General features: G+C 30.8%; 8 protein-coding genes across 24 annotated transcripts in view; 4 read left to right on the plus strand and 4 right to left on the minus strand.

The window, feature by feature from the left end:
• Positions 1–4352: 4352 nt before the first annotated feature.
• Positions 4353–7013, minus strand: LOC107892942 (NAC transcription factor 56-like). The gene is given in 3 exon segments (NM_001326802.1): positions 4353–4863; positions 5157–5443; positions 6808–7013. Coding segments are annotated over 3 exon segments (942 nt in total). The 5' UTR covers positions 6983–7013; the 3' UTR covers positions 4353–4383.
• Positions 7014–16028: 9015 nt separating this feature from the next.
• LOC107891773 (MLO-like protein 12) lies at positions 16029–24135 on the minus strand. 2 transcript variants are annotated; one of them, XM_041100401.1, is made up of 14 exons: positions 23818–24135; positions 23683–23740; positions 23437–23588; positions 23218–23334; positions 22908–22968; positions 21701–21789; positions 21529–21603; positions 21223–21311; positions 20341–20390; positions 20192–20232; positions 17873–18046; positions 17740–17775; positions 17176–17304; positions 16029–16436 (listed from the first exon to the last, which is right to left on the minus strand). In XM_041100401.1, exons 1-14 carry the CDS (start codon positions 23932–23934, stop codon positions 16134–16136), a joined length of 1491 nt encoding a protein of 496 aa, XP_040956335.1. In that variant the 5' UTR covers positions 23935–24135; the 3' UTR covers positions 16029–16133. The 2 variants fall into 2 exon arrangements, with proteins under 2 accessions (XP_040956335.1, XP_040956334.1); XM_041100400.1 differs by having other exon boundaries at positions 22908–22971.
• A 7092-nt stretch (positions 24136–31227) lies between these two features.
• LOC107891772 (syntaxin-61) lies at positions 31228–34041 on the plus strand. Of its 2 annotated transcripts, XM_016816667.1 has the most exons (8): positions 31228–31378; positions 31460–31543; positions 31643–31756; positions 31907–32020; positions 32986–33167; positions 33275–33365; positions 33496–33561; positions 33676–34041. In XM_016816667.1, exons 2-8 carry the CDS (start codon positions 31490–31492, stop codon positions 33784–33786), a joined length of 732 nt encoding a protein of 243 aa, XP_016672156.1. In that variant the 5' UTR covers positions 31228–31378; positions 31460–31489; the 3' UTR covers positions 33787–34041. The 2 variants fall into 2 exon arrangements, with proteins under 2 accessions (XP_016672156.1, XP_040956336.1); XM_041100402.1 differs by lacking the exon at positions 31643–31756.
• Positions 34042–47094: 13053 nt separating this feature from the next.
• LOC107891770 (valine--tRNA ligase, chloroplastic/mitochondrial 2) lies at positions 47095–49646 on the minus strand. 15 transcript variants are annotated; one of them, XR_005918034.1, is made up of 7 exons: positions 49443–49622; positions 49148–49364; positions 48659–48733; positions 48331–48425; positions 48148–48220; positions 47915–48006; positions 47095–47496 (listed from the first exon to the last, which is right to left on the minus strand). XR_005918034.1 is itself a non-coding variant. In XM_041100407.1 (5 exons), the coding sequence occupies exons 2-5, from the start codon at positions 48674–48676 to the stop codon at positions 47459–47461; spliced, it is 243 nt and encodes an 80-aa protein (XP_040956341.1). In that variant the 5' UTR covers positions 48677–48733; positions 49148–49620; the 3' UTR covers positions 47161–47458. The 15 variants fall into 15 exon arrangements, 6 of the variants coding, with proteins under 6 accessions (XP_040956341.1, XP_040956342.1, XP_040956338.1 ...); XR_005918033.1 differs by having other exon boundaries at positions 47161–47496; positions 49347–49609; XR_005918036.1 differs by lacking the exon at positions 49148–49364 and having other exon boundaries at positions 47161–47496; positions 49443–49608.
• Positions 49647–53132: 3486 nt separating this feature from the next.
• On the plus strand, positions 53133–56343 carry LOC107891769 (protein CHUP1, chloroplastic). Its single transcript, XM_016816666.2, has 6 exons — positions 53133–54578; positions 55080–55211; positions 55283–55464; positions 55548–55659; positions 55883–56017; positions 56125–56343. The coding sequence occupies exons 1-6, from the start codon at positions 53397–53399 to the stop codon at positions 56248–56250; spliced, it is 1869 nt and encodes a 622-aa protein (XP_016672155.1). The 5' UTR covers positions 53133–53396; the 3' UTR covers positions 56251–56343.
• Positions 56344–58491: 2148 nt separating this feature from the next.
• LOC107892609 (protein trichome birefringence-like 38) lies at positions 58492–66658 on the minus strand. Its single transcript, XM_016817674.2, has 5 exons — positions 66272–66658; positions 65912–66083; positions 65052–65221; positions 64822–64980; positions 58492–58938 (listed from the first exon to the last, which is right to left on the minus strand). Exons 1-5 carry the CDS (start codon positions 66571–66573, stop codon positions 58650–58652), a joined length of 1092 nt encoding a protein of 363 aa, XP_016673163.2. The 5' UTR covers positions 66574–66658; the 3' UTR covers positions 58492–58649.
• LOC107892398 (protein arginine N-methyltransferase 1.1) lies at positions 59844–63005 on the plus strand. Its single transcript, XM_041101693.1, has 9 exons — positions 59844–59873; positions 60170–60416; positions 60782–60792; positions 61157–61312; positions 61446–61514; positions 61654–61924; positions 62086–62201; positions 62344–62494; positions 62612–63005. Exons 1-9 carry the CDS (start codon positions 59844–59846, stop codon positions 62815–62817), a joined length of 1257 nt encoding a protein of 418 aa, XP_040957627.1. The 3' UTR covers positions 62818–63005.
• Positions 66659–69564: 2906 nt separating the features above from the next.
• LOC107921492 (uncharacterized) overlaps positions 69565–71480 on the plus strand; it is a 7091-nt gene continuing 5175 nt past the window's right edge. The window contains exons 1-2 of the mRNA XM_041100210.1: positions 69565–69664; positions 69755–70831. Coding sequence (XP_040956144.1) covers positions 69565–69664; positions 69755–70831 — 1177 coding nt within the window. The remainder of the gene's footprint in view (positions 69665–69754; positions 70832–71480) is intronic.

The raw sequence follows: 71480 nt of genomic DNA on the forward strand, positions 1-71480 counted from the left end.
GGTTAGTTCTTTGTTCGGTTTTTGATAATTTTTACGTTTTTGAGATCATTGCTTTGTGTTCTTTAAAGCCCATGCTTCAATTTTGTGAATTGGTGATGATTTTGAAATTTGCCATTGATGTTAGCTTGATGTTTTTGTGGTTTGATGATGAAATATAAACTTTTGTTGATAGATTATTATGTTTAATTAAGTGATTTTTGATAAAAATGTGTATTAAGGATTAAATTGAGAAAAGTGTACAAATTCAAGGTTAAATGTGTGAATAAACTAAAAATATGGGCTGCTAGTAGTATGGGTAGAATTCGGCCTAACAAGGATTTAGTGAAATTTTGTGTATTTTATGTTATTTTGAAATAAGGACTAAATTGAGAAAAATGCAAAATGTTAGGGGCTAAAATGCAAATTTCCATTTATATGTTCTTGAATGAAAATTTAATGAAATGTTGAATAATTAAGTTAAATTTGATATTAATTAGATTGGAAAAAGTGGAAATCGGATTTGGATCGGGAAAATCGGAAGTTATCGATTAGTCGTTCCGGTCCGTTCGCGTTCGTACGAGGTAAGTTCATAAGTGAATAAATGCTATTAAATTTGAATGTATATATGTTATATGTGCTGAATTTATCTTTAATAAATATATGTGCATATGCTGAATTGAATTTAGAGTTGGAGAACTAGTTACGAGCTTGAATCGATAGAATTACGACGTCCGAAAAGCCCCATACGAACCATAGGAATAGTTAGGATACATATGTCATGACATAGGATTCCGATATATGTTATCGTGTAAGACCACGTCTGGGACGTTGGCATCGATTTGAGATTTATGTATAAGACCATGTCTGGGACATCGGCATCATATTTGATTTCGTGTAAGACCCTGTCTGGGACAGTGGCATCAATATTGATTACATGTAAGACCACGTCTGGGACGTTGGCATTGTACGATTTTTTTTTGAGCTATCCAAGTATCCTATTTGATTCTGAACGGTTCAACGGGGTATTCCGAGAAATAAATGAGTATATGAGTGTGCAGCCGAATCAGGTATGTTTATGATGAATATGAATTTGAGCAATGAAAGTAAGTATGATTATGATTATTCGTTATATAATTTATGTGAAAATGAGATGTGAATTGTTATGCTTATTCGGGCTTGGAAGTGTATAAAAAGAAATTGATATATTTTTTACGAATAAATTGTAATAAATGATCATGATTCGGTTGGTATGTAATGAAATTGTGGAAGCTTAATCCTACGAATGAGCTAATGGTAGATATATAAATTTGAAAAAAAAAACGGTTTATATGTCCATCCATAATTAACTCTAGTGAAGTTACCTAGTGTGGTCTTAAGAAATTGAGATTATGATGAATGTATATGTGGTTGAGATTTTTTTAAATTCAGCTTAGTTAAATTGAATTATAAACATTATTGGAATGATTTATTTGCTTATGGCTTACTAAGCTTTCAAAGCTTACTCTGTGTGTTTTTCCTATGTTATAGAGTTTCGGAGACTTGCTCTGGTTGGAAGTCTTGGGAGATCTCATCACACTATCCCGTATTCATTTCGGTAAATAAACGCTTTGAGATTTGGTTATGTGGCATGTATAGGCTAGTTTTGATATGTTTGATTTTTGAAATTTGTATATGTATATAGCCATGCGAAAATGGCTTGTTCATGATGCAAATGTTGGCAATTATTTTTGGTCATGTTATAAGCTTAATTGAGAGGTATGATTTATGGTAAATATGTTGTGATGTTGGTTATATGATTTGGCAATGAGAAGTGGTAAGTAGGGTATATATTCGGCTTATTAATTAACTTACTTTGGTGGCATGAAAAGTGGTATAATATGGTTTGGTAAAAGGGGTCATTTGAATATCTATAAATGACATATTGTTTTGATGTTAAGATATGAGATACTATGTTTATCTTATAGACTGGGTGATGGAGATGTTATGATTTATTGAGTTAAATTTGATAACCGAAAGGTTATTTTTTTTTAAATTGTTGGACATTTGAGATATGAATACATATGCCTATTTAATGTTTGCTTGTAGTTTCGTTTTAAAAAGGTCAAATCATTGATTCAATGATGGTTATAAAATGTGTTATATATATAGGTAGTTATATGTTCGGCTATGGTATTTGACTATTTAGGCTCGATTTTTTAATGACAAAGAATGTATATGATCTAATTGATATGGAGGTTAATTGAATGATTGATTATTGAAAATATTAATTGGTTGTGTATATGAATTATAGGCATGATAATTCGCATGCGAATTAGGTATGGGGTTCATGTGTGTGGTTGAATATAACATGTTAGATATGCTATTTAGCTTGCAAATTAGATATTTTATGACTTGGCATTTGTATTCGAAAATGGTTAAATTTGATTTAGTAAAATGTACATAAGGTTATAATGTTTAAAATGCTATGATTTGGTAATTGAATTTAGAAATGACTTTTGGTTTTAGGGTGTTATGCACATGGTTGGATGATGTAAAAAAAACTTAGTTGGTCATGTATAAAGTTACCTAACGTTTTATGTGCAAATGGTTATTAAACTGTGAGATATGGCTAAATTAGTTTAACAGGTGTATGTATAATTTTTATTAAATATTACGTTTGTTATTTAGTTTGGTTTTGATATTTGATGGCTTGGCTTGAAAGTTTTGAATTAGCAAACGTAATTGAAATGGTTAGATATTGAAATATAGTTCATATAAGAGAATGTTCGATAAGGCATGATATGTGTGGTTAGATATGTGATTCGAATAAATGATTTTGACTTGTATGAATAAGAGGTTGGTTTATCAATTTATTTCGAAAAATTTTATAAGGGAGAATACATTACTGGGCCTATGATTTGTAAAGAATGTCTGTTTTGAACTGTGTTTTGTTTGGTAATACCTCGTAACCTTAGTTCGGCGACGGACACGGGTTAGGGGTGTTACATTTTCTTTATAAAATCTTTTCAAATTTTCGACACCAAGACATTAAACAATCAACTTGGTACCGATTTTGGGCGTTACGAGGGTGCTAACCCTTCCTCGTGCGTAACTGACTCCCGAACTTGTTTTCTCAAATTTCGTAGACCAAAATCGTTTTTAAGGTGAGCCGATCACATCTCAATAAGGATCGATTGCGACTCCAATTTTTATTTTTTAAAGTCGACAACAAATTTTTGTTTTCAAAAAATGGTTTCGACAGTGAGAATTGAACTCGCACTAATTGCATTAGTAAAACCTTTAATTTAACATTCAATTAAAGCTTTATTTTAATATTTTTTATACATTTTAATTTTATTATACACATTTTATTACCTTGACATTGATTCAAGATTGATGAAAATATTATGATAAACAATTTAACCTAAATTTTTTCATTTTAATAATGTACATGTTTAATGTGTTTTTTATTAATTAGTTTCAAACTATACGTTTCATTATTTATTTTATGTTATTTTTAAATAGATATTTGTGTTCTAAATTTGTCATTTTTACACGCATACGCGTCTGATAGAATTTCTAGTATTAATAATGTATTTGATTGAGTTAGTGTCACAAATTAACTCGACACTGACTCAAGATTGATGACAAAAAAATAATAAATAATTTAATCTATTTTTTAATTTTAATATTGTGCATATTTCACGTGTTATTATTAATTTGTTTCAAGTCATATGTTTTATTATTTATTGTATGTTATTTTTAAATACAAATTTGTGTTCTATATTTGTGATTTTCACACACATATGTATGTCATAGGATTTCTAATAGCTCAGTTTTCATATTTTGCTAAATTTACCAATATTATTTTAATTTTTTTATAAAAAACCATATATGTTATTTTTAATTAATATTTGATTAATGCTATATACTTTTTTTTCTTTTACTAAAAATAAATATAAACAAATTACTTTTTATAAAAAAATATATTATAATTATTTTCATAAGATATAAATTAAATAATATAAAAAATAACATATTATAAAATTTGAAAATAAATAAAGTTCAAGCCTTAAATATTTGAGCTGAAGCCAAATTGATATTTAAACAAGTTTATTTTTGCTTAAACTCGTTTTTCATAATTTCGTTCAAACCCTCTCAAATTTAAAACACGTCTTAAAATTTGAATAATTAACTCAACCTTTAAACAACATGTGAGTAAACGTGGGATGGTAATCATATCAGGTTGTCATTTGAAAGCTGAACTTGAAATGTACAAATTCTTCATTCAAACAAACCGCTGGATACCTCGAACCAAATTTAGATAAGAGAAGAAATTACAGGTGTTATTAACTCGAGATCCAACATTCTAAACCTAAACCCTAAATCCAAAAAAACAAGTTACAACAAACAAGGGAACATAAATCAGAACTCTAAGAAGACCTCTCGGAATGATGATGACGAGGACGGAGCCTGAGAACAAATCTGAGGAACGTACGCGTTGTCGTCATCGTGCATCGATACAGAAGCATTCAATCGTTTCTCTGATACCAACGGCAATTCTTGACCCAAAGCAATATCTCCTCCATGAAACACTCTGCGATCAATGTATTCAAGCATGTCTCTGACGTTGAAATCGATGGTGATCGTTCCGTCACATTCCATTTGATTGTCAAGCTGTTCGTTTTCCAAGGGAATGGTCATATGATAATTATGAGAAGGAAACTGATGATATTCATTGCCTTGTTGAATGGTGTAATTGTTTAGTATCATCTCTTGACCTTGTAAGCACCCACGTTGAAATGGAGGGGAACAACTTGAACTTCTATCATAGTTTCTTCCACTTGTAATTTGTTGGGGAACCTTGATTTTATGGTGGACTCGACATAGAACCCAATCGTCCAACTAAAAATAACAAGATAAATAGAAATGAATTGAGTTAGTAAATCATATCGTGATATTAGTTTTGAGACTATCAACCTCCTGATAGTCTATCAAATAATTTCCCTTATAATAGATATATAAAAATAAATATTTTATTTTTAAAATAATGAAAGTGACTTTTAAAAACTACATGAAAATACATTTTGTATTTTAAAATTTTGATGAATGAAATCGATAGAATTGAGTTAAGTATCTATGACCTTCAATTCGGGTTTAATTCGATTCTTTTTTCTAAAATATTGCAAATGACTTACTCGCATTGATCCTTTAGGTTTCTGAGGTAGAAAGTGATCGTAGAGAAGCCTATACTCAGTCATCACCCAATCGGTCCTTGAACCTTTAGGAGGCCGACCTTTGTAAAAGACAAGAGTTTTCTTCATGCCAAGACATTGTGACCCAACAGAAGTGATGATCGGTTTATCAGTCCCGGTGGCTTTCCAATACCCGCATCCCGTCGCTCTATTTGGACGTGTCCCATTCGGATACTTCCTATCTCTTGGACTAAAGAAAAACCACTCATTCTCCCCAAACAAAGCCTTACCTGCAACCATAACCAAAAGAAAAGTGTATGTTATTTCCACTACAAATAAATTGTCAGTTACCAACGACTGAAAGGAGGGCTTGGACAAAAATATTAGACTGTTTAAAATATGTGTCAGGCTCAAGTTAGAACATTCAAGGCTCAAGCTTGAGCTGCTTTGTATCATTTTTATATATTATGTAATTCCTAACAAATGAAAATTAAATATATAGTAGTATTATGCAATACTATATAAAATGTTACTATAGTATAATATTACTATAATGTAAATATTAAAAAATATTAAAAGGACTATATAAAATTTCAATAAATAAAAAATATAAAAAATTATTAAATATTAAATAAAAATATATATAATATTTTTTTAAAAAGTAAATTAATATGAGTTTGTCTAAAATGGGCTTAGGTTAGCTATTTACAAATACTAACAGACTTGGGTAAAGTTTTAGGTCCATATTTCGGGTTAGACTTGAATAAACATAAAGTGTGTTAATATCATGTCTAAGCCTGGCCTTACTCAAATCCAACTTGATCTAACCCATGAACATCTGTATTTGTACGGGAATCATTTTAAAGAAAATGCCAAATTTTATTGTTGCAGAGGAAAAAAAAGTGGATGTTTTTCAAGAGCTGATATATATATCAACAGTCGTGGTTAAATTATCGATATACGCAAGACATATGCTAACAAAAGGAGTCTGTCTGTCACAATAGATAAACCTATTACAATGGTAAGAATATGGATTGATATAAGTTGCGGTATTTGTTGCAGATGAGTAACCTGTCAGTACAAACTTGATTATAGTGTAGCCTTTGGTTGTCGCTAAAAGTCCATCAATATGCTATATTTTGCTTGTAGTGTTCAACTTTTCATTTTTCTTAAAATACTCTGTCTCGATATAGTATTAAACTCACTTTTGAGTTGGATAATAGATAAATAAATACTATGAATGTGATACATTTTTATATATACATATATATATATATATAGACGTAGGGGAAAACAATCTGATTGGTCCAATTAAAAAATTAAAAAATTATTGATAGATTCAGTTACTTAACTAGGTTAAACCAAATTGAATTGGGTTTGGCTTAAAAGCATATTATATCATATATATGTTTTTATACAATATTTATTTTAGTCATAATTTCTCCTCAACCCTTAAATCAAAAGAAAAATATATTTAAACACGCTTTAACTCACATCCTCCTAGTTGTTGCAATAGCAACGGTTTGACAACATAATCTATTTTTAATTGCCTATAAAACCACCATAACTATCATAATTGACTTGACCAAACCAACTCAATCAGAAGCTATCGATTCAATCAGAGTGAGTCGAGTTTTGGGCACAGAAAGAGTACCTGGAAGTTCCCATGGATCGAACTTGTAGATATTGACATCAGCAATGATATTGATAAGGGGATTGGAGGAAGGAGAGAGCTTTTGGTTTAAATAATAAATTATAAGCTCTTCATCTGTTGGATGAAATCGAAAGCCTGGTGGGAGGATATCACTACCACTATTCATTCCATACATTTTAGGAAGCAAACGGGAAGAATTTTAGATGCACATTGGTTTGTATTTATAGAGAGAAAAAATCATGCACAACCTATCAAACAAGAACAAATGATGTGCTTTTGATCTTTGGTGAAATCACCATAATAATAATAATAATAATAATAATATTTAGTGGTCACTATCTAATAGTTGGATTTTGATATTATGTTGTTTCGAATTTTTGTTTTTCTTGAAATATACTAATCCATGATAAGTATTTTGTATATATATATTTCGACACTTTACTTAAAGTCAAACGTTATAATTCGAATTAAAGATATGCGTACAGTTCATGATCAAGTAGCCTAATCTGATTCGATTCAATTTATTATACAATTTAAAAATGACTTAAATCTAGGCAAAACCTATCAACACTCTTAATTTAGATGCATTGTTTTGCATTTGATTTTGTGTGCATGGTTACTATTATTTCATGTAGGTTAAGATGATTAGGGCTGTTTTCTCTACTTCAAATTCAACTCTTTGGGTGATTTGAGTTAGGTTTTTTTAAAAAATTTTAATGGGTTTTAGTTTTTAGACTTTATTTTATCTTTTACAAAATGAATTTTGTTTTAGAGCTTTTGGATATTATTCAAAATATTTTTCATAAATATTTCTTTGAAAACTAATTAATAATTTTTTATAAAAATATTTTTATATTGTATTTTTTAACACAAAATTTCTAACTTTACTAAAAATATCGTCCTACTGGTTGGCTGTCCTGTCATGTGTTTTTTGGGTACCATTCATAGGTTTTATCATAAGTTTGGATCAAATGTTTTGAAATAAAATAAGTTGCATTGGCCTATCATTAACTTCCCTCAACTTGCAATGTAGACTTTGGTTTGTTTTTCTAGTAATTCTCAACAGTAAAATCTTATATATACATACGTAGGTTGACATATAGATGCCATGACTGCGAATATCCTTTAGAATTTCATGGATTAAGTGCAATTTTCTTTCCATGAAAATGACCCAGTGACAGAGGCAGGGGGGTGGTGATGGGATCCGTGCCTTGCCCCAAGTGTAGTTGAAATTGAACGGAATTAAACTAAAAATTGATAGGTATATCAATTTCGATAAAAAGGATGGAATTAGTTTTTACGTAAATAGTTCGAAATTAGTAAAAAAAATTTGACCATCAATGTTGAATCATTTGAATTAATTTTTTTAATTTTTTATTTAATTATTATTGGATCGGCGGTTTAACCAATAAAACTGTTTGAATCGAGAAATGATAATATGATTAGTTTAATTTTTAAGACATTGCTTCAACCTCAATTTTTGAAAATTTGTATTAGGTTTTTGAATTAAAAAAATTAATTAGGTTTTTTAAAAAAAATTAAAAATTCACATTAAGTCTATTGAAAATTTTAAAAACTTGAACTAAGCTCTTCTATAATTTTTGAAAATTTTCATTAAATATATAAAATTTAAAAATTTTAAGTAAATTCCCCAAAAAATTTAAATTCTCATTAAACCTCTAAAATATTTTTAAAAAGTTTAGTTAGACCTTCCGAAATTTAATGTCAAGATCTACCCCTAAATATGAGCGTTAGTATTCGATGTATGAGGTTGGACAATGCCAAAGGGTAGGGGGACCTTACCCGCTAAAATGGTTAAATTTTATTTTAGTCCCTTTAAAAATTCTAAATATAAGTTAATACATTGGTAAAATTGCACTTTGACCTCTCAAGATGATAAAATTTACTTTTCCCTTTTAAAATTCTGAAATAATAATTTAATACAATTGATAAAATTCTATTTTGACATCCTTAAAAATTTATAATTCAATTTTGACTCTTCTAAAATAATTTTTTTGGTTCTTCCTATGCATAGCTAGTGAAAAACTTTTATTCCACAAGCAAAGTTCAAATACTACTATGTGTCTCATTTTTTATACTTATTACTTTTTTTAAAAAAAAAATTACTATTGCTTAAGAGTGTATTTGATTCAAGGAATGTAAAGTTACTTAGTGTTGGAAAAATTGCATTTTATGGGAACTTTAAGGCATATTCTCAATAGGTAAAGGTGGAGAGTTGAATCATAAAATTATGGTTTTATATTCTACTCCATGAGACCTTTACAACGGTATATCATATGCTCAAAATGGTTGAGTGATGAATGAAAATTTGATGTTTAAAGTAAGCTACTTGGAAATATTTGTTTAGGAAAAGTAAATGCTTAGATCCCACATTGGTTAAATACCAAGTGTGAGATGGTTGAATGATTAAACTTGGAACTTTACCTTACGTGCAGAGGTGCAAGTTCAAACTCGACGCGAGGTTTGGGGCACCCCTGCACAATGTGGGCAACATGAAAATATTTAGACCAGTCGAGCTTGAAATGGGCTTGCGAATATTTAATTCAACACGAAATTACTTTTTCCTCAGTAGACATACTCTGGTTATATAAGGACACTTATCTTATTTATTTGATTCCAATCAATTTGATTTAATTTTTTAATCAAATTGATTTATTGGCACCTTAATGGCAAATTTTGTGGAAAGTTTTCAAAATTCCAACATTCTCAATGCCTATAAAGGGCTATGAATTTTGAAGATTTTTACAAACTCAAATATTCTCTTACACCGAAATTCTGTTGCTCTCAAAACTCTTATTTTCCTCTTCGTATTTTTCAAACGTTCCGGTGACAGAAAAAAGCATTGTTTGTTCATTGATCGCTGCAGAGGTGCTGCTGCTTTGATCATTGTGTTGTTGTATCTTGGGAGACATTCGACCAACATTTCTCCGAGTATCATCAGAGCGACTGAATCTATCTTAAGGAAACTGTGTTTCACAGGCCTCAATGTTTCGTAAAATCTATATTCTTCATTTTTATTTTAATTTTGTTACGGTTTTGATTGATTTTCGTATTTGACAAATTAAATATAAATTATTCTATGTATATTTTATATATAAATATTTATTTAATTATGTTTATCTATTTTGTTCGCTAACGTGTTTTGTCCAACACTTAGCACATCACCGTGTATGTTACATTACTCTGTTTGGTCATTTAGCTGAAATGTAAAATTTTGATGTTTAGTTGTCGAAATATAAGATTATTTAGAAGCAGATTTTACTAAATTTGTCCTTGTTATAGATTTTTTTTAACAAGTTTAATTCTTGTAATATATGTTGAAGTAAATTTATAAATCATAATTATAATAATTTATAAAAGGTAATTGCATCACCCACACTTAAAATCGTTCTAAACTAAAAATATCCATTTTAAATAATATAATAGTTAATAATTATAAACAAGTTAGTAAAACAATGTTTGAAAGTGAGACTTCCGGTTAATTAAACTTATATTTTATTTGAAAAATATGAAATTGATTACAATAAGTAAAACTATTCAAAATTTAAGATTGAGATTACCCCAATCTTAACACCATTGATATTATAAGATTATTTAAGATCTCCCCATTCGTTGGGTGTCGGCATCAATGCATGATGTTTACATTAAACCATATTTCCCTTGTCCGCAAGCACATTAAGCCGAAATGCTCTCTTACTTTCAGATTTTATTGTCAATTCGTCTCTCGTGTATATATAGATACCAGAAATTACATTCGAAAAATTTAAATAACTTGATTTAAATTAAAGATAATAAATTTTGAATACTACGATGGGTTTCTAATAATCTGTTTCGATTAAAGTAGTTTGTTTTTTGAAAAAGTGAATGTAAGGTAAGATAGAGCGGAGTAGTATGAAATAGTTACAGTAATTATTTGTATGTTCTGCTTCGTCTCACTATTTAGAATTACAATTTTATTCTTGTACATATATCACTATTGCAAGTGTAAAATTGTAATAATGTGTTATAGAAAAACATGTATGTTTTACATTTAAACAATTCTTTGAAGAATTATATTTAAATATTTACATGTCTTTAAAAAATTGAAACTATTAGAAATAATTAATAAAAATTAAATTGAAGTGGAGTAGGATAAAGTGAGGAGGGTGGATGCATCCAACATCCATGGAAGTGGTAGTGATTTTCAAAATTATACTTCCATAGTAGAGTAGGGTGGATGGTAAAACAAAGTGTGTCAATTGTGGAGTAGTGAAAGATTTGGCAACATCTGCCCTCACCCATCCATTACCTAAATCTAAAATGACTCGAACTAGGAACTCGAAATTCCTTGAACTAATGATAACCCAATTGAACTAAACAATTTATAAGATACGGTGAAGGAAAAGAAATAACTTTTAAGGTAAAAGTAATGATTTGAATTCATTTTACTTAAATAAAAATTAATGAATCAATGTCTTCAATTTTTTTTATTATAGTTAGGGTATCATTCATGCCTATTTTACAGGTCCATGATGATATATTTTTTAAGTAACATTTCAACTATTTATTCATTTATTGTAAGTTGAGGAAAATTAACATTTACTCTATTACATTTTGTTTGGATATTTCTTTTATAACAATTTACTCTCTTTTTTTTTATCATTTTGATTAATTTTATCCTTAAATCATAATAAATAACATGTTTTAATAAAAAAAAACAGTCTATTTATTTCTTTTCTCCGTCATATTGATTAAAGAGAATTCCTAGCTGCTTTTCTCTCTTCCCCGGTTTCAATTTATATATTTGAGAAAGGATATATGAAATAATTTACTAGAGAAATACATAAAATAAAATACTATAAGCTTCAACCTTTGTGTAATAATCAACCCAAAAAGCAAATTCTATGAAAACGATTTAGCAAAATATGCTTTTAGATAATCTTGCATTCTGCCAATAGAACAACAAAAACTTACATTCTAGCCAAATTAACCAAACAATGCACTGTAACATACTCAGTAATGTGTTGAGTAATCTTAAATTCCGATAATCCTATTATTAGAGACAATCTTACATTTCATAAACCAAATACGCCTTAAAAAAAATTAAGGATAAATATCGGTACCTAAACTTGGCTTCAAGTTTCAAATTGGTACCTAAAGATTTTTTTTTTGTCCAATTACATACTTGAACTTTGATTTTTGGTTCAGAGTTTCAAATTTGTTTTAAATAAGTCATTTACCATAAATACTAATTTGAACCAAAATAAATTTTAGGGTCTGTTTGATTGCCAGTAAAATATTTTCCGTAAAATGATTTCTGGAAAATGTTTTACTTTCTTGTAAAATGATTTACTGGAAAATATTTTCTGGTGTTTGATTGAATCTGTGTAAAATATTTTCTGCTGCTTGACAGATTTTTTGAAAATATTTTTCGAAAAAGTTGTTTTTACATATATTAATATATATTAATAAATTTTTATATTTTAAATTATTTTTACATATATTGCAATGATTTATTTATAATAATACTCAATTATTAAGTTACAATATTAATCGTTATAAATTGAAAAAAACTAATATCAAATAAATTATTTGTAATTGTGTTAAAAAAACAAGTATTGAATAATTAAAAAAACAAGTTACTGGAAAATCGATAAACAGAAGCAGTTTTTTACCGGAAATGAAGGAAGGAATGAAGGAGGCGATAGAGAGGAGAGCACGGAAAATGTCTTACGGAAATTGAAATGGTAAGACATTTTCCCTAAAATGTAACCCATTTTCCCTTGTTTTTTTTCCAAATGGAAAATGTTTTCCGCCAATCAAACGCTGGAAAAGTTGGAAATGATTTTCCGAAAAATCAATTCCGTCAATCAAACAGACCCTTAAGTACTGAATTGAACCTTAAAATCAAGTTCAAGTGCTTAATTGAATAAAAAAATCTTTAAAAAATGTATATTTATCTAAAAATTAATATATTGCTTTCTAACATGTAAAACACTCACGTTAAATTATTTTGGTCTTAAAATTATCTTCATTTAAAGTATGATCTAATCATACGAAAGTCAATGATAGTATGGAACGTACACAACCCTAACTTATTCCTAATTAAATGCATTTTATATAATGAAGAACAACTTCATATGATTCCAACACTTGTCTTCCCCTGTCCCAAATAACATTAAAAGGACACACACAAAAACAACATAATTTAAGGTTGAAATGTTATAAGGTAGAGTTTGCAGACAAAAATCAGAATCCATTGTCTGCATATTCGACATAAGGATTCAAGTTTCCAACATCGAAACCAGCAATTTAACATTAATAAATCTTGTATGAAATTGTGTTTGAGAGATTTGATTTATTTCTTGTACTAAACAAAAAGACAAAAGCAATTTCAAGTAATCAGACAAGGCGAATTAACAGGTTGCAGAAACCCTGTTTACATTTACATCTATAGTATATTTATACATTCGCAACAAACATGTTCCTAGGTGGCACCGAATGTATCACTTGGAAGTATCAATCAAGTCCTTTTACCAGCTTAGTTATTAGCTTGGGAGTTGAATTTTAAGTCGGATATAACATGGAGCATATTTATATTTAATGGGTTAATTTTTATTTAGCATGTTTAAAAATAATAACTTATTATAAAATAAAGAGAATTATAGTATGAACAAGAGAGAAGAATAGAAAAATGAAAGGATGATTCAACTTTTATTTTGATATAAAAAAGCTTATACATGTCCCCTATAAATTTTTAGGGGTTACAAGACTTACAAGGAAATGAATTCTTGGGGGTTATGAGAGTTATATGGACATCCATTTTACAACACTCCCCCTTGGATGTCCATCAATAAAAATGTGCCTCGTTAAAACTTTATTAGGAATAACTCTGTGGGATAAAAACCAAATGAAGGAAAAATAGTGCACAATCTCCTATTACAAGCTGCACCGTTAACTCATTTGCATTACCAAGAATTGTCTGGATTGCATAACTTGAAATTAATTATTTAAACAAGCAATCTTGCAAACGACAGGTCGTGAGTTGATAACACATATGTGATTATTCTGTAGATGCATCTATCAAAATCATTCGCATTATGGATGAATGAACTCATATTAATTTCAGAAATGCAAGACACTAAATCTCAACTTTAGCTAATTAATTTCTAATAATCAATTTTAATTGAGAACAAGTAACAAATGAGAATTCTTTAAATTAAAGAATCTTCTAGTTCTTTAATGAATGTTCATATGAATTCTCAATTAATTTTCGCAGCATATATGATCGAGGATGGTTTAATTAGTCACACCAAGTAGTAAATGTATTTGTATCGGTAAACTTCGAGTTTACTTTGACATGCATTTCAATTGTACTAGTAATGTCAATATAAATTGTGTACTTTTATTTATATTCCTTTTACTTTGTATCTACATATAATTACTATTGTGACATTTACTTCTGAAAATGTCTAAATTAATGTGAAATCCATAATGTCATCAACTCAACAAAAGAAATATAATTTGCAAACAATTATATGCAATATTCCTTTTAGGGAAATATGTCAAAATCTTCAAAAGTTCAAATTGACTTTAATGATAAAAAGTGATTATAAAATTTATTATATTTATTGTAGACATTCATTTTAAGGAATGTGCTAAAAATAATTTGGATAATAATATAAACATATATCATATTCCTTACCAATAAGATTATATATATATCATCCGCTTCAAGGAATGATTAATTAGTATAAATCATTGATCATTCTATTCTAAGAAGGAACATTTAGCAACATTTCAAATCATCCATCTTCTTATCTATTTGTCAATAATGACAATAAGTTCTATTCTCATAATTATTAAATATTACTACATTCACTTCGGGGAATGAAGCAAAATTAGTGGAAAAAAGAACTCGATATTTTATTTAGCCATAAAAATGCATGAGATCAATTCAGAATACTTTTATAATCCTTTCACAAGAGTTTTGTATCATCAATGACAAATTTTGTCCCTTTAGGTAGTAATATAATAGCTCTTCTAGAGCTTTCAATAAGTTTTGAACTACCCGATATTCCATTAACATGGGCATCACTTATTGTCAAATAAGAAAAATATACTTTTTTAATCTTTGAGTATCGTGTGACCATATTCATTTCTTGTTCCTTTCTTTCAAGAATTGTTCTTTTTATGGAACCGATTAGTTTGTCATACTTCTAGTATGCCCAAGACTTATTTTTAACACATTGTCCTTTTAGGACACATAATTATTTGGAGCATTATAGTTGGTATATGTATCGGTTAGTATATGCAATCTCTTAATGTCCTCAATATTAGTTCTTTTCGGGATGGTCTAACCAACCATGCCAACAATAGTGAACTTCTTGTCACCATATTATATGTCAATCATATCAGTATAATGTATTCCTTCAGGAAATATCCATTATACAAGTACATAAGCATCTCATTTCATTTCTATATGTGGTTTTAATGTAAAATTCATAAATATTTCCTTTAATACATATCTTTTCGATCTAAAATAATAATAATAATCATATTTATGTTCTATAATATTTTGCATCACAAGGAGGTGCAACAACATTAACTTTTCAAGAACTTTTACAATCTAATGCAATGTTAATTAGTTCACTAGGAGATCACTTTATCATATAACACTAATGAATGTGTAATTTATAAAATGCAAAATTGCAATTCTTTTCATAATTGATGATAACCCCAATGCTTTGTGTTGTAACATATAGCACGGAAATGAATTATTACGGTTATTTCTTTTTCTTTAATATGTTAGATTCAAATTATTTATGCGATAAATACACCGTATTGCAAAATGGACATCTGATGTAATTAACCCTACAATTGCAAATGGGTGACACCAATTAGTGGTCTCTATGCCTTTGGCCAAACCAATGCATAGTATCAACAATTTGTCTAAGTTCAACTTAATTCAAAATACAAACTTTAAATTTTGTTCAAATTCGCTTATATTTTATGATTTATTAATTTAATCCCGTATGGTATATTTTATCAAAAATGCTATGTTCCAATATGTAGTAAAAAAATAATATGAAATATATGTTATTATCATATTTTTCTTTTTGATTGGAGGTGAGAAACAATAATATACATAATAAATAGGTGTAGTTACACATATATATATCACTACAAAAAATGTACATATACTAACAACAACAAAATCGTCGATAAAACTTGAAATTCCATTAATATAGACTTTTCCTGACGATTTCCAATCAAGTCTTTTTCAATATATCTTTCTCACATCAAAACCACCAAAGGAACCTCCCTTATGAGTCTTTTGTTTCTCTATTTGCGCTATTTGCCTTTCCTTCGTCTTTTACCTCAACGGCTAGGTACTCTGAGCTCGATGGTTGGTCAAATTTTACGCAATGAGATGTGTTGAGGTTGAAAGAAGGTGAAGCTCCAAATGAAGGTGAGGTATTGATTGATGTTGTATTATTATCGAGTGAAGGCCTTGCTGAGGTGTAATTATTTTTTAGTGCAATGTTTCTTCTAGCATTGGCTCGCCATCTCTTGAGACCTTCAACCACTTTTTCTGGGAAGATAACTTTCTTCATTGATGTTCCCATCTGTTAAAATTTAGTTGAATCACGAATTAATTAATGGTATGAACAAAATGTGCATGGACCAAATGCTTTGTGTACATACAAGGTCTGTAGTCTTAGAATAGGGATTATTGATGCTAGGACTCGAATCTAGACTTGTAATTGCATGAACCAACTAAAATAAACTTGGGTCATGTAAAATGATATGCATGGTAAAGTGATTTTTAATGTTGAAATTCGAATCTCAAATTGATTGGATGTTACCTCCTAATAGTTGTATGAACGGACTAAATTAAACTCAATTCATGTAATGAAATATGTTTGGTAAGGGAATACCGATGTTGGAATTAAAATTCCAAACTTGTCGGGTGTCACCTCTTATAGATAACAGTAAGAACCGCCTAAACTAAATTCTGATTTTTGTATTGAAAATTTTTATGCTGAAATTTGAATCTCGAATTAATAGGATGTTACCTCCTATAGATAATTGTATGGATCAACTAAACTAAACCTGGCTCATGTAATTTTAGAAATTAAAGGTGCTGAGATTCGAATCTTATATTTATTGGATGTTATTTGTATGAACCAACTAAACTAAACCCCTATTTATGTAAATGTATATAGTAAGGGATTACTGATGTTGAGATTCAAATCTCAAACCTATTGAATATTACTTCTCATGGGTAGTTGTATCAATTAATTAAACTAAGCCCGGATTCATGTATTGTAATATGTAACATTAAAAACATGCAATGTGGTTTACCTGAGTGACCAAAGCATACAAAGGCAGAGTAACATATCCACAAAGGACTTGAACCAAAACTCCCATGGCTAGTCTTATCACAATGTCTTCGGTCTTTCGATGGAAGCATGATCTAAATCCAAATTTGTACTGCAATTTTTAAGCAAAATTAGAAAAGAAAACAAGAAAGAGTAATTAACTGCATGAATTAGCTGAAAAAACTTAAAATATGCCATAGGTCCCTATGCTCTTCACAAATTTGAAATTTAATCCATATACTTTTCAGATTTCAAAATTCAGGTCCAATTATTGACACTGTTAATTCTTTTTGTTAAATTTGATGGTGTGGCATTTTGAAATAAAAAAAATTCAGTAGCAATGTAACTAAGAAAATACCATTGTAATTAACCCGAATTTAACAAAATAATTTTATCAGTGTTAACAATTGGACCCACCCAAATTTTGAAATCTGAAAAGTAAATGGACTAAATTCTTAAAAATAGAAGTAGAAAGACTAAGTTTTAAATTTACGAAGAGTACAAAGACTTATGATATATTTTAACCAAAAAAAAAAAGCCTAATTACCCAAGTCCATGTGAAGAATGCCAGTTGAAATGAGTTCTGCAATTAAATTTTGGCATATAAGAAATCAATAGTTGAATTTTAGTAAAATATATTAAGTTTTGGAAACAATGAAATGGAGGGAATTAAAGATTACCTGAAATAATATGAAGTGCATAATGTGGAGGAGCAATTTGGGCCAACCAAACCAGAAGAAATGATCACTTGGTCTAACTAGAAATGTTCCTCTCACTACTTGAGATTTCTCTTGACTTTCCAAACACATCCTAGTGATGATGCCTTGAAGTTGAGTCCCCACCAGCAGCAACATCTGTTCAAAAAATGTGTTTCACAGTGTCTTAATCTATGAATAGATTATCCCTGCTCTTCATTTTTCTGAAGTGATAAGCCATAAAAGTAACATATTTTTAATCTCATTCTTGATGTGTTTTTGGATGATTTATTAAGTAAATTAGTAAATTTGATGCTCCTAATCCTTTAAATTCATGTTTCTATACTTAGGTGAGCATAGAGGAGTGAAAGGAGCGAAAAACAAGCCAAAATCGGACAAAAAGAGCTGTTTTCAGGATCCACATGGCCTGCACACACGCCCGTGTGAGCCACACGGGCTGGCCGCACGCCCATGTGTCAATCCGTATCGATTTCGCAACCTGCTTCCCAGATATACAGAAAAACCCAATTGTTAGGCTTTCTGAGCATTCTAAAGTCTATAAATACCAATTAGAAGAAGATCTAAGCAGACACTTAGAGAAGATCGAAGAAAAGACTCGAAGAACGCCATCAGAATCAACTCGGAAGCGAATCTTCCTTAAGATCGAAGATCTCCATTTAATCTCTTTTGAAGTTTTATTGAGTTTTTTTATATCTTGTGGTTATCCTAATTTTGAGATGTTTCAATTAAGTATTATGAACTAAATTCCCTAGATACCAAGGGAGGATGAAAGCTATGATAAATCTTATGATTTAATTTCTGTTTTTACGCGATAAATATTTGATTGTTCTCAATTATGTATGCTTATTTTGAGTTTTAATATTTTTGTGATATTAATTCATGTTTAATGTGTTTATTTCAGTGGAGCAAAAGTCTCTATTTAAGAGTAGATCTAACATAATTGAGTGGAGTTGCATGCAATCCTAAAAATAAGATGATATAAATCCACCAGATTAGAGTCAAATCTAATAAGGGAATTCATAGATCGAGTTAATGCGACGATAGGGGTTTTAATTAGAAAGCAATTAATCAACCTAAAGTTGGTTGTTCTTACTCTCGAAAGAGATATTAACATAATTTAGGGATTTCTATGAATCAAGACACAAGTGAATAAATCGTTTAATTCAGATTCAAAATAATAAGTGAAGTCTAGGTGGATTTTTTCCTGAGTATTGTCTTTATCATTGGTTATCTTTGATTATTTTCCTATTTCATTCTCTATTGCGTTCTTAGTTAAATTAGATTAGTAAGTTTAGATTAAAAACAATCAGTTCGATTTATCGGCTAAATAATAGAAAAATAGTAATTACTAGTACTTTTAGTCCTCGTGGATATAATACTCCCTCCTCACCATAGCTATAATGTTGTTTGACAAGTGCGTTTGTCTTTATCTTAATTATAGTTAGTTTAGTGATCATTATGAAGTATCCGTATTTAATATGTATTTAGAAATGAGTATGAGGCATATGCTCTTCTAAATATACGAAAGAAATTAGAACTGTAATGAACATAACGATCAAACTTGTCAGTTTTGATTCGAACCAGATCCAATTAATCCAAAATAGAACCTAACCCAATTTGCACCTAAATCTACTCAACTTGAAGTTGAAAGCAACTTGAACTCGAAATAACCCAAACTCATATGACCTAAACCCAAAAGGAGTTGAGCCTAAAACAACTAAACTCAAAATTACTCAAACGTAGAACTAATCTGAACCGAAATTATTCAAGTTTGAAACTAATCTGCCCTATTGATAGGTCACATATCCATATATGATACTCACAAGAGTTCAAATATCATAATTTTTAATCTATGGATAGATTATCCGTACTTTTTAATTTTTTTTCTAAAGTATTGTTAATGTTTGGTATATATATAATTGGATATTAGTTCAAGATTACATGTTCTCTTAAATATATGAAAAAGATTTAGAAAAAAATTAATATATCCATATCAAACGCATATTCATATACGACACTAACTCCGAATTTAGATATCATAGCTTTTAATATTTGGATAGATTATTTGTTCTCTTCATTTTTTTTATAGTATTCAAGTTCGATATATATTAGGATCAGACTAGGATACAAGTATGAGATCATATGCTGCTCCAAACATATAAAACAACTTTTAAAGAAAATGTCCATATTGAATATTTGAGATGATATATAGCTTTTTGACATTCTATAATAGCCCTTTAGTATAGGAATATTCTTAGGGCAAACTGAATATCTTTTACTTACCAATAGTGGAATGAAAGGAAGCCAGAGATAATTATAAAAACCTGCAGATAACATCAATAAATGAAAACTTTTAGCTTTAATACCAAATTTAATTATAAAGTTGCATATATTTTTAGTTAATATTAAGTTACAGTCTTTGAGTTAATTACCATGTGCATTCAAGAATATGAATAACATTGACAAAATCCAAACCCAGAGGCTGAAAATATAACAAAAGCAAAAGAAATAAGCAGTTAAATATTATTGGGTTTAAAAATGAAATTAAGTAATTTTAATTTTAATTTGTTTAATAATGTGTAGTCATTAATGGTATATAAAATTATACACCATCAATGCATTTAATTTAAATTTAATATAATATCAAATTTCATTCTATTTATTGAAGGGTTAAATATAAAATTGATGCTTGAATTTGTCCACTTCTCTTAAATTGGTACTTGTGATTTTTTTGTTCCAAATTGGTACTCGAACTTGTAGTAGCAAAGATGAGGAGGAAGTAAAAAAGAAGAAAGATGAAGAAATGTAGAAGCAGACCCAGAAAAAGAAAAATAAGAAAAGAAAAGAAGGGAAGAGGAGGGAAAATAAAAAGAAAAAGAAGGAGGTATAAGAGGACGTCACGTGGCAGTGTGCGATTGGCCAGCATTGCCACGTTAACAAAAAATTAACGTCCTTAGTCTCAGGTATCAATATAGTGGACAAAAAAAATTCGGGTACCAATCTGGAACAAAAAAAACCATAAACATCAAATTGGGAGAAGTGGACAAATCCAGGTACCAATTTTATTAGGAGAATGAGGTATAAGAGGATGTCATGTGGCGGCGTGCGATTGGCCAACATTGCCACGTCAGCAAAAAATTAATGTTGTTAGTCTTAGGTATCAATATAGTGGATAGAAAAAAAGTTTGGATACTAATCTGGGACAAAAAAAAAATTTTAAGTATCAATTTGAGAGAAGTGAACAAATTCGGGTACTAATTTTATATTTAATCCTTAATTAAATGTGGACAAACCTCAAGATTTTATAAACTAACCTTATTCCCACAACCACTCCAAAGTCTTTTTCCAAAGTTCTTTTTATGTACTTTTGAAAGTCAAAGTTGCTTCCTTCTGAAAAATGGGCCTGGAATATACAAGTTTAAAAAGTCAAACAACAAGCTACAAATCTATATCACTTGGATTTCGATGTGAGTATGACATGAGTATGTTGGATTTTTTTAAAATTTTTTATATATTTGGAAGATATTTGGAAGATTATATCTTTATATCTACATAAGAATATATCGCAAATAAGTATATAAAGAAAATGAAGAATCAAAATAGGAAACAAAGTAATTTACCGTAATGAATCCATGTCTAAGAGTGAAGTAGTCCACTTTGGAGACAGATGCATAGAACTGTCGAAGAAAACATGCCTGAAAAAAAACATGTCAAACACATCATATTTAGATAATTGGTTTCATGGTAGACAATATGATATATAGGATATCATAATTGAAAAGTTAAACTCACCGGCCAACGAAGAAACCTGTGTTCACTCCAGAATCTAAGATGTCGCCTTGCAAATGATGTTTGATGAATAAGGAGGAACCTCCTAGGATCTACTTAATGGAGGGAAGTAAGATGGTTAGCAAAAATCGTAGCATAAGTATAAGGAAAGACATTTTCGAGCTCTAAGTCTAAGGGTGTAATAGAGTTGAGTCTAGCTCAAGCCAGAGGTGTAGTTAGGGGGGCTAGAGAGGCCCGCCTCTCCTAAAATATAAAAATTTTCATTTAGGTCCTTTAAAATTTTTAAAATTTTAAATTAGTAAAGGTATAATTACACTTTGGCTCTCTTAAAATGATAAAACTTTGATTTAATCCTTTAAAAATTATAAAGATATAAACTATTAAAATGGTAAAATTATATTTTTAGTATCGTAAAAATTACAATTTAATTTCTCCCCTAACTCAAGCTTCACATAAAATTTGAGGTTCAAAACTTGGTTTGAGCTTAATGCCGTCCACTTAATAAAACACGAGCTTATTCCTATGCTCGACTACCAGCTCAGTTACTTATGCGAACTCGATTTTAACTTGAAAGCTTGCTTAGGCTCTCAAGCTACTTGAATTCCACTTCCTTGATAGCTTCAACTGCTTGAGCCAATGACTTAGCTAAATTTAAGTACTTTCAAAACGATTAAAATATGCTATAGGTTGCTGTAATATTCATGAATTTAGAATTTTGTCCTTATATTTTTATTTCTACGAATTTACTCTTTTTATTTTTTCAGATTTTAAAATTCAGGTTCAATTTTAACACTGTTAATCTTTTATGTCAAATTTGTTGGTGTAATATTTTGAAATAAAAAAATTCACTTGGTAGCAATGTAACTAAGAAAATAACGTTACAATGAATCTGAATTTAACAAAAAAAAATTAAGAGTGTTAACAATTGGTCCTGAATTTTAAAATTTAAAAAGTAAAGAGACCAAATCCCTAAAATTAAAGATATAAAGATTAAATTCCAAATTTACAAAAAAATACAAAAACTTGCGACATATTTTAACCTTTCAAAACAAACCCAAATGACTTTAAGTATAGTTATCTTGTTTCAACCACCTAACGTGAACCATCTAAGCTTTTTTATATTTAGAGGTGACTAGATGAATAAATCCATAATTATATGTTAAGGGAAAGGGCCTACCAAGACATATCCCAGAGTCCACAAAAAGCTTACCATTTGAGAATTGATATTCTAATGTTCTTGTTTCAGCCTCCCAAGATTCCCATTTCCTCATCTGCTAAATAAATAAAACCAAAAATGTGAAACACAAGCCACATTTTCACACTTGGCTCTGTCTTGAAATCCACATTCCATGGAATCTTAGTGATCTTTTTCATGTAAAAGTTTGACTTGTTTTCACAAAAAAGTCAAAACTGAAGAGCCGAACCCCACAAATTGCTGGCCCAATATGATACTTAAAAAGGTATCAAAAGATCACCAAAAAAGAAGGAGGAGGAATTATTGCATTAAAAAAATGAATCACCTTTGCCATGCCAAGACCAAATGTGAGGATGCATGATAAAGAATGGAAGAAAGCCAGCACAAATATCAAGTACTGAAGCTCTTTCATACCTTGCCTAGACAACAATGAAACCATTCCCTGCTCCAAAAATGACACCCAAAAACATCATTCACAAGCTATCAAATATTATCCGAAAACATATATCACTGAGGCATTTGATCGAACACATAGTTGAAGTACCTGTTCTTCACATTTTGCTTCTTCAGGACTATCATTTGAAGGATCACTACAAGGGAGAAAAGTTTCACCTATACTCTTTGGGATACATATATTTCCAATTGGCTTTTCACCCACAGTTAACAACAATGATATGAACCCCAATTGCAGTAACTCTACATTCAAACAAATAAAAATTCAAAGTTTCATAATTTGCTACACTTTAAAAAAAGAAGAAGAAAAATGCAAAGAAAATTAATATATTCTCACCGGATTTGATCTTGTCAAGAGCTTGAATAAGATATTTCCTTCTGCTCTTATTGAAATACTATCAAATCAAAAAAAAAAATCAGTATATATATATTTATAACGCATGCATGAACATGGCTAAAGCTTTATACAGACCTTGGCTAAAAGATGAAGCAAATGTTCAATGCAAATGGAGATGGAAATCAAGACGAAAACAACAACGGCGACAGCCCATGTTGGTGTACTTTCGAGTGTTATTACAGAGCTTGCCATCAACCCTGTTCACTGAAAACACTTGGAATTTTGTTGTGGGCGTGTTTTTTGGAACTGTTGGAAGTGATGAAATTCTGCTCACAGATCAAAAATTATGAATAAAACAAGCTTGTGGTGGTTAGTTAAAGTCAACACAGTGTTGGTCCCAGCTCCCAGGGATCAGGGACCTTCTATGGACCGTGTTTCGGTTTAAGGACTCGATTGTCAAAGTTTATGTTATTTTCGGATTCAAGTGTAACCGACGATAGGAATATATTTAAATGGTTAGATTTTGATATTAGTCCCTTTTACTTTAATTTGATCCTTTTAGTCCCTCTAATTTTTAAATTGTAAAATTTCAGTTTTCATCAAACGATAACTATTAAACTCATATTACCTCACTAAAAATCTAGTTAACAGCTTAATGATTGCCACTTACGTCAAGATTGGAATTTCAAAATTCGAAAAGTATAGGGACTTTAAATTATCTAATTAGAGAATATAAACTAAATCTATAATTATACACATTAGTACATGACTAGTAATTGAATTTAACCAAATGGATTTAACTATTCTTGTTTGGGTCAGGACTAAACTTTCATAATTCAAAAAGTACATGAAAAATATATGGATTAAAATTGATCAAATTAAAATACAAAGATTAAATCCATAACTTTTACAAAGTATAGGGACTAATAACAGAATTTAACCTAGTTAAAATTTTAAAGCTTTTTTTTCCCTTAAATTATGAGTATTTAATACGGGTAGGAAAATAAACGAAAATAATAACTTTGCCTAGCAATGCAAATGTTTAAAATTCATCAATGATCTATGTGATATTGTAAATGATAAACAAAAATGGCTGCCAATTTGATAGCAAGTGGACATGTTTAGTGATGAGTTATATATAAGCCTAAAGATTGTTTGAAATATGAGAAGTAGGGTGAAGTTAGAAAATTTGTTTGGAGTGGTCGAAATTAAGTTGTATATTTTTATAAGAGTTAAAATGTAATTTTAATATTTTGATAGTTTATATCTTTATAATTTTTTAAAAGATTAAATTAAAATTTTATTATTTTTGGGGTCACACTACAACTTTACCATATACTAATTTAAAATTTTATAAATTATTAAAGGCCAAAAATTTAAATTTTTATTTTAGGAAGGGATGGACCCTTACCAATTCCCCTGGCACCACCCTTGTTGGGATGGTTTGAAAAGAATATTGTCTAAAAAATAAAAATAGGTTAACATATAGACGTGATTAAAATATGAATCGGCCCTACCCATTTTTAAATTTATGTTATGTATTTTTAGGTTTAATATGCAGTTTACCCTTTGAGTTTGTCCAAAATACTTAGTTGGTATCTGAAACTTTTTTGTGCCTGATTGGTACATAAAATTGTATTTTGTCACACACATTGCTCCAATTTGTTAACAATGTTAATTATTTAAGGGTTTACATGTAGTTTGCCCCCTGAACTTGTCCAAAAGTATTTAGTCAGTACTTGAATTTATCCAAAAAGTACTTAGTTGGTGCTTGAACTTGTCTAAAAAATTATACTTTTTAAAATTAATTTAATATTTTTTTAAAATATTTTTAATTTTTTAATTTATATCTGTTAAGTATCATATTTAGAAGCTACTATATGTTATTATAGAATTGATCATCAGTACCATGTCAATACAAACTAACTATGTTAGTGCAGAGGTACCAACTTGAGTAACGGAATACAAGTTTAAGTACTAGTTAAGCAAAAAAGAAGTTTAAGTAGCAACTAAGTACTTTTGGACAAATTCAGAAACTAATTATGTATTAATCTTACTTTTTATATAAGAAATAAAATTGAGGACAAAAATCGGAATATTTGGTTTGGGATTGTGGAATTGGTACCAATTTGGGGGTTTTCATTATAAGTTTGAGAGTTTCAAATGGTCAAGGATAAATATTTGAAAAATCTAAATCCGAATTTGTTTAAAGTTTTGGTGTCGGCCTCCTCATGTGGAAAGGAAGGGCGGTGGCGACTACCGGTGGGTGGGCATTCCGCGTAACAGAACCCTCACCATAATCGCAGCCCATTTTTTGCTTTCACATTTTGTTTTGTCACCCTCGTAAAAGTCGGATCGTATCTGAAAATTGATTGGTTGAACGCTTTAATATATACTAGAAATTTAATACGCATGAAAATTATAAATTTAGAATATCATATAATAAATAATGAAATGTATGATTTGAAAATAATTAATTACAATAATAAATGAAATATGTACGATATTAAAATAAAAAATATATTAAATTTTGAGTAAAATGAAATTTAAACACATAAATACATCAGATTCACAATATTAAATGCACGACAATTGTTTATCATGGTGTTGTCATCAATTGTGAGTTAATGTCGAGTTGACTTGTAACGTCAACTCAATCAACAACATTATCAATACTAAAAACTCTATCACACACGTATCGGGTGGAAATCATGTATTTAGAACACAGATTTGTATTTAAAAATAACATACAATAAATAATGAAATATATTATTTGAAACTAATAAGTAATAACACATGAAATATGTACGATGTTAAATTGTAAGTATAATGAAATTTAAACACATGAATACATCAAATTAAGATTGCTAAACGAATACAATTATTTATCATAGTGTTGTTATCAATCCTAAGTTGGCGTCAAGTTGATTTGTGACGTCATATCAATTAACAACATTATTAATATATACAATTGATGGAGGTATCAAAGTGTGATGATAAAATTAAAATATATAAAAATATCACAATAAAACTTTGGTTAGGTAGTAAATTTGAAGTTTTGCTAACTTAATTGGCATGGATTCAAATCCTATCACTTGCATATTTTTTTAATAAAATGACTAAATTACCATCAAATAATATAATTTATTTTAAATGCGAAGAAAACATTAAAGTAATTTTCCTAAGTTGAGAACCGGATGACACTAACTCAATAAAAGACTATGCAATTGATGGAGGTAATAAAGTCTATAATACAATTAATATGTAAATATTATATTAAAATAAAGTTTTGGTTTAGTGATAATATTAATGTTTTATTGATTTAAATAACACATACTTAAATCTCACCATATACAATTGTCAAAAGAAATCTCGCCATATACAATTTTTTTATTAGCTTTAAAAAAAATAAAAAAAACCCTCAAATAATTTCACTTAATTTAATTATGGAATAATGTTTTCGTAATTTCCTAACAGACTTAGTGCTCGGTTGACTTATGACATCAACTTAGTTAATGACTTAAGTAATAGTATAGAATAGATAACAAATTTTACATATAATAATTAAATATTGTTTTAGTTAAAATGGTAAATTTGATATGTTAAAAGATTATAATGTTTTAGTTTAGAATTCTTTCATGTACAAATATTTTTTTTAGATTTAATATGAAAAGACAAAAGTGTCCTCAAAATAATATTTATTACTTTCTAAATATAATGTGGGTTTTTGGTAACTTTACGACTGAATTGGAATCCAATTGATAGATGACACTAATCCAATCAAAATCATAAAAATAATATGGATATATGTACATCAAATTTTTTTTTAAATTGATAACATGTAGAATGGTAAAAAGCTTGTATATAGGGCAAATCATATCATTTATACTAGCATTTAAAGTTTTTTCCAACAAAATTATCAAAAGCCCAATGCTTTTATAAAACAACAAATACAAATTTGAAAGTTGTTATACTCCCATCTATATGAGGACACATGGTAGGTCAAGAGGATACCCAAACAATAAGACTATTGTCAGTAAGTCGAAAGATCATCCACAAGCCTCCCTTCCAGGACGACCATCTGGGCAAGTGCATGTCATTCGTCATCTAGATCCTTAAGCCTTCATCGAGAACATGAAGTTGTTGGTTACCAAATACTACATGGGTTCAACTGCTCTATACTATCAAGTCAAAATAAATGACAGGATCTATCCCATCACAGAAATCCTTGTCCCATCGAAGATATCTACCCCACGCGGTCCATAATAATGTTTAATGGAAAAGTCAACACGTTAACATTATCTTACACGGGGCCTTCGCCTATAAATACCCCTAAGAATATTAAAGAAGGGTGACCCAACAGCTCCCAACCTTCATACTCTCCTCACCTCCACTCTTTATAACATCCGACTTCTTGCCTCAATTGGGTGAATCAACCTTCAGAACTACTACCGCTCTTTCCTCTATACCTTCTCATTGTATCACTGCATCAACATTGGTGCAGTAAACGTGGACAACATAACTTCGCAATCTCAAAACGGCGTCTCTGTTGACCAAACCAACCAGACCAATGATCTAGCCAACCAAATCAATTCTTCTACTCCACCCAATACTCTTATCCCATCTATTTCAGAAGTTTCCACCGGTTAGAACACTATTAATATTCCTCTTTATTCTTCCAGTCTTGCAAGAACTCCCTTGCACCAACAGGCACTATTTGCCAGACTGCTCTAATTCCACTAGTTAACAAGGAACATCAACAACCACCTGGCTCATCCACCCCTAGGCCTTTTGACCAGATAACCAACTCTTTGCAAGAGGTTGTACCCTGCCTCACAGCAACGCCACCTTCACCAACTGTGACTCTCATTTCACTGGATCAAGGTCCTCATCAACAGGCCTTAAGTCCTCAACCCCATGACTCTAAGACTTAAGAGAAGTTGTGATGTTTGGAAGAATAGTTTCACAGCAAGAATGTCATTTTAAAGAATAACAATAACAACAATGTATCTTTAACCAAAGGAACGCCCAGAATAAGAAGCTTATTGATGAGTTAAGAGCTGCGCGAGAAATTCCAAGACGGGCAAACCCAAAACATTAGTAAAAGGAAGCTCAGCCTTCACTCCGAGAGAATCATGGGAATAATAATCCAAAAGATCTCCATAGGAATAATGACGACCTTTCGGTAATATTCCAGCATTTCTAGGGTAACAATAATATCTTCGTGGAAGAACAACTTAGGGCCTTCAAGGTAGAGTTGATACAATAAGTAAAAGGGATAAAAGTAAATGGATCTATCTGGAACTACTCCAATGAGCCCTTGGCACTCGAGGTTCTGAATAACCACATCTCAACATCCTTAAAGTTTCTAAATTTTTTATAGAATAGGTCGAGAGATCTGGAAGATCACTTGGCTTCGTATAACAATCACATGAATATACAAGGAGCATCTTATGGATTTAAGTGTAGGGCATTCTCCATGACCCTTTTACAGACAACTCGACAATGGTACTTATCGTTGCCCTAGGGTCTATTCATTCTTTCAAGCAATTGGTCAAACAATTCATGAGTCGTTTCCTGGCCAACAAGACACTCTAGCAATCCCCAACTTATTTGATAACCATCCTTGAAGAAGCAAATGAATCCCTTCATGATTATGTGCAATGTTTTGGTGTTGCTACCATGGTCACCAAGGGGGTTATAAATGAATGGGCCATTCAAGCTTTCATTGCTAGAACCACCTACCAGTTTCTGAGGTACATCATTATCGAGAATACACCGAGCAATCTCTACCATTTCTTTGAAATGGTACACAAGTTTTCAGAAGAGGATGAGGTTGAAAAATTTTGCATCGATGTCTCTACCTCGGCTCCCTATTAGACCAAACTCCCGTGATGATCGCCCCCTAGGAATTTTTAAGGCTATCACCAATCAATAACCAATCCAAGGATAGGAAGACATGGGTATGAACATTATACGGGCGTGTGCTTGACTGTGTGCCAAGTCGTATGGGCCACATAGGCATATGGGCCCATTTCAAAGGTTAAGTTGGGCCGAGTGTGAGATTCATAAAGTTCTGTAATCGGTTATATGAATATGTCTGATATCCATTAAAACTAATATGTTATACATGACGTTAGATGCAAACATTCTGTGAGCATAATAGATTTGTTAAACTCGTAAATTGTTGTATGAGTATTTGAGTGTGTAAGTCTCTATTTTGTAACTTTGACTCGGATATTGTGCATAATTCTAATCTATGAAACTGTATACTTTATTAGCATACCTCTGATATGATAAGCTTATAAAAAAACATGTATAGTCTGAATAAATCTATGTATATGATATGATGTTGCATGTGCATTGGGGTGGGATGTGAATATGATATGGAGGAAGTTTAGGCAGACCTTGATATGTCTTTCTAGCAGTTCACCCGCGATATCTGATCCCGGTAGTTAAACTGCAATATATGTGCATCTCACAACTTGATTGTATGAATTTTCAATGGTTATTAACCGCTAAGTTGGTGTGTAGGGTTGGATGAGTATTAATTACCTTAATTGGTGTGTTGGGTGGGACAGAGATGGTGTGTAATGGATAGGGGTAGGATTTGTTCTGTTTGACTTTTTGTACCGCCAAACATGCCATGCCATTTGTATCTGCTCTGTTATGATGTAATTGTGCATTAATTTTTCTGCTCTGTTATGTTTGTGGGCCAAGTCGCACAATGAGCTTTTAGCTCACCCAATTATTTTATCATTTCAGATAATCCGCAGGCTTAGGATTGGGCAATGTTCGGAAGCTCGAATTGATCACACTCTCATAAGACAATTTAATTTATTTTCGATTAAACTTTATGGACTTTATTTGGGATTGTTTATCAGTTTTTGGATGTTATTAACATTTTGGGTTTTGGTTGGCTTAAATGGTTTTAATAAACTGAAACTATACATTAGATGATTTTTCGTAAACTAAATTTGAATGATTGTTTTAAATTAACAAGTTAACGACTTTTCCACTGCAAATGTTGATAGAGAAATCGGGTTTTAAATTAAGAAATAAGCAAAGTTTATAACATGACTCTTTTAGTAAACTTGAAAAATGTGTTCAACGTTTTGGAAAACACACATTAATCAACTGTTAAGTTTTTCTTAATAAAAAATTAGACAAGTTTTTGCAAAGGATTTTATATGACAACAAGATACGTTTAGAAAGCAAATGATCGAAATTTTGGGAAGTGATGTAACATTCAAGATTCGGTCATAACGTCTAGGTTGGAGTTGGGGTGTTACAAGTAGTAGAATTTAATAACAAAGAGTTAATCACTATCGTTTAGGTTAGGACTGAAATTTTAAAATTCAAAATATATAGGGACTAAAATCGACCAATTCAAAAAGTGCAATGACTAAAATTAATCAAATTAAAGTATTGGACTAAATCCATAACTTATGCATAGTAAAAGGGATTATAGCAGAATTTGACCAACTAAAAATGAGCCGAACCAAATCCGGGCCGGTACAGCATCTTCTTGTTCAAATAACTGGTATTTTTTTTTTTAATTTGGTTGAATTGAATTCACCATTTGTTTTATGGTTTGTTTCCCATTTATCACTTTTCTTTCTTCTTTGATTTCACCTTTCCAAACAGTGAAAACACCGATCTCCCTTACTGGGTTTCTCTCAGATTGGCAGCAAAGGTAATATACCATTCAATAATTCGTGCATTTTTCACATGAATTATCAATGAAGATTTGTTCTTTGAATGGTTTTTTGCCCAGGATATAAAGTTAAATCCCATTCCTTATAAAATGTCTAAAGCTCAAGATCCATTTTACATCGTCAAAGAAGAGATTCAAGATTCTGTAAGTTGGGTCCTTTTCCTTTGTTTTTTTTTTCTCTAATTTTTTGGAATTTTTTATTAGATGAAATTTTGGGTTCTTTATTTTATTTTTTAAATTTAGATTGATAAATTGCAATCAAGTTTTCATCAATGGGAAAGGGTTCCTGGGGGAACTGGTGAGCAAGTTCATCTCACGAAAGAGTTGCTTGCAAATTGTGAGAGCATCGCATGGCAGGTATTTAATTTGATTGGATCCTTGAAATGGGGATAAAAAAAGTGATGTTGGATGATTTTTTTTACATTATATTTATGGGTTTAATTGAAATCTTTTGAAATGTTGATTCCATATGCAATTGCTGAAAAATGCTTCTTTCTTGATAGGAAGGTGGATGAATTGGATAAAGCGATTTCGGTGGCAGCTAGGGATCCTTCTTGGTACGGCATCAATGAAGTCGAGCTCGAAAATCGAAGGAGATGGACCAGCAATGCTCGTCTTCAGGTATTGTTATATTAAAGAGTAAATATATATATTAGTAATGGAGTCCTTCCACTGTGGTGGAAGGGTAGCATCCTTGTTGTCTGGCCAGAAAAAAGGTGCTCGTTGTATCACTTTGAAGCCAGCGGAAAAATGGATGCATGCTACTAGCGAGCAACGGTTTTCTAATAGGGAGGCTTTATGCTTATTGGATAATTGTGGCATTGCCGATGTTGTCCATTTAGGTTGTTACATTTTATTAAAGAGAGAACATATATTCAGTAATGGAGTCCTTCTGTGGTGGGGGAAGCGCAAGGGCAGTCTACTCGTTGTCAGGTTGCAATAAGAAATGGAAACTAGTCATTGGAGGGAACACAAGGCTAGAGGAGAGTGGCTCTGCATAAGAGCCTTACTCTATAGGGTCATTAGAGTGCTGCAGCTAGCACTTTGAAGCCCGCTGAAAAACCGATGTGCTCTACTAGCGCAATGGTTTGAACCTTTGCTGATAGGGCAGCTTAATGCTTATTCAATAATTGTGGTATTGCCGGGATTTTCTATTTCGGTTCTTACATTTTATTAAAGAAAGAACATATATTCAGTAATGGAGTCCTTCCATGGTGGGGGAAGGGCAAGGTCAGCATCCTTGTTGGGTTGAAACAAGAAACGGAAACTAGTCGTTGGAGGGAAAACGAGGCTTGTGGAATGTGGTTCCGCATAAGAGCCTTACTCTACAGGGACGTTAGTGTGCTACAACTAGCACTTTGAAGCCAGCTGAAAAACTGATGCTTGCTATTGGTGCGCAATGGTTTTCAAGCTTTGCTAATAGGGCAGCTTTATGCTTATTTGATAATTGTGCCATTGCCAGCATTTTCCAGTTAGGCTGTTATTAAAAATGATGGTACAACACATGGTGAATGTTATTCTTTATATATATGTTTGTGTGTATTTTCAGTAATGGATGCCCTTTAAGAATTATTTTGTTTGATAAGGTGGCTGATGTGAAGAGAACCGTTGGAGCCGGAAAAGAGAATGATAATAGTGCAAGTGCGATCCGTCGAGAATTAATGAGACTACCAAATTCTCAACAACCGGATATATCTGACCACTATAGTGCAAAAAGTAACGATGACTTTGTAGCATCGGAATCGGATAGACAAATGCTTCTTCTAAAGTAGGGTTCTCTCGATTTCCTCTATCCATTTTCTATTATTAGTCCTCGACATGCTTTGTTCTCCGATTTTGCTAGTTTCTCTTATTGTCATCAACTCATGCTTGTAGGCAGCAGGATGAGGAGTTGGATGAGCTGAGCACAAGTGTCAAGAGAATCGGAGGTGTTGGGCTTACTATACATGAAGAACTTCTCGCACAGGTGAATACTTACCGGTTAAACATATTCGTGAACGAATTGCAACTTTAGTTGATATACAACGTTCAATTTCGCGTAGGATTGATGTTGTCCATTCGACATGCTAATTTGAATACCTTTGGTGCCACTTCAGGAGAAGATTTTAGATGAGTTAGGTACCGAAATGGACAGCACAAAAAATCGACTGGATTTTGTTCAGGTAATAGTCCTTATCTGCAATTGAAAATTTAAATGCTCGGACATCTGCGCTTATTACATGGCCCTTTAATCACGTTCCATGTCTATTCCCTCGTTTTTTTTTTTCCGAATGCAGAAAAAAATGGCTATGGTCATGAAGAAGGCTGGTGCAAAGGGCCAGATTATGATAATAATTTTTTTGCTAGTTTTGTTCATCATTCTATTCATTCTGGTCTTCTTCACTTAAATGACTGGAGAAAAAAGGAACCTGAGTCTTACAATGTTCGTACACGAACATGAACGAGATATGATATTCTCAGAAATATCCCTTTCTGTTAGCATCGTCTCTAGTGTTGAATAAACGATGATTCGGAAATGCTGAACGTAGAAAATATTTGTGTTCTTCTGGGTTTTCATGACAGTGTTTGAGCTTGAATTAGTACTGTTATGTACAAGACAGGTTTACGTTATTACATTTATTAAAATTATTCTTTACTGTTTACTTATCCTTTGCAATGCGGTCCTTCGTATGTAATTTCTTAATTTAAAAATGAAAATGGTTAATTGCATCGGACATCCTCAAATTATGAGTTAAATTCTAAATTTGGTACTAAACTTAGAGACGTTTCAGTTGAATTCTCAAATTAAACTATTGGTCAGTTTAGCTGTCAACTTTAATTGGGTTTAGGGTTGACACAATATCTATGTTAGATCCGCGTTAAGCGGACAGAAATTTTTTATTGGAATGATATTCCAGTTTGAGGATTCAATTGTAATGTTTTAAAGTTTAGAGATTCATTTAAAATTTGATCAACAATTTGAGGACCTTTAATTCAATTAACTCAAAATCAAGATATATTTTGATTTAAAGTTTGATAAATTCCACTATTAGTCTAGTATGTGTATTAGTATGTGTATGAGTAAGTTATGGATTTAATTTTTTATATTTTATTTTGATCTATTTTAGTTTTTATATTTTTTGAATTGGTTAATTTTAATCCATATACTTTTTGGATTTTATAATTTCAGTCTTGATCCAAACAATAATAATTAAATTTGTTTGGTTAAATACTGTCTTTAGTCATGTAGATTTAGTCTATATTCTTTGATCATTTTGGGTCCTTATACTTTTCAATTTTTGAAATTTTAATCTTGATGCACACAATAGCCGCCATTAATTGGCTTTTTGTGAGAAATGTGTGGAAATAACAAACAGACATGGCATTACACATGTGATAAAATGTTTCACGTATAAGATTTTGAAAATACCAAAATTTAATGAACTTAACAACTACATTTTGATAGGATAGATTTTTAAAATGCCAAAAGTACAAGGGCTAAATCTACAACTTACACATCATACAAGGACTAGTAACATAATTTAACCTTGTACTTTTCATTATATCCAAACAAATCCTTAAACTTTGATTGGTACCTACCTAAAGGCTATTTCTTTTATCAAATTTTTGTTATTAATCTCTGCACAATACGTAAGTTCAGGATTTGCAACACTTAAATCTATTAAGTTAAATTATATTATTTTCAAAATCTTATGTTTAGTATGTGTAATATCATGACAACTTGTTATCTTTACACAATACTTACAAAAAATCACGCTATTTCAGCTAATGGATTTAACTGCTACCGTTTGAATCAAATTTGAAATTTCAAAATTTAAAAAGTATAGGAATTAAAGATGATCAAATTGGAGAATATTAACTAAATCCACAATTTCGCATAGTACGATACTAATAGCATAATTTGACCTACTGAGTTTAACTACTACCATCTAGGTCAAGGTTAAAATTTTAAAATTTGAAAAATATAATGACTAATTTAGGTATAACAAAAAAATAGGGTTTATTTAATAAATTATTTTAAAGACTACCCTTATTTAAATCTTTTCAAATATGGGACTTAGATTTTTAAGTGAGGATAGAATTTTAAATCTCATACTCTACCAAAAAAAAAGGGGGGAAATTTCTACGATAGTAGTTAATTTTCATAAAAATATCTTATCCACTTTTCATTTTCATATGCCTCTATAATTGTTTTTTTTTAATTTACAATCAATTGTCAAAATAAATCAATAATGATACAACTCGATTTAATTCAAAATATTAAAAGAAATTTAAATTTCGAGTTAATTGAATTGAGTTATTCAATTTTTGAAATCATCGTGAACAAATAATTCAGTTTTTGAAGTTTGAGATAAGTTGAATTTTACAACTTGAATAAATTAAAAATCTGATTAACAAATTAATGTAAGCGCCCTTTGGGTCTGTCAATTTTCAAAAATCAACAAGTTGATCCCTTAGAAAAATACCAAAAAAAAACCTTCAAATATTAAAAAAATTATCAAGAAATTCAGAAAATTTATAAAAAAATATAAATATTTAAAAAACATATTTTAAAGTATATAATATTTAACAAATTCTATAAAAATGTTAAATTATAAAAAGTTAATTTTTTTTTCTAAAATGATAAATACAAAACCTTAAACAAATAAATTACCAAATCAAATTTATCATAGTCAAATCTCTTAATTTTCTCTCATTTTGCTCATAAAGAAGTTTTCAAATATATATGGTTTTAAATATACGTGCTCTAACTTAAAATTTAGTCAAATTGTCAAAAATATTTTAATTTGATACGTTTAACTCTCTCTCTTTTTTAAAAATTTAACTCAACATATTCATTCGATTTTCATTTCATTCAATTTGAATGGAAAAAATTCAAAATTAATTAAAATGATAAAATAAAACTCGTCAACTTAATTAGCTTTACTCCTGCCAACTAGCATAATTGTTTTAATAAGTGAGACAAAAGATTAATAACATATCATTGTCATGTAACTAATAATGTAGAATAGAGACCATAAGTTAGAAAGCAACACAAGGTATTGACCAAAAATAAATAAATAAAAAGAGAACAACATTCAGTCCACTTGAGTTTTAACTTTAGTCCAAGGATACCTTTCTTCTCATTGATTACATGCATGTGATCCCCTTTGTCTTGATAACATCCTAAGATTTTGGGCATTGATGTTGGATTTTCATCCAGGGTTGAATCGGTTGGATTGGGAATCAGTTAAGGTATTTGGATCGGTTGAAATAGTTTTTTAAAATATTTTTTATTCTTATAAATTTTTAATGATGTATTTAATCGAACCGTCCAATCAATTCAACAATCGATGACCTATAAGTTCGACCATGATTTATTTATAAATTTATTTTGAGTAGTTAATTTTATACAGACTCGTGCTAAAAACATTAAGTAAAATAAAAGCAAAGAGGTTTTAAAATGAAAACTAAAAGTGTGAAAAGAAAAACCGCAAATAATTTTTTTAAAAAAATCAATATGATGATAATCTAGTCAAAGGAGAAATCTAAATTTTGATTCATTGGTTTAATAATTCGAGAAGACAAATTTCAATATGAAGATAATTCATTGGTTGGATTTAAAATTGTAGTTTTCTCATTTTTATCAAAAAGGAGCCAAAGTTTTACCCGCTCTTGATCACCCCTTAAAAGTATTATTATTCGAATCCAAATTAATTAGCATTATTTTTTAAAGTAAGCCAAAAAATAATGGAAATATGAAAAACTAGTGTGAATGTCAATGTTATTTGAATCGGACCGACTGGTTGGATTGAAAATTGGTCGAGGTATTTGTCCAGAGAGTGGCTTTGAACCAATCAGATTGGGAATTTGTACGAACTGGTTGAAACAACTAAAACACCGATTGAACCCATGATTGAATTGATTGAACCAGAATTTTTTTTAATAATTTTCTAATTGAACCAGTTGAACCGACGAATTGATGATCATTGGTTCGACCACCTATTTAAAAAGCATTGACGAATATTAGGTTTGAATAAGAATTAAAGATATCCAAATGCATTATCCTCGGATTGTAGGTTTAGATGATACATATCCAAAATTTAATATTTGCATCCACTTCTAACATGTTACATATCGTAATTATGATATTCGAATCCGCAATGTTGAAATCCATGGTTAAAATAACTACAATATACATCGACATTCCTATAAATAACATCAATAAACTTTTTAATGTATAAATAACATCAATATTAAAATAAAAACAATATGAAAACCTCTAAGTTGTGACCTATTGATAAGTCAAAACTTTATATTAAAGATCAAGATAAAAAACAATTAGATTATACATTTTTATGGCTCTAAATAAAACTTTTTTACTTTTTTAAGTATAAAAATATTAAAAAAAATTTCAAAGAGAAAACAAAAGGAAGGAATCAAGGACTCAACCTCCCTCTTCTTACATCCCTACCTCGCAACTTGAATAAAAAAATTTAAATTTAAAAATTTTAAATTTATCGATTGAATTTTAGTTTGATTGATATAGGTGTTGTTGTCAATTCAGGAGGATGTGAATTCGAGTATACTGAAACATATTACCTTCCTATTTTTATTATTTACCAAAATATATACAAAAAAAACAAAAACCTGCAAAAAAAACCTGATAACAGCCTGATCAGACCAATCACATTGGCGGCACCAAAGGTGCCAAAGTGATTGGCCTGACCAAAAGGTGTCAAAGAGATTGGCCTAATCGGACTAAAATGTAACTCTCTGCAATTTCAAGGACCTGACATGCATATTTACTATTTTGAATTTTGAAAGTGAATTGCTGCCGTTGTACGTGTGTGCGCACTAAAATTGAAATGTGACTAATTGCTTTCTAAGCCCTCCTTATTTATTATTTTCTTTTTATTCCCCTTGAACTCACTTTTTTATTTAATAAATAAGCCCTCAACCTATTTTTATAGTTAAATAAGCTCTTAATCTATGATTTTTACTCATAAAAACCATTTATTTTATTATTAAAGTAAATATATTTTACTTCTCCTAAATTTTTATTCATAAAAGCTCCTTTGGTCAGGCTATTGTCAAGTTTTTTTTTGCAAGTATTTGTTTTTTTTTTGTTTTTGGTATATTTTGGTAAATAAAAAATTTATAATATTTTGATAAATAAAAAAAATAACATTTTGGTTATTTTTTATTTTTTTTATAATAATTTTGTAAAAAAACCCAATAAAATAACTAGAATCCAAAATTATTGACTTAAAACTTAAAATCATCGGAATCGGACCTATGAAATTCACAGGGCAATAACTAGGGAACATGGGCTATATAGGTGGACTATATATAGGGTACTAAGAGTCTAAGACCTAACTAAGAGAAGGCAGTTCGGTCAATGCCTATATATGCTAAAATGCATTTAATTTAAGTGTAATGTCCATGTCGGACAACTAGCATGTAGGACATTTTCGCATTCCTACCTTCATTACCTTGTTTTACAATATTGCTTTTTATTTGTACTTTCTGCTTCACCGTATCTCAAATTTTGGGACAAAAAATTTAGTTACTTGAGCCAATTAAATAGAGGCGAAAGTACCATGGAAGTTATTCTCTGTCAAAAAATAAAATAGTCTTTTTTTGTTAAAAGTTTCATCAATTTTTATTATTATATGATAATATTTTTCTGTATGGTTACTTAAATTAGTCTCTTCATGTAAAAAATTTCATCCATTTAACTGTCTGTTAAAAACTTCATTCATTTTATTGGAATTAGTCCCTCTACTGTTTGGTTGCTTCATCAGCCACTTCAATATTTAACAATAAAAATGAATAAAAGTTTTAATAGAATGACTAGTTTGTTTTTTTATATAACATATAATAATTAATTTACTATTTTTTAAATAAAAAAATAAAATACAATCGAACTCATAAGATAAGAACCTCTATAATACTTTTATTTTCGACAACGTGCATTTGGACAGGTTTCCTAAACTTGAATGCAAAAAGTGAATCAGGTGTATGTAATGCTTGCTTATTGGTCTTTCATGTGTGGAATATATATATATATAAGGGCTAACGCTCAATGCTAAAGTAAATTTAAATGTCTCAATGTTTGAAATTGTCAGTTGTTTACGGTTACATTTGTATAGTGCAGTTACCCTATGTTCTATTGGTAGAAAAATATCGGATTAAGAATTACCGCAGTTGGTTGGTTACCGTGTTTATAAGTTAGATCGAGTTTTAGTTGGGACTATGCATAGTAGTATATTATACATGTTTGTTCAATCATGAATAATTTGAAATATGTGTCTCAAATTTTATTAAGATGTATTTAGATTTATAAATAACTAATTCAAACAATTTAAGTACATTAAAATTATTTTTAATAGATTATGCTTTTTTATTTGAATTTAATTTATTAAAGTTTTTAAACATGAAAATTTTAATATTTATATATTTTATCTTTATATAAAATTAAAATAAAATAGAAAGTAAGTTGAGTTGGAACAAGTTGAGCCATGAATGTTGGAGCTCAAATTCGTTTCATATTTTAAATGGACCTATTTTGTTGTCAAGTCTATTTCAGAGTTGAATATTTTTGTTTAAACCCTCCCATGATAGGGGGTTTGGACTTAGACAAATAACCCAACTCTTGAATATGTCTAATCGTGAATAAAAGGGACAATGATGCCCTTAAATTTGATTTCTATTAGAGTAAAAAGGTCAGGTAATTACTTACCCATCCAAGCTTGAAATTCCATCTAAAATTTGAAAGGGTTTGAATAAAAATATTAAGCTCGAAAAATGAGCTTGGGTAAAAAAAATAGGATCGTTTAAATTATGAGTCAAGTTTGGGCTTTCTAATTTAAGGCAAGAGCTCGACTTGGCCTAGTTTAATTTTTTAAATATTGTAATAAATGATTTTATTTTATATATTATGTAATATGTTATATAAAAATTATATCTATAATAATATATAATATTATGATGTAAACACTAAAAAACATGTTAAGTTGTTTAAGTATAAAATTTTAATAAAAATAAAATATATAAAATTATCAAATATTAAATTTAAAAATAGCATAATTTTAAAAAATAAAAAAATAATATGGAGAGCCTTAAAATGGCTTAGTCAATCATTTACAAATATAAACAGACTTGGACAAAATTTAAGCTTATATTTTAAGTTAGATACAACTTGGACAAACATAAATTATACTAATACCATTCATAAATCCGGCCCAACTCCAACAATAACACCTCTCTCTACACAAAAAAAAAAGGGGTTTCTATTGCACAATCAAAAACAAGTAAATAAAATAGAAATAATATACAATTATTATTGCTTTGTAGGTTTACTATTAAGAGGGCTACTTTATCAACTTACTTAGTACAAATTACAACAATTTCAATAGAATCAATCATTACAAGCATCGAACCAAAAAATTAACGCAACAACTAAATTAATTCAAACTAATTAACTAACTAAAATATATTTGGAGAAACCCAGGATCTTAAAATTTTTAGAACCTCAATCTTATCATTGAGTCAATGCAATCTAGTTATCTTACCATGATATATAATTATCAAAAGCAAGAAAAATTAGGTAAAAGTGTTAGAGAAACCCTTGTACCAAGAGTCTGGTTTCATTTTGCCCTCTCTATTAAAAAAGGGGGGCAAATTAATCCATGAACGCTAGACTAATGAGCAAACTGGTCATTCTATTAAAAGTTTCATCTATTTTTTGCTATTAAACATTGGTCCTTGAATGTTGGAACAAGGTACATGTGGCACACCACATATAACTATTTGATTATTTGGCTAGCCATCTTAGTTTTTAATAGTAGAAATAGATGAAAATTTTAACAGAAAAGATTAGTTTACTCTTTGATTTAAGATAACGAAATATAATCCAACTCCTAGTATAATTACATCTACATTTACTCAAAAGTTAAAACAAAAATACTTGTGCATACTATAAATTCAACTACAATATTTGCAAACTTATTGTGCAATAATTAGACATTCTTCCCCAAAATAGCTATAATTAGGGGTCCACATTTGGACCCCTTCTCTAAGCAATCGAAGAGAACAAAAACCAAAACCCTAAACCAAATATATGTCCATGGAAACATTGTCGATGGGGTAGCCCCATTGATGTACGTATTAACTCATGCTTCGTTGGCTTTTGCATGTGAAACCAGCTGCCTTTGCACTTGAACCAAAATCATCATCTTAGGGTTTTCTTTGAAGGGAAAAAAGGCTTCCAAAATGGACCACAATTCATTTAAGATCTCATTCATTTCACCATCTTTGTTTACATTCATTTCATTTCTTTCCTAAATATATATGTATATATCCTCACCATTATTAATTTCGTTCAATTTATCACAAGAAATGAACCATGAATTTGTAATCATTATAATGTGGAGGCCTAGCTAGAATTATTATAAGTAGGGGAGAGTTTTTGGTTAAAACTCAAGAAAACTGATTAAATTAGTCAAATCAGTATAGTAGAATTTTATTTGAGCAATTTTTCGATAACGGGTTCAGTTTTGTTGATTATTTTAGTTGGTTATCGATTTTTGAATTTTTAAATCAACCTAACTCAAAAAAAATCGACTTATTTTAATTTTTTTAAAATTATTTAAAAGATATTCATAATTTAAAATATATATTCAAGTTCGATAACTAAATTTGGTTAAGTCAATTAACTAACCGACCTAAAATTAGTTCGGTTACATCAGTTCTTAAGCTTTAATTCAGTTGGAACGATTTTTATAGATTATGATCAATTAAATTTGCTTAATAAAAAAATTGATCCAACCAATAGAAAAATCCGAACACTCTCCCTTTAATTATCAAGTGATGCTATATATTAGTATTATTTTATTACTGATAACGTTGTGAATCGATTTTTTTTGGTTACCGATTACAAATGAGGAAGTGTTAATGAATCATTCAGTGACATTATTTTCGATGCTATAAGTAAATTTCTAGGTTTTGTTAGGAATTGGTGACATTATAAATGTTGGGATCTTCTCAACTTAACCCTTTGAATATGATTTTCTTCTCCAATAATTCTAAACAATAACTAAGAAAGGAGATTTATGTTGCAACTCAACATCTATAAGTATTTAAAGTTTATGTCACGAGTTAACTAAACATCAATTTAATCAATAAATTATTAAAATGCCTTTTTATGTACAAAATAAATTATATATTTACGATAGTGTTTTCCTCTTTTTACATTTTATAAATAAATAAAAACTCAATCATAATAAAATTTGAACTTATGACACATGGACTTTAAACATTTAACTTTATCGTTTAAATCAAAGTATTATTTAGTTTCTTTTATCAATATATTTGTTATATAATTTTTTTGAACAATCTCATTACAGATTCTGATCATATCTGCTATTTTTTTACATACCGCCTATAACTATCTATAACCCCTCGCTAACCCATCAATAGGAAAATAATATGTTTTAACATACTTGAACTCACTATGGCGAGAAAATAGATGGGAAAGATTAATAAGAGTGGCCATTGGAACTTGGAAAAGGTCTTTTTTTTAGTTTCCAAAGTTTGGCAAAAATTTTTTTATTTACTTTTTTATGTTTTATTTTTATACAAAGATACCACATTAGCACCAAACATTTATCTTATTGAGCAACTGTCCATATTGATAGGTACCTCTATTAACATAATATTAGTATGGTTCCACCTAGGCTTTACACTAGTTTCTTTTTAGGCTAAATTATAAATAAATAATTTAGATTCTTTCAAAATAAATTAAAGGTTATAGTCTGCTTTTTTTTAGTTTATGTGAATTTAATTTCTCTACTTTTTAATTTAAATATTTAGGAGTAGTTGTTATCGTTAAAAAATTTATGTTAATTCGTTAATGTGACATTTTGAAATTAAGAAGAAAAAAAATAGTATTTATGTGACAAAAAGTTACATTGTAAGGGACCTCAATTCCATAAAGAATTTTAATGACGGTAACAATTCATAATTTCACATTAGCTTTTATTTAAAATAAAATATTTAGATTAACTAATGATGTTGTAAAAGTTGAAATTTTAAATTATATGAAAAGAAATTAAAGTATAAAGATTAAACCTCAAATTTGAGTGTAGTATATAGATCAAAACTTAAAATTTGACTATCATTATTTAATCTTAAAAAAGGGGATCAAAATTGAAATTTAACCATTATTTTATAATGTAAAAAAAAAAGACTTAGACATGTGCATGTAAGGAAGGTCTTACATTATAAAAGTTGATCAGGTACCAAATTATATATATAATTAAAAGTATAGAGATTAAGTTTTGAGTGTAGTATAGGGATTAAAATTGAATCTGACTAATCATTTTGAGATTGATTTTTTTTTGTGTTAGAAAAGATTTTTTTAAGAACAATTTATGTCAACCTTTTAATTGAAATAGTTAAAGATACTAATTATATAGATCAACTAATGTCATTGTAAAAGTAGAGGCTCGAATTATGTCAAATTAAAATATAAAATTAAACCCTAAACTTGATTATGATAGAGGGATTAAAATTAAAAATTTACCATTATCGTACAATGACAAAAAAAAGTTGTGAAAAACACACGTGTCATGTAAGGAACGAATCAGGGCCTTCCTTTTATATATAGTTTATAGATTATCTCATGGATTAGTAAAAAGATAAAAATACTTTTATATTTTAAAAAACTTTAAATTTTAATATATATAATTTATAAAAAAATCTTAAAAGTATATAAGAAATTTGAATTTCAATATATATAAATAATAAAAATTCTAAAAATGAAATCTAAGTTCAAAATAAAAAATATACTTTGGTATTTACATAGTTTGTTCACTTCGGCACTGAAATTTGACAAATAAATTTATTTCGGTCCCTGAGTTTGAAATTTTTTTTTCATTATGTAACTCTATGAGATTGTGGCACATCATTACTAGAAAATTAAAAAACTTATATAAAATTTTAAGTGATGATGTGATATAATACTAGAGTGTCATATTTAGTGTTTTAATAATCGAATCTATGGTTGAACAAGTTAGGCCACTGATTCTCGATTCAACTAGTTTAGCCAGTTCGACCAGTAGACTAATAATAATTAAATAAATAATTAAAATTTCATAAAAATCTAAAATATAAAAATATAAAAATTATTAACCTGGTTCAATCGATTCAATTGTCGATTTTGTCTCGATTTTCAATTTTTACCAATTTCAAACAGTTTTTGAGCCAATCGATCCAACCTCTTTGTTTGAACCGTTATATGAATCATTTCTCGAACCATTATATCGATTAGTTTTTGGACTATTATATTGATCAATTTTCAGATTGTTATATCGATCAATTCTCGATTTGTCTGATCCGATTTTGTCCTAATAACAATGGTCACATCATCAAATATTGACAGAACCTAAATTTTGGGACCAAAATGGAGCAGATGGCCAAGTTAAAGAACCAAATTAGACCAAAAAAATATAAATACTAAAATGAATCTAGTCGCCAAGTACTTGGCTAAAACTTATATTATCCCAATTTTTAATTTTTTTAATTCTTAATAGTTTTTCAGAATTTATATATATTGAGTTATTTTATTGATTTTTCTTGTAATTTCTTAAAAAATTAACTAAAACTTTTCAATTTTTTTATATTTTTACGTATTTTAAAAATTTATAGATTTTTTAGAATCTATAGATTTGACTTTTTTTATTAGAATATATATATTAATTTTTTATAATTTTCTAAAATTTTAACTAAAGAATTATGCATAAGGAATTTGAAGTTTAGACATTATGAGCATGCAATTTTTTTCTTTCACCATAGATAAAATTTTAAAATTCACAATAAAATTAAAAAATATATATTTAAAATTCATTTAAAAAAAGTAATTATCCTTATGAAATTAAAATAAATCATAATGAGTATATTTATTCCTAATTCTAATATAAAATTAAACAAAAGGTAAGGCTTTGAGTACAATTTTGAGTAATTAAAGTGAACTCACTTTTAAAGATATAAATTGTGTGTATACTTAAATTGATAGATTGGACCGGTTAAATAAAAAATAAGTTAAAATATTAAATTAAAATAAAAGATTTAACTGATTGATACACGCTAAATTAATTGATTCGATTTATTCATGTAATTAAATCGAATAAATTAATTAAATTGAAATCGATGAACGTAATATTACTAGAATCAAATCCTCGAAAAATATAAGCCATTGACATACAAACATGTTGAAGCTTTTAACGTGAGAACCACGCGTTTCAATGTGCGAGTGGAATTAACTTATTTGTTGCAAGTAAACCGAACAAAAGAACAAACAAACACTCTAGATCAGATGCAGACACCTTTTGGATGTTACATTTGTCATGTCCTAATCGCGAGTATGATTTTTTAATGTACTCGAATCATCGAGAAAACTTTTTACTTTTTCTTCTTTAACTGGATATTAAAGACAAGACCGTTCCCCGATGATTGTGCTATTTTTTTTTTTTAGAATAATAAGATATTGACGTAATCGAGTAAATTTCAAATAGCAAAAATATTGATTTAATTTAGAAAAATATATAGATTGAATTAGAGTTAAATTTTACTATTAATTATGATTTATAAGATCTTTTTCCTATTACGTTGTAACTTAAACATTAATTTACATAATTTAATTTATTTATTTTTATAACATTATTAGAAAACCCAAGCTAATAATACCAATAGTTGTCGGTATTAAATAGTAAAAATTTTAAAATTACCATTTCAATAACAAATCACTAACAATATTATCAATTTGAATTTATCAGAAACTTTATAAAAGTAAAAGAACCAAAATATATATTAAAATTCAATGTATCATTTTGGTCTTTGGTTGCGCCACTGAATAATAATAAACAATTTCAGCATCACCACTTTAACAATAATAATTAATGATATTACTAATTTGAAAGTAGAATCAAATTATATCAATATTCAATAATCGTCACTTTATTAGCAACAACAAATGATATTATCAAATTGGACCTACTAATAGTACTATAAAAGTAGAAAAATAATTTTGTATCAAGATTTAATGTATCAATTTGATATTGATTGTGTAACCAAATAACAAATTCAAAATAAGAAAAAAAATCAACATCATCACTTCCATGGAAACAACTAACAATATTATCAATTTAAACTTAATAAAAATATTATAGAAGTTAAGAATTCAAATTAAAAGTGTCTTGAGACTCTATTTCGTAAAAATTTTAAATATTAGGTTTGAGTCTGGTCTGCCCAAATAACTCATTTAACTATTTTTTTTTAAATGAAGGAATATTTTCTTTAAATTTAGGGTCTGTTTGATTGTCAGTAAAATGTTTTCCGTAAAATGATTTCTGGAAAATATTTTACTTTTCTGTAAAATAATTTACTGGAAAATATTTTCTGGTGTTTGACAGATTTTCTGAAAATATTTTCCAGAAAAGTTGTTTTTACATATATTAATATATATTAATAAATTTTTATATTTTAAATTATTTTTACATATATTGCAATGATTTATTTATAATAATACTCAATTATTAAGCTATAATATTAATCGTTATAAATTGAAAAAAACTAATATCAAATAAATTATTTGTAATTGTGTTAAAAAACAAGTATTGAATAATTATAAATTGCTTCGAAACCACAATGAGTACTAGAAATAATATTATCCAAATACATAATTAGTAGTACACCACATAGTAACAATATTGTCCAAGTGCATAATATTACACCACATAAAAGTATCAATATATTGATACAACATGCGGTGTCTTGATTCTTTCTCTATTTATGAAGTTTATTTATGAAGTTTACTTGTACAAGAGATGTCTGAAAATGCGTAGAACTAGAAGAAAAAAACAAAAATCAGAAACAACGTTGTTACTTCCTGTCATAATGAATCTTTTATCAGTTGAACTGGTTCTTTGATGAAACCTTTTCCTTGGTTTCTGAATCTTCAAAACCTTCTTCAAAACCACTATAGCACGGTTCACAGTCCTCCTGTTCCTAGGTAACCTAGACCTCTTGTATTCCACGGGTCTCAAGTGAGGAATCTGCTCATTGAGCAATACCATATACATCAAGAAGATAGAATTTTATGATCAAATGAGAAAATAAACATGCTAAATATCAGTTAGCAAAGTGAAACATGATAGTAAGCAATGGAATTTTGGCATATACATTGATAAATTAATCATTTTTCGTGAAGTTTAATAAATGCCTCTATAACAGCTCCTGCAATAGGAATGCAAGTTCAGAACACAAACTTACCCTACTGTTATTTGAACAAATGTAAACGCCTAATTATTACTTCTATGATTATCACTACTATCATTACTGCCATATGTACAATGCAAAGAAAACAAATGAGGTAACTAGTAAAACAGGTCACAGATTGGAACTTTACACATAATTTATAGACTTTGAACATTAGCTAGATTTCGCTTTTACTAGATATAAAACTTGTCTTACGACTTAGCTGCTCATCGAGGGTGAAACATTCTCTAGTCCAGTCACAAGAAGCCCCAAGTCTCTTAATCTGATTAGTAATGGTCCCACCATACCTGAAATTGAAAAGAAAAAAGACCAGCAATGAACAAAAAATAGATAAAACATACAAAACAAAATAGTACCTATATGAAACCTTAATGGTCAAATATGAACAATAAACACCAGAAATTAAGCAACGGGTTAAAGCAATAAACCTCCATAAGTATCAGTATTTGGAAGGAGAAGAAGTAGAATTTATTGAAGTTGTGGAGAACCCCCAAGCCATTTCTTCATAAACAACAAAAACACAATAGATGATATGTACAAAGTGACAGATTCAAAATCAGCAAAGAACAGCAGAAAAACCAAGTATGTAAATAATTTAAGGGAAGACATACTTCTCTTTCCACTCCCAAACTCGTTTTTCAAATCCATCTCTGCCCAATTCTACCCTTTTTATTCCTTCAGAAGCCAACATTCTTTCCACAACCAACTGGTAAAAGAAAAGTAAAATAGGTTCAATTATATATTCCCATTCAACAGGATATAACATATATACTCATCTCTACACAGAACATTATGTATAAAGAGGGCAGAATATAAATCAACAACAAAGATGAAAACATTATATTTACAAAAGATTACTAGAGATAATACAACCATAAAGATCAATCCTTTTTCCAGAAAACATTATATCGAACACACAAACGGCCACAGAAATCTTACTTTGATTACAAAGCCCATTAATCAAAGTTGAAAAAATTACAACATCAGGCTCAACACCTAACTTCAGCATTTTCCCTAAAACAGAAAACCCAAAATCAATTCGACCTAATTGACAAAAGCAATTAATCAAGATGCTCACGGAATAAACATCATGGGAAACACCTAATAATTCCATCTGGCTACACATAGAAACAACAATGGCATAATGTTTCATTCTAACAATGGCTGCAAATCATTTAGTGAATTCCACAATTGAAGGCTTTGGGTACTTTTCAATCATCTTATTGAACAAACTCAAAGCATGATCAACATTATCGAAGCGGTGGTCTGTTTTTCCCTTTCCTCTAACAGGCATGGACATGGGTTTCTTACTTAGGCAGTCGATGTGGGTAGCAATGGTGTTAGAAGAAGAAGAAAAAGAGTGAAAATTAGAAAGATGGCTTCCAGCATTAACAACCGAACGAAGAATAAAAGAAGAAGGAAGCTTACCTATCATTTGAAAGCAGAAATGGCAGCGACAGTAGCAGAAATGGTATTAGCTTTAATAAATCTTCCTTTTAAATTTAATAAAATTACTATTTGGTATTAACTTCAAAAAAGCAGAGCAGAAACGAGAAACGGAGCATAAAAGCCAAAAAGAAATGAAAAATAAACGAAGTAACCGTCGAAAAATAGAATTGCAAGGTACCAGCAGCGGTTTCCAGTTCTGAACCAAAATGAAGCTTTCAAGAATGGAAATTTGAAGGAATGAAGGAAGGGAGAAGAATGGATGAAGGGAGCTTACTGGATGAAGGGAGAAGAATGCCTGAGAGCTTTAGGAAAATGTCTTACAGAGATTGAATCGGTAAGACAATTTCCCAAAAATTGTAAGGCATTTTCCATGTTTTGGAGTTAGATTTTTCAAATGGAAAATGTTTTCCGCCAATCAAACACTGGAAAAGTTAGAAAATAATTTCCGGAAAATCAAATCCCACAATCAAACAGACCCTTAATTATAAAATATAAATATTAACATAAAATTATTTTTCTATATTTTTATTAATTTTAAAAAATAAAATGGGCAAGATAGAATCAACATGAGGTTAACAAATTTAAGTCCAAACTCAATTCAAAGCAAATTGAATTGTTCGCACCAAGTAGGTTACTCATCTCATAAATACCTCTAGTCCAAATTATACCAAAGGTCCAAAACTCAACCTCAATTCAATAATCTATAATCTATATATGAGTTTGGAAAAAAATTGAATTGATGAGAATACCTTTTATATCGATTAATTTATATGAATATGCTGAAGAAAAAAAATCAACTGAGAAATTAAGTTTTTTTTTTAAAATTTATCGATCTACATTGTTTTTGGGAAGAGAGAAAAATATGTCCTTTTATTCTCTCTCTTGAAAATGTGTCCTACAAAATTGTTTTTTTTCTTCTTTTTTTCTTGTGGTTGGAAATTAGAAGTTTGTAAATTTATTTTTATCCATATTTGCGATAGACATGGTTATATTTGTAAGGAATATTTGAATTTGTGGTAGTGCCGTGGAGCTGAGTGACCTACAAATTTCATCTACCATGTGAGTATGGAGCCATCACTTGCAACTCAAGGTTCCAATTGGCGGTGATTATATAGTTTGGGGTTGAAGTGTAACTAGGGCTTCAAATTTACAAAGGTTATGCTGTCAAAGGATGAATCATAAACGGGCCCTCAATTGATAGTGGTTATGCGGGCACGACAACCAGCTTTTCCTCGTCAGAGGAGGATGCTTTATAAAACTCAAACAGATGTATGAAGAAGAAAAACACAGTAGTCTTTTAGTATAATCAACTATTTCGTTTTATCTATATCCACCAAAGGCGGTGACCCCGTTATTAAAACTTGTGACATAATTGGGATGTAACAGGTTTTACTAACAAGGTCCATTACCTTTGGTGGACATGGACAATATGAATTACTTGATTATACTAGAAGGCGCCTCTGTTTTTCTTTTTTGCACTTCAGTGTGGGTTTTATAAAGCATGCTCATTTGACGATAAGAAACTGATTGTCATGCCTGTATAATGATCGTCAACTAGGGTCGCAATTATGCTCGATCCTTTGACAACATAACATTTGTAAACTTGAAGTCCTAGTTACACTTCAACCTGAGACGATATAATCACCGTCAACTTGGACCTCGAGTTGCAAGGCAATCCGTCATATTCACCCTTTTATATCCATCATGTTACTAAATTCACATTTTAAAATAAAAAAGTTCAAGTAAAATAGAAGTTATGATAATTATTACACATTTATAATTATTAGTTAAAAATGTTGTGCTAATTCCAAAATAGAATTAATATTAGAATATAACTCTAAGCATAGAATATCAAGAGTTGTTTGTTGTTTAAAAATTCTTGTTTAGGCAGTTCAGACCATCCATACATAGTGTTTTGATCTAAGATTTCAATTATTCCATGTTTTAGCATTAGCATATTGTTTCATGGAGCTAAGGTCCAAAATATGGAAGAAACAGGTGTTTCCACAACTCTACCACCCAATCAATTCTGTTCCACTTAATCCCTATTTCATGACCACATTTCTTTCCAACTAAGTAATGGGAAACCTTTCTCCTTTTACATGAATCCAATTTTCATTTCATCCGGGAAAAGCCATATTTTTCTCAACAATTTCTTTGTCATTTGACCCAATAGCCTTCCGTTAGATAGGAATAGATTTGATAAATACTAATAACTCTCGGATGGAGTATTAGAACGGAAAAATCAATTGGATAATGAACTATTGGTTCTAAGCCATATCTAGTGATGAATCAATAATTCCAAATGCTTTTCTTGCGTATTCTTGATAAACCGACATTTATATATAGATGTAGGAGGATCTGTTTGGGAAGTGAGAAGCCCTTTTGACATCTCTTCATCTGCAAAGAATTCTCAACGTGAAAACACAGAGACAAATGTCTGATCTTTGAATAGGAAAAAGAGTGGATCTGCAGGATCCCAAATGAATTGGCTTATTCGAAAAAAAACATTTTTCTTTGGAAGATCTAGTTGTGATAATTATAATTTAAATTGCAATTATTAGTCAAAATAAATTTTGATGTAAAAAAAGTTGTGTTAATTTTATTGATGTAAAATAAAGTTATTACTAAAATAGAATCCTAAGTATCTTAATTATCACTTGATTAATATATTAGAGTCAATAATGTTAATCAACTATTATTTTGAATATTTTGCATGAAATAAATAAAGTAAAATTATATTGTATGTTAAATATATTTTAATTATGATTTAGAAAATTTCTATCATAATATTTGAATTGATAAGTTAATATATTTTAATTATATTTAATGATTTAAATAAAAAATATTATTTTATGTTAATTACTGCAATTAAAAATAATATCTAAAGTTGATTAAATATTAAACTTATAAGCTCACATGCAATGCATGTGACATTAGCAACTAGTAATAACAAATATATGATTTGTATAAAAATGACTCAAATTACTGGAACTTAATAACCATAATTGTTTAAACTGGATTGAACCAACTGGTTGGATCGAGTGAGTACATGTTAGGATACTGGGTCACGAGGCTAGAACTTTAATCTCGAAATCCATGCGATCTTAGACTATTTATCGGTTTCAAATCCTCTTAAATTAGTCTAACGAGTCGCAAAGTGAGAATTTACAATAAAAATTCTCCAAAGCATCGAAAATAAAGTGGAAACAATTTAAAAACAAAGAAACAACTAGAGAACAAAAAAAAGCCACAAGAAAACAACGCTCGTAAGGTGTTTGAGTAAATGTTCTTAATAATATTCAAATACTATGAAAAATATGATGCATTCACTCAAACACCTTAAGAGTGTTACTTTCTTGTGCCTTTTTCTGTTCTATCGTTGTTTCTTTGTTTTTAAGTTGCTTCCGCTTTATTTGCAGTGTGTTGGAGAATTTTTGTTGTGAATTCTCACTTTTGTAAGAGTTAAGTTGACTTAAGCGGATTTGAAATCAAGAAAACACCTAAGGTCGCACGGATTGCAAGACTAAAGTTTTAGTCTCGTGACAGTAACACTTGGTGTGTGGATTTTTTATTTTGGCTTTTCTGTCGATTCAAGCTCTTTTGTCTTTGAATTATTCCGTTTTATTTTCATGCCTTGTAGAAATTTCTTTATGAGTTCTTATTTTCGAGAGGTAGGCTAAATTAGTTGGATTTGAAGTAAAAAAATCGTCTAATTTTACGTGATTTGCCATGTTAAAGTTTTAACCTCGTGACATTAGGATATTAATTAAATCAACTATTAAACCAATTTATTTAATTAAAATATACAAATTCATCCTACCAACAAATTAATAACATCGTCTATTCCACCACCTGGTTAATAAATTAAATTACTCTTACGTTAACTCGGTAATAATGAAATCAAACACGTACTTTATCGCTTCCTTAAAAAAAAGAAAAGACACGCGAACTTGATCGAATAAAACCCCAAACACAAAAATGACGTTTACACTTTTTTTAACTCACGAGTGTCGATCTTGTTAACCTTCTTCTTCTTATTTTTTTTAATAAAAAAATTTTGTCACGAACTCAGTTCGAGACCTCACTGTCTGAAAAACCAAACAGACAACGACGTTGTTTTTGGTTCCCTTCTCCTTCTTACAGATCACAAATCAGAGGACCCTGTAAAAAGTCTAAACCAAACCCAGAGAGAAGGAGAAAAAAAGCTTTGAAAAAACGCCTTATCATGGTGGCTGGTAAGGTAAAATTAGCAATGGGTTTAACAAAATCACCTTCAAACTCAAACCCAAAAGCTTCCTCTAAATCGTCATGGCCGTCTCCATCTCCAAGCTCGGCTACTAAAAACACCAGTTCCCAAAAAGCTGTTACTTCACGTTCTTCGTTTGGAGTTTATTTCCCACGGTCGTCGGCTCAGGTACAGCCTCGGCCACCGGATGTGGCGGAGCTTCTACGGTTGGTCGAAGAGTTGAGGGAACGTGAGTCTAGGTTGAAAACGGAGGTTTTGGAACTCAAGCTTTTGAAAGAAACGGCAGCCATTGTTCCGAAGCTTGAAAATGAGATCGTTTTGAAAAATGAAGAACTGGAACGAGCTTTGAAAGAGGTTGAGAATCTGAGGAAGGAGAATGGGAGGTTGAAAATCATGGTGGAGGAAATGAGAGGCAATATTGAAGAAGAAAAGGAAGGAAAGGAGAGGAAAGTGAGGGAAATGGAGGAAGAGATGAAGAAAACAGCGTCCTTTAGAGGCGAGTGCGTTGAGAACTTGAGGAAGGAAAACGAGAAGTTGAAAATGGTGGTGGAGGAAATGAGAGGAAAAGTTGAAGGAGAAAGGGAGATGAAGAGAACGGCGTCGTTTAGAGGCGAAAACGACGACAATTTCTCTTCTTCGCAGCGGTTTCAAGGGTTAATTGAAGTCAGTGTGAAATCAAATCTGATTAAGAATTTGAAGAGAAATCACAGTAAATGTACGGACGCCATTGTTGTTAAAGTTGAGAGCTCGGAGTTTAAAAGAGAGGAACTCGAAGTCGAAACCGACAGACCGAGTCACTCGGAGGAACTCGTTGAGTCGAACGGCAGATCTCGTGTCCCTAGGGTCCCAAAACCACCGCCGAGGCCTTCGTTATCCTCGTCAACTTCATGTACAGAGAAGCAAATCCCACCTCCTCCTCCGCCACATTCGTTACTCAAAGCTATAGCTCCGCCACCACCTCCTCCGCCTCAGAAGGGGATGAAGACGGTTGCGGCGAAAGTAAGGAGAGTTCCGGAGGTTGTGGAGTTTTATCACTCGATTATGCGGAGGGATTCAAAGAGAGATGCCGGCGGGTGTAACGTGCCGGAAGCTTTACCGGCAACGGCGAATGCGAGGGATATGATTGGGGAGATCGAGAATCGGTCAGCTTATTTGCTAGCGGTGAGTTCCAGTTTCCGGTTTTCGTTTATTTTACGATAATGCCACTGTGAATAGGCATGATCTTTGGTGGTGGTCCGCGACTTTATTGCTCTCGTTTGATTATTTATTGCTAGTTTAGATAAGACAGTACTTAGATTCGATGGTGGAATTTATTAATACTTAATAAGGTTAAATTTTACTGTTAGACCCTGTGTTTGATAAAAGTTAAGGATTTTGTCCCTGCACGTAAATTTGGTCATTTTAGTCCCGTTAAATCTGATGAAATAAATATAACATTATATGTGTAATGCCACATATTACTCACTAAAAATCTAGTTAATGGATTAATGGCTGTCATTTGCATCAAAACTAGAATTTGAAAAGTATAAGGGCACCAATTTGATCAAATTGAAGTCTACAACTTTCACAAAGTACGAGGACTAATAACAGGTTTTATCCAATTAATAACATAAGGGCACATTGTTTGGTTCCATTAAGTCAGCTTTTGTGATTATTTTGCAGATAAAAACAGATGTAGAAACACAAGGAGATTTCATAAGGTTTTTGATAAAAGAAGTTGAGAATGTTTCGTTTACTGATATCGAAGATGTTCTCCCCTTTGTTAAATGGCTAGACGATGAGCTCTCCTACTTGGTAACCTTTCGTTTTTTCATTACTACGCTTCTGGTTTTCGGTTTTCGTTTCAACTTTAATTTTTTATTTAGGTCGACGAAAGAGCCGTGCTTAAACATTTCGAATGGCCGGAGCAGAAGGCTGATGCCTTACGCGAGGCAGCATTCGGCTACTGTGATCTCAAGAAACTAGAATCCGAGGCCGCATCGTTTAGGGATGACGCTAGGCAACCTTGCGGTTCGGCTCTTAAGAAGATGCAGGCTCTGCTTGAAAAGTAAATAATATATCAAACTCCTTTTGCTTTTAGTTGCTTTCATCAGTTCGTTCGTATTCAAGTTATTAATGACATAATCGCAGGCTCGAGCTCGGTGTTTACAACCTCTCTCGGATGAGAGAATCCGCAACCAGGAGATACAAAGGTTTCGGGATTCCTACGGATTGGATGCTCGAAACCGGAATTGTGAGCCAGGTAATTTAAGAATGTAAATCAAGATACAGGTAACTTCAAGAAAAATAAAGACTCGGACACCATAGGAAAAGAAGAAAACCGGATTCTTTAAGTTGGATAATGACTGCAAATCATTATATTTATTATCATCGGAGTTCGACGATGCTTTCTATATCCATCTGAATTAGGCACGAAGTTCGTATGAACTTATCCTCCAACTTATTAAACGTCGATGAATTCGCAGATCAAGCTAGCGTCAGTGAAACTAGCAATGAAGTACATGAGAAGAGTATCTGCAGAGCTCGAAGCTGTCGGGGGTGGACCCGAAGAAGAAGAGCTGATTGTTCGAGGCGTTAGATTCGCGTTCCGTGTACATCAGGTTAACGACATTCTCATTAATTCATACGAGTTTAATCTACCAACTTTGCTTTTTCCAGGATTGAGAAGATAATTAAAAAAAGAAACCGTGTTTTTGTTTATGGACAGTTTGCCGGAGGATTCGACGTCGAAACGATGAGAGCTTTCCAGGAGTTGAGAGACAAAGCGAGATCGTGCCATGTACAATGCCAAAACCCACACCAGAAATTGATTTGCAGGTCAACACCATGTTAATCTCTGTAGCAAACTCAGTTACTGAGCGAGTCCCTTGCTAATGTTTGTGAATACAATAGTAGATGCTATTTATTTATCCACACATTCAATTCATTACAAGTGCATAACCCAATCCAACAGTTAAATTTATCAATATAATTTTACTTGTTATGCATGTAAAATTTTAAACCGATTCGATATCTCTATCTATCGATATAAAATGTTACATATAAATACATCTTTAACGGTTCAATGTCTTTTTTAAATATAATAATTGAATCATTAAAATATTAATAGTATAATAAATTCTGCAAGTTCGTATCCCTTTTTTAAATGTAGCATATTTTCATTTTAGTAAGAATTTTCAATTATTTCGAGTTTTTTCGTTTAGATTTGACAGCTAAGTTTAGATTAATTTGAATTATTTGTTCGAATCATTTAAGATTGATATCTTTTAAGATTTGAATTATATTAAATTTCGAGAAAATCAATTATTAACATTTTATAATCGAGTTAATTAGATCGAATAATAGGGTTTACGTGATAAATGACGCGTATATTTGAATCATAGTGAGTCTATGGCTGGGGAAGTAAAGGCTTTGTATTCGCTATTTGGTTAGATGGTATATTATCCTTTTTAACCCTTATTAAAATTAGTATTTCATTTTAATCCCCTTTAACCCTTCAATCAAATAGAAAAAAAATTATATTTTTAGCTCTTAAAAATAATATTTCAATCATTTTAATGCAACATTTTTACCTTTGCTCTCGAAATATTTTAGTTTCGTCTTGATCTTTCTAAAACAAAATTTTTAGCTTCATCTTTGTATTGAGTTTTTAGAGCCTATTAAATTTGTGTCTTTGCATATAGGGGTGAGCGTTCAATCGAATCGAGTGAAAAAATTTTGAGTTAATCAAGTGGACGAGTCTTATTTTATTATCCTAACTCGATTTGAAATTTTTTCGAATCGAGTCAAGTGAAATGAAATTCAAGTTGAGCCGAATCGAGTGAAATTATTCGAGTTAAATTTAAAACATTGAAAATGTCAAATTAAAATCTTGCTAATATAACTAATTTTATATTAGAGCACATAAATTTGAGACCGCATACATATTTGAAAACTTTTTCAAAGCAAAATAAGAAAAAAAAAATATTTTAGTATGATAATCTTGAATTATTAATTAACTTATTTAGGTTCCGAAATTATTATCTTAGAAACTTTTTAAAAAATTTTAACTTTCTTTATATATTCTTTAATTTTTTATAAAAATTTTTATACTTTTTTTAAAAAATTTAGAATTTTTATAAATATTTTAAAATTTTGAAAATTATTTTGATTTATTTTTGTAATTTTTGTTGAGAGAGAGACCAAATTATTTATTTTCAAAATTGACAGGGACCAAAGTGGTATTTACATCAATCTGTTATTTGAGTTATTCGAATTATTCTAATTATTTGAATTGTAAAATTGAACTCGATTCAAACTCAAAATCCAAAATACTTATATGAGTTGACTCGAAAAAATGAAATAACTTGATTCGATTAACTTGAAATTCGAATTTTATTTAATTTTTTCGAATCAAGTTTTGCTCATCCCTATTTGGATGTGTGGATGTCTATGTTCAACATACGAGGTTAGATTTAGATTGAAAAAAAATCACAATTTTATCAATAAAGATAGAAAATCTCAGAATTTTATCATATAAAAATTATTAAATGTCACATTGATGATTACATGAATAAATTTGGAATTGAACTTGATTTGGTTGTCCAACAAAGAGTCAAGATTATTAAAATATTAAAAATTTATACTATTTCGCCTCTTCTTTCTAAATAAAGTATAATAAAAGTATCATTGAGATCATTGTACTATAAGTCAGATTATATTTTACTCTCTCTACTTAAAATATGGACAAATCAATCATTGTATATTAAATCAAAGAGCAATTTGGTTCTTTCAAATAAAAATTCTATCTATTTTACTGTTAAAAACTGACGTGACCGAAATAACTAGACAGTGACACATGGTGTGATACATGTACCTCATGTTGATTTATAGAGACTAGTTTTTAATAGTAAAAATAAATGAAAATTTTAACAAAAAGGCTAATTTACTCTTTAATAGAAACAACAAAATATAATCTAACTTTTAATATAAAGGTCTTCATGACAGTTTTAATATTGGTATCAGGGCACGTATTCAAATATGAATAAGGGAATACTAATCTGATGTTTGATTAGAAATTTAGAATAAAATTAATTTTGGTTTAAAAAATCAATCACTTGACAATTGATGTTTGGCGCCTCACCTACCAAAACTAAATGAAAACTTTCACCACCTTCATGAATGTACAAATTACATGTATAAAAAAGAATAAAAGATTCATAAATTCAATGTTGCCGCCATTGTTGAAAGCTTTCACATGAATAGAGCAGCATATAGAAGGTGGTTCCATGTATCAGGCAAACCAGGAAGACACCAATGGCTACAATCATTGCCCGAAAGACCGCCATAAGTGGAAGGATGAGCATCTTTTCTCAGTTGCGATAGTGTCGTAATATCCAGCAAATACACCGGCTTCTTCATCGTCCCCAAAACTTTGTTCACGACAGCCATCGCCGGTGGAGCCCCCGCCGGGTATGTTGGACCGGAAAGTGGCTCCAGTTCTCCGCTACAGTTCTTGTTTGGTTGGTTCCATTCCCTGCCCCTGGTTTCATATAAGCACACAATCAAGAATTTTTAAGCTTAACCGAGTTTTCGATCCGAGATCAAAATTGAATTTATCAATCCGTCAAAAAGGAGGACCCGGTTGGTTTTTTGAATCGGGTCAACTAGGATTTTAAAATTTTCGAAATTTTTTTTTTGTATAATTACATGATTTTTCATCCGTTCTAACTATAATTTTGTTTGAGTTGAGTGATATTCAGATAAAACTCTCTAACAATATCAACTCCAAAATTTGAATTTGGTCCAAATGTTTGGGGAATAAATTCACTTTCACTTTTTCGAACTACTTGTGTCTAGAGGTGATCATGGGCCGGGCGGCCCAACCCGGCCCGACAACCTGCCCGAAATATGGGAGGGTTCGGGTAAAAATATAGGCTCGAAATATGGGTTTGGGTAAAAAATGAGGCCCGTTTAGAAAATGGGCTGGGCCTTGGACACCACTTTTTTGGCCCGGGCCCGACTGAATATATAATAAATATATTTTTTTAATTTTAAAATATTTTTAAAATACTTTTTTTTTATTTTTAAAATAAATTTTTGGTGTTTATTAAAAAATGGGCCGGGCCGGGCTTAGGAATTTTTCCCGGGTTGGGCCTGGACAAAATTTTAGGCCCATATTTTGGGTCAGGCCGTGCCCGGGCCTAGGACGCGGGCTGAATTTTTTTTTGGGCCGGGCCAGGTTGATCACCTCTACTTGTGTCTAGATTATTTCAGATTTTGGTTAATTTGTGTTCGGATTGTTTTGAGTTTAAATAATTTAGATTTTTCAATCAGATTTTTGAGTTGACCAATTGTGTTATTTGTCTTTCAAGTTTGACAGTTACACCATGTTTGGTTTGGTGTATTGGCATAGCCAATACATCCCTAATCGGTGGGCCCCACCTAATGCGGCTGTATTCTATCGTTTGGTTTGATGTATTGCTAATACGGGTGTAATCCTTTACCTTTCTAATCGGTGAAAACCACTGATTTCTAATCCCTTCCTTGAGCTCAGTTTAGGCGCTGCTTCAGTTTTGGTCCCTGTTTTACCCTCCCCATTCCCGCTTCTGTTTTACCCAAATCCACGTCTTCTGTTTCTTCCTTCTAGCTTTCTTCTCCACTCTCATCGCCTCTTCTCCTTCTCTTTTTTACCTCTCTTTTTTATATAGGTTTTTTCACGTGTGGTGGGCATGGCATGGCACTGGTATTTTATTATCTCTCTCCATTTCTAGATCCCCAACACAACTCAAACCTCGACCAACTCTTCGAACAATTTCGAAGGAGCTAACATTCGCTTCCGAGACGCCGACGACAAGGAAATCGCCAGCAACAGCTCCAATCTCGATGATTCAATCGTCGCCGTTGACAAAGCTAGTGAATATGTTTCTATGGGAGAGCCCGACATTTCGTTTTTTGGTTGCGACGGCGAAGATGATAAAACCAGTGCTGATTATTACTTCGATTCTTACTCTCACTTCGGTATATTTTCTGCTTCTCATCCTCTTTTCCAAGATTCAATTTTGAAGTTTTTTTACTGATTTTTCTTGTTGATTAGAAAACAATGAGAATGTGAGGATTTCTTAGTGTTGCCTTTCACATTTTTGTGAAGAAGGTTCGAATGTGAGAAGAAAGTTTCTATCTTCGCAAAAGTAAGAGCTTGTTGAGTTCAATAGTTTATTTATATCTAAGTAATTTGTGGTTCACTGGTTGCATGTTTATGGGGCTAGCATGTTGGTATTAGGTAGGGCATTGGGTTCGCTGATGTTTCAAGTTATACATTCTTGTATTTATCTCCAGTGAGCACTTTCCTCTAAATCTTTGTCCCCTCTTTTGTGTATGTGCAGGTATTCATGAAGTAAGTGTGCAACAACTTGGACATTTGAATCTTGTTTCGTTTTTGTCGACTTATTTATGGAATGGTTCTGCTTCAGTCACCATTATTTTGTGATCTATTGGGTGCCGAATATCTGTGATTGGAGGGTTGGTTGTAATTTTTCTGTTTGTTTAAGCTCATACATGAATTAATGCATCACAGTTACTATCCAAAAACTGTCTTCTTTTTTTAACTTAATCTTTTACTTAAATTTCTGGAAATGATTTCTACGTTTGTTTTATTGGTTTCAGTAGAAGAACTTGATACGGTTGCGTAACTTTTTCATTTCTTCTTTTTTTGTGAAATGTTTTTCCTTTGTGTTAACCTGCTATTCCTTGTATTTCAGGAAATGCTTAAAGATGTAGTGCGAACCAAGACATATCAAAATGTTATTTATCGGAATAAGTTTCTATTCCAGAACAAAGTAGTTCTTGACGTGGGAGCTGGGACTGGAATTTTGTCCCTGTTTTGTGCAAAAGCAGGGGCGGCACATGTTTATGCTGTATGACTTCCAGTTTACATCTTCCTTCTGTTTCTGTTTTATGTGTTGTTAATAATCTGTCTGACCAAATTCTTACACCCCTGGCGTCTATCTCTTATTTGTCAAATGCTGTTCATATTTTTCCCTTTCCTAGGTTGAATGCTCCCATATGGCTGACATGGCTAAACAAATTGTTGAAACAAATGGCTTGCCTGATGGTGAAGTTTTTAAAATTGTTGTGTCTTCTTATATTGCTTCGTGTGGTTGGGGGCAGCTAGCTACTTTGTTAGTTAAATTCTCTGTTGCATGCTATGATTTGCAGAAAGTAGCTTAGATTCCTGCTATAACTGTTAATTGATTGAGATTTTAACTCCATCATCATGTCAAGCTCTCTTGAGCAGTTTACTTCCTTATTATTTCGTGTGGTGAACGGGCTGGGCCTTTTAAATTTATTTTTACTCTTGCTCATCAAAGCAAAACTTTTGTTGGGTTCTTATAAGCTACATTCTTTACAATCAAAGTTCTTATTCCTTCACCCGTGTCAGGTTGATGATGGAGTTGTGCTACCAGATGAAGCTTCTCTTTACTTGACAGCAATTGAGGATGCCGAGTACAAAGACGACAAGATCGAATGTGAGTATAACAGACTGCTAAATTGATATAAATCTAGGTATTCATGTTCATATGTATTTGTATAACTTTCAACGAGTTTTTCTATTGTGTTTCATTGCAATTCAACTTTTTGTATTCTTATATATACCCCATCTTTTCTACATGGCATCATCTTGCTACAGTTTGGAATAATGTTTATGGCTTTGACATGAGTTGTATAAAAAAGCAAGCTATGATGGAACCTCTTGTTGACACGGTTGACCAGAAACAAATTGTAACAAATTGCCACCTTCTCAAGGTGAGAAAATACACAAGCATATTCCTGTATGTATGTATATATCATTGGGTATCTATATATATGAACACTTATTGGAAATTATTTTACAAAATAATGTGTTTGGAGTACAACTGAATTATTTATTTTGGTTTTCTGGTTTCAGACAATGGATATTTCTAAGATGGTTCTTGGGGATGCTTCTTTCACTGCACCTTTCAAGCTTATTGCAGAGCGTGATGATTACATCCATGCTTTCGTTGCATATTTTGATGTTTTGTTTACCAAATGCCACAAATTGATGGGTTTCTCTACAGGTTTGTATCTACATCAAAATTCTCCATCCTTTGTCCTTTCCATTTTATCTACGAATAGAAATCAGCAAGCCAGCCTAGAAGAACTTTGCCTTGGCTAATGGCAAATACAAAATGCAGGACCAAGATCGCGAGCTACCCATTGGAAGCAAACAGTCCTATATCTAGAGGATGTGTTAACCATCTGTGAAGGGGAGACAATAATTGGGAGCATGACTGTTGCACCAAACAAGAAGAATCCCCGAGACGTTGATATAATGGTTAAATATTCATTGAGCGGACGACGTTGTGTGGTTTCGAGAGTTCAATTCTATAAGATGCGCTGATTTTGTTGCAGAGTATTTCATCACCACTACTAGCTGTAGGATACCTTGTTTGCATGTTCCTCAAATGTTTCACCAACATTTTTTTAATTCCTTTTCTACTTTCTTTTTTCTCGAAAGGTTTTCCCTGAGAAAGAAAAACACATAAGATGCATGTACTTCATTAACTCAATCCAACTGTTTTCTTCTCATGTATGCTTCATATTGAGTCTTGTGTTTTGTGCTGATGTGAGGGGCATATATACAAATGACATTGGATGTATGACATAGGACTAAATAGATTTTGAGCTTTGACAAGCTGCTTATAAGCATTGTTTCTTATAGAAGAAACACATTATTGGAGAAAGCTTTTGAATCTCCCAACTATTGGATTTGGGTTTCTTTTTGACAATTTGTTTATTGTGCTTTTGTTTAGATGATGAGAAAGGAAAGTCAAGAATTATATTTACTCGTTAAGTTAAATGAAGATATTTGTAATTTAAAAAAATAAAAATTCAATATAAATTTAAAATAAGAGTTTAACTAAAAATAAGAGTTAGTGGCAAAAATTAATAAAATTTAAATTTTAGTGGTAAAATTCAATAACATAAAAATTAAGTTACAAATTTACTCATTTTTTAAAAAATAACGGCAAATATAAATAAAAATAAAGTACAGTGACAAATTTCAATATTTATCTATAGTATGATGATAAATTATATATTTTTATTAACTTATATTTAATAATAATTATGTTAAATTATATTTTATAGTATTATATATTATGATTTTAGAAAATTCATATAAGAATATTTAATATTAAGAATTTTATTAAATCACATATTTTAATTAAAATATATTTAATATTAATTATTTCAAATTATATTTTATAGTATCATATATTATGATTTGAGTAAATTCATATAAGAATATTGATTATTAAGAATTTTATTATAAATTATATATTTTAATTAAAATATATTTAATAATAATTATGTTAAAATATGATTAAATTATTTATTACTGATAATAATAATCTTATTAAAATTTAAATAACAATAACAATAATCATTTACCAAAACAATTTTATGCTAAGGGTATTCTAGTCATTTTAGTTTTTTCCATTATGCTATTACACCTCTATTCCATTCAACCAAACACAAGATTACTATTACACCTCTATTCCATTACATTCAACCAAACAGTGGATTAGCTATTACACCTCTAATCCAATACACCTCTAATCCCAATACACCTCTAATCCAATACACCTCTAATCCAATACAGCGAACCAAACGCACCCTTAGTTTTAGATCTAGGCTCAAGCTATTCCAAATTCAAGTCATGCTAGGTTTGAGTAATTTTGATATTATCTTTTAGTGTTCAAGTCATTTTCGAGTTTGTATTGAGTATGATGAAGTTGATGGCTTTTTATGGTTAAATTGGGTTGGGTTGGGTTGGATTTTGGGTTATTGAGGTTAATTTTTGGAATCAAATGAAAATTAACGACAGTAGTTCACATGTTGTTTTGAGATTTGATTATGATTAATAAGGTCTAATCAAACTCTCACCAAGCATACCAAAATATTAAGATTGTTAGGGGTTGAACCCCAACATATCACATATCATTCTTGATTTGGGGGGAAGTTGTCTTCTAATTTTATTGAGAGCTTAAGTTAGTGTGACTATGCAAATAAACTAGTATACTAAGTAAAAAGAAAGAACTATTTGAGTTGAATGTTAAGATTGTTGAGGGTTGGACCCAACATATCAAGTATTATTTTTGGTGGGGGGTTTTTGTAAGCACGAATAAATTCATAAAGTGAGATATTAAAAGATTTAAGTGTCTAAATAAACAGAGAGTTTACAAAACCTCAAAGAATGTTTAAAAAAACGAACCACATATAAATCCCAATTAAAATAATATTTGGCTCACTTAATAATTCAAAACCGCTCAAATTTAAAACTTAATAATCACCGAGTCGAATTCAAAGTTTTCAAAAAAAATTCGAATAGTTTGTAACATACTCGTAATGGGTGGGAGAAATGCCTTGGAAGAAGACTTTGGTGATGTTAGGATCCACATTGTTGTCTACCCAATTAGCCCAAGTTGTAAGCCCGTTGTTGAACGCCACCAAACGGTCCATATCATCATATAATTCAGACCCATCTCTAATATAATCCCATCTACATCAAAACAAATCTTTACGATCATAATCATAATAATCAGATGGAAAATTAGATGATAGGAATCGTACGCTTGAGATTGCCCTTTGTGGGTCCACCAATGCCACGTGTTGAAAATCAGGAGGTCCATCCCTTTCCATGCATTGCCTCCATTGATGGAGCCTAGATTAAGCACTGCACCAACGGTTTCTCTATCTACTAAGTATGGTGTTCTATACATATAGAGAGTCACTCCATAATCCTGCATAAAGTTATTATTTGTTTGTTTCAATGAAGTTTCATCCAAAAAAAATGGATCAGAAATTAAATTGATGATAATTTCGATTATTAATTCAATCGGTTATATTAAAATAATAATTTAAATTTGTGATGTGAATTTTAAAAAAAGAATATTATTCGGTCACACAGTTAATATTAAATTTACATTTTAACTTATTATTGTTTAAAGTTATTTATAAAAAATATCATGTAATCACTTAAACAATAATGAATGGTTTCATTAATTTCAACCTACCAATGATATTGTAGTAGAGAGTTGACCAACACTAATTATAGACTATAGTAGATAAAAATAGGGACTAAATTCTAAAGGTATAATAATAAATTTATCCTAAATGTCTACATTTTCTATCGGTTTGGCCCTTATTTGTTTTTTGGAGATAAATTTGATAATTAAACTTGTTTTTCTTTAACAAAAATGTTAACTAAAACATTAATTTTTTACGATATTGATGTGGCAACTCCCGTGGCAATCGATGAACACTTAATGCTATCATGACACTATTTGTCTTATATGTTATGTCAACAAATAATTTAAGAATTATAGAAAAAATATCATGAATTATGCCAATTCGAAACTAAAGCACATTTTAAGCAATACTAAAATAATTAAAACCAGACACAGATTCAATGTGCGAAAAAACAGACTCGCCTCAAAGATAACGAAAGACAAAGGGTCTTTCCTCACATATGTGGTCTTAGAATTAGGCACTGATGCTTGAACCATACATGCCAGTGATTCCCACATGTTCAAACTCAGTGAGTCACCCACAAACATTATTTTCTTTCCCTTCCATTTTCCCAGAAAATTCACCCCATCAAATCTAACAACAAAAGGGGAAAAAAAAACCCAATCTTCCTCATTAAAACGGTCAACAAAAATAAAAATAAACATGAAAAGAAAAAACCAAACGAATTCCTCTGAGGTTAAGTGGTAAGGAGCTTTGTAGAGTTTTATCAATCCGATAGGGTTAAACCGAATATCGAAAAAGTCAGATAAAAGAAAGTATACCTTGGCAAGTTGCAAGAGTCAGGTTTCCATGAATATTGAAGGAACTGTTTATCTGGTCTACCATATTTAAGGCAATCAAATTCAGAATCTATGAAGGAACATTGTGAAGAATTATAGAAAGGATATGAAGAAAGATCCAAAACCCATTTTCCTTGAAACAGATTACATCCATTCTTGGCTTGTTTTCTACCTTTGATATTATTACTCACATTGTAATAATGTCGGCTTCCACTTGTTTCTTGCATTAGCATAACCCAAACTAAAGGGAACAAACTCAACAGGGTTTTGAAACTGAAACCCATGTCGGATTTTCTTTTTTTGTTTGATGAATCTCTCAAGAAAGGAAAAACAAACCCTAGCTTTGATACGAGGAATAAAATGCTATAAAACCCAAAGCTTTTAACCCTAAACCCTATATATATATATTAAAATACGTCATACGTTACGTAATTTTTGAGAATTTAGAATTTAACAATTTTTTATTATACAAACATATAATTTTATTAAAAAAATTAAAAAGCTAAACGAGAAATCTGCCATTTGGGGAGGCACATTCGCTATTGGTTATAATTAATTTAAATTTAATTTAAAAAATTAACAAAGTTAATAATTATATCTAAATTATAAAATATAAAAGTAAATATTGTAAGAGTATATATATATTGAATGCGGTAGACAATGAGAGATGAAAGGTAGGGTAGGACTGCCTGGTGGCTTCACGTGCTGGAATAAGCTAAAGGAAATTGAATTTAAAAAAATTAAATTAAATTTCTCCAGAATGATTTTTTTTTTGAAAGAAACTAACGATTAAATTACCCAACAATGCGGTTTTTTTAATTACCGGAATAGGTCGATTTTTGAAATGTTTTTGGGAATAGGTTGATTTAGGGCGCTTCTAGCTAGAAGCATTTTCAGTAGAAATCTAAAAAAACGCTTCTAGCTGGAAGCGCTTTTTGCATGTCACCAGTAAAACGTTTCTAGCTAGAAGCCTTTTTCCCCGTGTTATATTTGGGTTTTTAGGGTTTTAGGGGTTTTTGTGTGTTAGGATTTAGGGTTTTAAATTTTAAATTGATTAAATTTTAAAATAATAATTGTAATTATTGAATTCTATAATTAAAATATTCATATTTACACAAATCGTATATTCGAATTTCATTTTATAAATCGATTAAAAATCGAAACTTAGAGTACTCTGTTCAGATGCAAAACTAGTTTAAAAAATCTTTGCATTTTTTTAATCTGAGTTTGATCCGATATTTCAGTAAAATACTCATCCATGGTAATATGTAAACGCGTGGTTTTGTGAAATGATAACAAATATCAACTTTCATTTTGTGAAATTCTAACAAATTACAACTTCAATTTTTGTAAAATGATAACAAATATCAACTTTAATTTTGTTAAATGATGACAATATCCCTCTAAAAACATAATAATAAAAATCATCGATATATTATAAACGTTCAATACAACGATAAAATTAATCAGTTTAGATATCGGTCATAATTTGTGCCATATCGGGGTGGTCGATGGTTGCGCACTGAATTCCTTCTTGGTTTAGTCTCTGGGCAGGGTTGTGGTCATTGGGGTTGTGGTCTCGGTAGCTCCTCTTCTTCACCTTTGGTTAATTGTGATCCTTGCATTCTCGGTTGCCATTGTGCATCATCCGGTCTAGGAATAGATGGTTGAGAAGGTAACCCAACTTGGTAGAACAAAGATCCCAGAGGTGTTTGCCTCACAAATGGCGAATGAGCATAACTATGTTGAGTCCCATACACCGATGGGATAACGAGTGGACTCTCCATCGGTGCTTGAAACATAGATAGCCTATACATAGTTGTCAGCATCGTCATCGTCAAAGGTGTCGATGGCATAAGCGTGTAATACATTGGGGACAGATGTATTACACTCCAACCTGACAAAGGACTAGAAGCATAAAAATGTGGTGCAATATATGGTGCTTATGTAAAGATGGTAGGGTTAGAATATACACGAGAATAAGACGATACATATTGACCGGTAGGTGGTGTGGGCATTGGTTCTACGACCGTCGATGCCAGTTTTTGCGTGGGCACTGATGATGGACTCATCTCGCTAGCCCTTGGATTTAAAGGGGGCCGTCGTGGCCTACTCGTATGGGGATGCCGACGCCTTGCCTCTTTCCCGTACAAATATGGCTTGCCATGGATCCTAAACCATGACATGTACTCCGGATCACATGCTAACTCCATGACATGTACTCTGGATCACATGCTAACTCTGGAACGATAATAAGTTCATGGGTAGGTAATAAATCATACCAATTATTCCACATGCTGATATGTTGGGAGTGGAATACTAGCTAATTCTCATTCGGCCGCCACAAGTCGATAGGATTCAGATCATCAAGGTCTTGAGGTGCCACGACGATCAATTGTCAGAATCCGAACTGCCACAATATTCTATCGGTTTCATGCATCTCGACAGTAATGTACACTACTAATGAGACCTTCATGTACCAGATGTTGGGATTCGTAAGGAATTCCTCGGGGATGACTTCTTGAATTGCCGGATCCTCGTATGGTGTCCATTCAAACTATATTAACGTGATAAAAATATTAGTTATATATATACTACTAAATATGAAATCGACTACGTTAATATTATTGTAATGACCCAAAATTCACAAGCACCGAAAAAGTACATTATCGGGCCTCCATCTTAGTAAATTGAGTTCGAAAATAATTATTAGATATATTTATTAGACTAGTTGTGTGTTTAATTAGGTATTAATTGGGTGAATTTAGTTTAATTAAGAGAAATTAAGAAAAAAAAAGGACTAAATTGATCTAGGGGTAAAAGTTGAATTATAGATTAATAAAAAAAGGATTAAAATGGCAATTAAGCCATTAATAAGAAATGGGACGGTAAAGTGATAAAAATCTTAGATTTTTATGCTTTATATTATATTATATTATATTATATTATATTATATTGTATTATATTAAAAAAAAAATGAATGAAATCAATTAGTACAAATTATAACAATTTATGAAGTATTTTAATATGTTGGTTGTTTATTTAGAATTATTTGTAAATTGTTTGATATGTCCGGTAATGCCTCGTAACCCTGTTCCGACGACGGTTTGGGGTTAGGGGGTGTTACATTTTGTGGTATCAGAGCTACGGGTTTAGTCGATTCTCGGACTAAATCGGGCTCAGAATTGAGTTTAGATGTACATGCCACAATCGAGTCAAACTGAGTCGGGATTTTTGGATGCTGATATAATTATTTGTTTTGTTTTATAGTTAAAATGTCGAATGAACACGTGGAAGATGTAGATCAAGAAATGTATATCAGAGATAGAGAATTGGATGAAACAGAATCAGCTACACCGGGTGTAAATCCATTAGGTAACCAACCTAATATAGAACGGGAAAATGTTAGAGACAGAGATGACTCCCATTTACTGAGAATTATAGCTGATGCTTTGCAATGAGTAGCGGGAACTGTACCTGCTACGATATCTACTCCTACTACTAGACGGGCCCCAATCAAAGAATTACGAAAATACGGTGCTACTGAATTTTTGGGTTTGAAGGGAATTGATCCATCCACTGCAGAGAATTGGATGGAATCAACTAAACGAGTTCTACAGCAATTAGAATGTACCCCCCGAGAGAGCTTGATCTGTGCTGTTTCTCTACTGCAAGGAGAAGCCTATTTGTGGTGGGAATCTGTAATACGACATCTGCCTACAGAATATGTGACATGGGATTTATTTCAAAAAGAATTTCAGAAGAAATATGTTGGGGAGCTGTATATTGAAGATAAGAGGCAGGAGTTTTTGATGTTGAAACAAGGTAACCTGTCTGTTGTAGATTATGAACGTGAATTTTCCAGACTCAGCCGATATGCTTTTGAGTTTATACCGACAGAGGCTGATAGTTGTAAAAGGTTTCTTCGGGGTTTGAGAGATGAGATCAGGGTACAGCTGGTGTCACATCGAATTACAGAATTTGTAGATTTAGTAGAGAGAGCGAAGATGGTTGAGCAGGTGTTGGGTTTGGATAAAAAGCCTGAGATAGCTAGATCGACTGGGAAACGAGCTGGCATTACTATTTCAAGTCCTCTACCGAAAAGATCCCGAGAATTCAGAGACAGTTGGAAGTCAAGTTTCAGATCAGATCGAGGAGATAAAAATCGAGGCAAACAGACTGCTGTTTCTGCCGGTAGTGTAAAAGGACCTTCACGAAATATTGATATCCCCGACTGTGAACACTGTGGAAAGAAGCATTTGGGCGAATGTTGGAGGATAACCCGACGATGCTTTCGATGCGGGTCTACAGATCATTTCATCCGGGATTGTCAAAAAAATGAAGGTGCTTTACCTGCAGCATCTCAGAGATCAGTATCTACTGCTAGAGGCAGAGGGTCAGGTAGAGGTAGTTCACTCTTAAGGGGAGGAAATATTAGGAGGAGCAGTGATATAGCTATTCAACAGTCTGAAGTGAAAGTACCCGCCAGAGCTTATGTTGTCAGAACACGGGAAGAAGGCGACGCCCATGATGTAGTAACAGGTATATTCTTACTATATTCTGAACCTGTTTATGCTTTAATTGATCCCGGATCTTCACACTCTTATATAAATTCAAAACTGGTTGAACTGAGAAAGTTAAAATCTGAAATGTCTAGAATTTTAATAGAAGTGTCTAGCCCTTTGGGACAAACTGTGTCTGTAGATAGAGTATGTCGGAGATGCCCGTTGATGATACATGATAAAATGTTTTCCGTTGATTTGTTGATTATGCCATTTGGGGATTTTGATATAATACTGGGGATGGATTGGTTATCTGAATACGGGGTGATTTTAGATTGTTACAAAAAGAGGTTCGGTATTCAGACAGAGGATGGAGACAGAATTGAGGTGAATGGTATTCGTACTAGTCGATCGACACGTATTATTTCAGCAATCAAGGCTAGTAAATTGCTTCGACAGGGTTGTACAACATATCTAGCTTATGTTATTAATTCTGATTTGGTAGGTAGTCAGTGTAGTCAGATCAGAACTGTATGTGAGTTTCTAGATGTATTTCCTGAAGAACTACCGAGCTTACCACCTGACAGAGAGGTTGAATTTGCTATAGAAGTGTACCCGAGTACAGCACCAATCTCTATACCTCCGTACCGAATGTCGCCCACTGAATTAAAAGAGTTGAAGGTGCAGTT

The sequence above is a fragment of the Gossypium hirsutum genome, chromosome D09, assembly GCF_007990345.1.
Source record: "Gossypium hirsutum isolate 1008001.06 chromosome D09, Gossypium_hirsutum_v2.1, whole genome shotgun sequence".
Classification (NCBI taxonomy): domain Eukaryota; kingdom Viridiplantae; phylum Streptophyta; class Magnoliopsida; order Malvales; family Malvaceae; genus Gossypium; species Gossypium hirsutum.

What these genes read in the sequence shown, in the direction of transcription:
- LOC107891773 (XM_041100400.1), bottom strand. Translation starts at nt 23,934, where the DNA reads ATGGCAAGCTCTGTAATAACACTCGAAAGTACACCAACATGGGCTGTC. An exon ending in TGCTTCATCTTTTAGCCAAG is followed by an intron (nt 23,741 to 23,817) that starts GTCTGTATAAAG and finishes TTGATTTGATAG; the next exon opens with TATTTCAATAAGAGCAGAAG. An exon ending in TCTTGACAAGATCAAATCCG is followed by an intron (nt 23,589 to 23,682) that starts GTGAGAATATAT and finishes GTTTGAATGTAG; the next exon opens with AGTTACTGCAATTGGGGTTC.
- LOC107891772 (XM_016816667.1), top strand. Translation starts at nt 31,490, where the DNA reads ATGTCTAAAGCTCAAGATCCATTTTACATCGTCAAAGAAGAGATTCAA. An exon ending in AGACAAATGCTTCTTCTAAA is followed by an intron (nt 33,168 to 33,274) that starts GTAGGGTTCTCT and finishes TCATGCTTGTAG; the next exon opens with GCAGCAGGATGAGGAGTTGG. An exon ending in ATGAAGAACTTCTCGCACAG is followed by an intron (nt 33,366 to 33,495) that starts GTGAATACTTAC and finishes GTGCCACTTCAG; the next exon opens with GAGAAGATTTTAGATGAGTT.
- LOC107891770 (XM_041100404.1), bottom strand. An exon ending in GTTTGGGAGTGGAAAGAGAA is followed by an intron (nt 48,007 to 48,330) that starts GTATGTCTTCCC and finishes TTTCAATTTCAG; the next exon opens with GTATGGTGGGACCATTACTA. An exon ending in CCTCGATGAGCAGCTAAGTC is followed by an intron (nt 47,678 to 47,914) that starts GTAAGACAAGTT and finishes TTCCTATTGCAG; the next exon opens with GAGCTGTTATAGAGGCATTT.
- LOC107891769 (XM_016816666.2), top strand. Translation starts at nt 53,397, where the DNA reads ATGGTGGCTGGTAAGGTAAAATTAGCAATGGGTTTAACAAAATCACCT. An exon ending in ACGATGAGCTCTCCTACTTG is followed by an intron (nt 55,212 to 55,282) that starts GTAACCTTTCGT and finishes TTTTTTATTTAG; the next exon opens with GTCGACGAAAGAGCCGTGCT. An exon ending in TCGCGTTCCGTGTACATCAG is followed by an intron (nt 56,018 to 56,124) that starts GTTAACGACATT and finishes GTTTATGGACAG; the next exon opens with TTTGCCGGAGGATTCGACGT.
- LOC107892398 (XM_041101693.1), top strand. Translation starts at nt 59,844, where the DNA reads ATGCGGCTGTATTCTATCGTTTGGTTTGAT. An exon ending in CAAAGACGACAAGATCGAAT is followed by an intron (nt 61,925 to 62,085) that starts GTGAGTATAACA and finishes ATCTTGCTACAG; the next exon opens with TTTGGAATAATGTTTATGGC. An exon ending in CAAATTGCCACCTTCTCAAG is followed by an intron (nt 62,202 to 62,343) that starts GTGAGAAAATAC and finishes TTCTGGTTTCAG; the next exon opens with ACAATGGATATTTCTAAGAT.
- LOC107892609 (XM_016817674.2), bottom strand. Translation starts at nt 66,573, where the DNA reads ATGGGTTTCAGTTTCAAAACCCTGTTGAGTTTGTTCCCTTTAGTTTGG. An exon ending in TGTCTTTCGTTATCTTTGAG is followed by an intron (nt 65,222 to 65,911) that starts GCGAGTCTGTTT and finishes AACTTTATGCAG; the next exon opens with GATTATGGAGTGACTCTCTA. An exon ending in CACAAAGGGCAATCTCAAGC is followed by an intron (nt 64,981 to 65,051) that starts GTACGATTCCTA and finishes GTTTTGATGTAG; the next exon opens with ATGGGATTATATTAGAGATG.